At 37.3% G+C, this 72,089-nt stretch overlaps 1 protein-coding gene, 1 non-coding gene and 1 pseudogene across 4 annotated transcripts; 1 reads left to right on the forward strand and 2 right to left on the reverse strand.

Annotated features, from left to right (window-relative positions):
* Positions 1–9,001: 9,001 nt before the first annotated feature.
* LOC103710293 (phospholipase A1-Ialpha2, chloroplastic pseudogene) lies at positions 9,002–10,767 on the reverse strand (annotated as a pseudogene).
* Positions 10,768–30,813: 20,046 nt separating this feature from the next.
* LOC148700401 (uncharacterized) lies at positions 30,814–38,521 on the forward strand. 3 transcript variants are annotated; one of them, XR_016398097.1, is made up of 2 exons: positions 30,814–36,711; positions 38,262–38,521. XR_016398097.1 is itself a non-coding variant. In XM_088708439.2 (2 exons), exon 2 carries the CDS (start codon positions 34,204–34,206, stop codon positions 35,566–35,568), a length of 1,365 nt encoding a protein of 454 aa, XP_088564565.2. In that variant the 5' UTR covers positions 30,814–31,916; positions 33,467–34,203; the 3' UTR covers positions 35,569–38,521. The 3 variants fall into 3 exon arrangements, 2 of the variants coding, with proteins under 2 accessions (XP_088564565.2, XP_089782820.1); XM_088708439.2 differs by having other exon boundaries at positions 30,814–31,916; positions 33,467–38,521; XM_089926694.1 differs by having other exon boundaries at positions 30,814–31,232; positions 31,826–38,521.
* A 28,698-nt stretch (positions 38,522–67,219) lies between these two features.
* Positions 67,220–67,325, reverse strand: LOC120112067 (small nucleolar RNA R71). The gene has a single exon (XR_005508903.2). It is a non-coding gene; the product is annotated as a small nucleolar RNA R71 (small nucleolar RNA).
* Between the last annotated feature and the right edge of the window lie 4,764 nt (positions 67,326–72,089).

Genomic DNA, 72,089 nt, shown 5'->3' on the forward strand with positions numbered 1-72,089 from the left:
TTATGCTGAATGCTGGTGTTGGTTATGTTTGTTTGAGAAAGAATTTTTTTTCAAAATTTCCCACTTTCATGCAAGTTAATTGGTGATCATATCCATGTCTTCCAAACCAGATTTTTATGAAAAAGATTAGATAAATAAACATGCATTTGTTCTTGTGTGAGACTTATCTAGGATCAACATTACACTTTTGGATTCTTTATTGTGTTTAAGCATTGAATTTTGATTTAGGATAGGCAATATCTTATAAAGCAAGAATAAGCATATTTGTTTTTCCTTGGGATTATTGACGTACATATTTCCTTGCAAAGTTGTATGAGTTGTGTGATTATGCATAAAAGATGAGTGCGATGCTTTTCTTGTGATTATCACTTTTGATCTAGTGCTAAACAGGGTTTAAGTAAATAGAGTGATAATGATTAGATAGACGAATAAATAAATATGTACAAAGTTCTATTTACTTCAATGTTTTGAGTTGCTTAGTAACTAGGGGTATTCGTTGCCAATGTTTACTTTTACATCAAACAACAACTTGAAATATGAGTATGCAAAAGCACTTGAAGTGTGTGACTTGTTGAGTAACCGGGTGCATCCATTACAAATGCTTGTATTTGCGTCAAAAGGCGAGTAACAACTTAAAGACAAAGAATAATTTACCAAAAAAAAAACTCTCTAGTTTGCTACCTTGTTTGTCGTAGTGAGAAGGGATGATTGCAGGTTGAGTTGTTACATGATTCAATTGTATTGGTCGCATGATAAATATGATTGACTTTGGAATTATATATGGATATTTAATCTGGATAATGTGAGTATGCTTAGTTTTTCTTTATTTGCTATTGTTTATCTACTAAGTTGAAGATTTGATGTTTGCATGATAGATCCTTTGGGTATGATGAGTTGAGCCTGACTATGGTTATTGTCCTTTGTTTTTATGGTTTTTCTTTTGCTTAAGGACAAGCAAAAACTCAAGTTTGGGGGTATTTGATGTGAAAATTTATTTCACACATTTTATTAGTCTTAATTATTTTATTTTAGAGTGTTTTGTATGTTCTTAGCTCATTTGTCTAAAATTTAAGTGTCTTTTACATTTATTTAATTCTTGGAAATTTTTGGTATTTTGCAGGTGCTTAATTATTGAATTAGGTTGAAATTGGACTGATGTGAAGAGGCAGAATTCGGGCTAGGCCGAGAGAGCCAGTCCTAGTTGGGATGGTCTAGTCAAACTAGAATACTATTCGGTTTTTGTGTTCTAATTGGAGCTACAGACCTCTGTTTCATGTGTTGTTAAGCTTGCTGAAAAACTAAGATGTAAGCCTAAAACTTTTATGAAGAGCCCAAAATCCAGTTCTACCATTTTGAAGTTCAAAATCTAGCAGAAACGGAGAAGTCCGAATCTATCCAGAGTTTACTGTAGCCCAGATCCTGTTTCAGTTTTTAGCTTGTATCTAGAGTTCTAGAAGTCTAAATAAAGCAATCTAGGTGCGTTGGAAAGCTGAGAATGAGATCTAAAACTTTCGTGAAGGATCCAACTTCAAAGTGTGTCATTTTGGTGCTCTAACTCCAGCTGGAAGTCGAGTAATAAAATCAGCCTAGAATTCCAGATTTCAACAGCATATAAGGAAGAAGAAAACTTAGAGAATCTAGAATTTTGAGAGAAAGAAAAGCAAGAAATTCTAGGAGAAAAAAGAATAGCTAGAATTCTGGGAGAAAGAACGGAACGGAGAATTTTTACAAATACAGAGTTCTTTTTCTTTCTCTAATTTTTTTTATTTGTTGAATTGTTATTAAGGATGTTGAATGCGAATTTATGTTTGAGAAATAATTGGATTGATTTATTAGTTATGATTTGCTAGTTTTCCTGTCCTAGAGCTAGAACATAATCATTGAATTTTTGGTATAAATTGTGTATGCTTGTATTGAATATCCTTTGTTAATTGCAATTTGATGATTCAGTTTTCATTCTTGCAATTTACTGGCCATGAATTGCATGCTTAAGATGTTGAATGAAGTAACGAAAGTTGAAATTTAATATTAGTTGGTGAATTTATCAAACATTGGCATTGTAGTTTAGAAGTAAATGCACACCCTTGTGATCTATATTCAAGAATTTATCATAATGAATTTATATTAATTTCTATGATCACGAAAGTAGACATAGGATTAATATAGGTATAGGTGCTATGCCTTGAAAGAGGATATCACATAAAAAAAAAGGGATTCAACCATTGTAATTATTAGAATATTAACAACCAGATTTAAATTCATTAGAGGAATTCAATTGATGAAATCCAAGCCCTAGGAACCTTTCATATTTGATTTTTTTTTAGGTTAAGAATTTGCAGTCAGTTACATCAATTTGGAATCGTCTTAATAATATAGAAAATTTTATAAATTGGTACTTGAATGTTCTCCTTGTGAAAACGATACTCTTTTTGCCCTGTTCTACTTGTCATGACCCACGCACTTGTTGATAAACCTTAGTTTTGTTGGCAAAATTGAAATAACCGGTGATGCAATCTTATTGTCACCAATGACAGTAGGATCTATTTTTTAAATGATATTGCACTAATGTTTGGTGTCACAATAGATTTTATTATGAACTGTATGAGTTATTAGTGATGACAATTTCTTATCACAATATGATTAAAATATTCACAAAAATATTTTCTCAAATTGTGCAAAATTGGCATTGTACATATGGTGATGAATTTTTTCTATAAAAATAATTTTCATCACTTAAAATTCAGTAATAAAAGATTAGTGACAAAACCCTATTGTCATCATCAAAACCACAATTATTACTGAACTAATATTTTTGTCATGAAAAGTTGTTATGGACAATTTCTAGTTTTTGTAGATGAAACAAAAATAGATGACGAGAAATTTAAGTTATCAAAAGCCTAAATATTTAGTGTTGAGTATATTTCATCATAAAAGTTAAGAATTCTAGTGTCGATGAATTTGTATACAAGAATTTCCTCCATATGTTAGGAATTGGCACTCGATATTGGGTGACGCTAATATTTTGTCGTGAAAAGTATTTATAGATAAATTTTAGCTTTTGTAAATGAAAAAGAGTAGATGACGAAAAGTTATGTCACCAAAAGCACGAATATTTAGTGACCCAAGATATTTTCATTAAAAAATTATAAATTCTTAGTGACGATAAATTTTGTCATGATATAATAAATGTTGTCACAAAAAAATTCTTCCATATAGTTGGAAATGGTGCCTGGTATTTGTTGTGTTGGAAACCCTAGTTGTCGCATGCATATATTTTTAAAAATTTTACAGTGGAAGCATGAATTAAACTATTTAATTTCTATACATGCTAGAGATCATATCTCTACAAGAAAAATAGAACCAGAATTTTAAACATTTATCCTAAACAAGTATGCATGATTCTATGTCTAACATGTTGTCATGCAGAATTTCAGCAACCTAGTTGATTTATAATCCTAATTTCTAATGAGATCAGATCTCATACTTTTTTGCTTTGAGGACTTTAATGATGCCTTGATCACCTTGTATAGCCGCACATGTGTCCGGCCTCTATGGATAGTCCACGCAAAGCTCTAGAAAGATCTTCCTCTGTGGGAGTGCTAGCTCGCGCAGAGGTGCTACAGTGGCTGAATTTTTCTACCTCGAAGCACTCAACTTTTGTTTCTTCTTCGAGAGGATGAAGGATAGAGATGAAGGAAAAGAAGGAGGAGAGAGGGCGGCTGGGTCTCAAATTTTTTTCAGAATCTAGAACCCTTTCTAAAGACCATATCTTTCAAACCTTAGGCGTGGGGATCTTTTTATGGCCAAAAGACTGCCCATGCCTCATACTTATTTTAGCCAATGAATTTGGCTGATAAAATTTCCAAAAAAATCTGGTGTACTGGAAGCTAAGAGATGAACAAATCCTCTTTTAATTTTGCACCATGAATCCTTAAAAATCGGGGGGTTCATGCGCCCCAAACTTCAGCCGCACGCCACCCTGTTTCATGCGCCATGTTGTCCCCATAAATTGGGAATTTGATTCCAATCTTTTTAGGAAGATTTGAGACATCATATTTTTCTAAAAAATAGCCCCACGCCTCCTCTTTTCTCATGCCAAAATTAGCCAAAAATAAAGAGGATAGGCGCTACTAATTTTAGGGATAAGGATGAGGTATTTTTTTTCTTCAAGAAAGAAAGATATGGTCCTAAAATTTAGGGATTCTTCTTCTTATCAATTTCTAAATTTTTGAACTTAGAATCTTTATCAAATAAGGACTTTTAATAGGCTCGGGTTAAGCTCAATCCAATTGGGTCAAGAACGATTAATTGGGTCGAGCCTAATCAACTCAGATCGAACCCAATCCAATTAGGTCAAATCCTGATGTAGCCCAAATTGAATTTTATTTAATTTGGCTTAATCTAAGCTCAATCATTCAATCAATTGAGTTCATTAGCAATCTAATTGCTATTTAATCCTTCAATAATTTAATAATTATTTACTGCAACTTTTGCTTAGGATAATTTGACAATCAAATTAACCGATGTACTCCTGGACGATTCTTAATCATCGATCAGCCATTTGATCAACCTAGAAACTTCTATGCGTGTGACCCCATAGGTTCGAACCTAAGCCGGTAGCATAAGAACGACTTTCTGTACTAATTAAATAGACCATCTAGCAATGGTACCTGATGTCCGGATAGGCCGAATAATCGTAAAGCAATATTCTGGAACCCTTGGACTATGGTTACCATATAATTAATCCCTATGACTCCAAATGCCTAGGATGACTTCAAGGTTCTGTCAACTTTTTACTCAGTGCATCCAAAATGTGTTTCAACTTTACAAATTCTGTGACTCCTTACAAGTATTATTCGGGCCAAGATTTTGCTAAATTAAACACAAGGGCATTATCTCCTGTTATCAGGAGGGATCAATTACATTTTGATTCACGCACCGACTTCGCAAGTACTTGACTGCACACAGTAGCCTTCAATTACTGAATTAAAAATTCAGATAGTCCGGTAACAAAGTATAGTGAGTTGCTTGCAAGTCACCGTGGTGATCTCAGATCTGAGGGATACTTGTACCTATATCCACTTGGAACATCTCTTGACAGCAGAGCGTTCCGGAACTGGTCATGTTCAGTGAAGTGTACTCCTTATACTTTACCTATATGACATATCAGTGTCTCTACACTCCTTGGTTAAGAGGACAACCAACGTATATGGCACACAATGACCTATTCTTGATAATGCTATTGTCCTAGTGATAACATATCGTTTGGTCGCGAACTAGTTTAAGGACTCGTAGATAAATCCGCTTTTATCGTTTAATAGGCTCGGGTTAAGCTCAATCCAATTGGGTCAAGAACGATTAATTGGGTCGAGCCTAATCAACTCAGATCGAACCCAATCCAATTAGGTCAAATCCTGATGTAGCCCAAATTGAATTTTATTTAATTTGGCTTAATCTAAGCTCAATCATTCAATCAATTGAGTTCATTAGCAATCTAATTGCTATTTAATCCTTCAATAATTTAATAATTATTTACTGCAACTTTTGCTTAAGATAATTTGACAATCAAATTAACCGATGTACTCCTGGACGATTCTTAATCATCGATCAGCCATTTGATCAACCTAGAAACTTCTATGCGTGTGACCCCATAGGTTCGAACCTAAGCCGGTAGCATAAGAACGACTTTCTGTACTAATTAAATAGACCATCTAGCAATGGTACCTGATGTCCGGATAGGCCGAATAATCGTAAAGCAATATTCTGGAACCCTTGGACTATGGTTACCATATAATTAATCCCTATGACTCCAAATGCCTAGGATGACTTCAAGGTTCTGTCAACTTTTTACTCAGTGCATCCAAAATGTGTTTCAACTTTACAAATTCTGTGACTCCTTACAAGTATTATTCGGGCCAAGATTTTGCTAAATTAAACATAAGGGCATTATCTCCTGTTATCAGGAGGGATCAATTACATTTTGATTCACGCACCGACTTCGCAAGTACTTGACTGCACACAGTAGCCTTCAATTACTGAATTAAAAATTCAGATAGTCCGGTAACAAAGTATAGTGAGTTGCTTGCAAGTCACCGTGGTGATCTCAGATCTGAGGGATACTTGTACCTATATCCACTTGGAACATCTCTTGACAGCAGAGCGTTCCGGAACTGGTCATGTTCAGTGAAGTGTACTCCTTATACTTTACCTATATGACATATCAGTGTCTCTACACTCCTTGGTTAAGAGGACAACCAACGTATATGGCACACAATGACCTATTCTTGATAATGCTATTGTCCTAGTGATAACATATCGTTTGGTCGCGAACTAGTTTAAGGACTCGTAGATAAATCCGCTTTTATCGTTTAATAGGCTCGGGTTAAGCTCAATCCAATTGGGTCAAGAACGATTAATTGGGTCGAGCCTAATCAACTCAGATCGAACCCAATCCAATTAGGTCAAATCCTGATGTAGCCCAAATTGAATTTTATTTAATTTGGCTTAATCTAAGCTCAATCATTCAATCAATTGAGTTCATTAGCAATCTAATTGCTATTTAATCCTTCAATAATTTAATAATTATTTACTGCAACTTTCGCTTAGGATAATTTGTCAATCAAATTAACCGATGTACTCCTGGATGATTCTTAATCATCGATCAGCCATTTGATCAACCTAGAAACTTCTATGCGTGTGACCCCATAGGTTCGAACCTAAGCCGGTAGCATAAGAACGACTTTCTGTACTAATTAAATAGATCATCTAGCAATGGTACCTGATGTCCGGATAGGCCGAATAATCGTAAAGCAATATTCTGGAACCCTTGGACTATGGTTACCATATAATTAATCCCTATGACTCCAAATGCCTAGGATGACTTCAAGGTTCTGTCAACTTTTTACTCAGTGCATCCAAAATGTGTTTCAACTTTACAAATTCTGTGACTCCTTACAAGTATTATTCGGGCCAAGATTTTGCTAAATTAAACACAAGGGCATTATCTCCTGTTATCAGGAGGGATCAATTACATTTTGATTCACGCACCGACTTTGCAAGTACTTGACTGCACACAGTAGCCTTCAATTACTGAATTAAAAATTCAGATAGTCCGGTAACAAAGTATAGTGAGTTGCTTGCAAGTCACCGTGGTGATCTCAGATCTGAGGGATACTTGTACCTATATCCACTTGGAACATCTCTTGACAGCAGAGCGTTCCGAAACTGGTCATGTTCAGTGAAGTGTACTCCTTATACTTTACCTATATGACATATCAGTGTCTCTACACTCCTTGGTTAAGAGGACAACCAACGTATATGGCACACAATGACCTATTCTTGATAATGCTATTGTCCTAGTGATAACATATCGTTTGGTCGCGAACTAGTTTAAGGACTCGTAGATAAATCCGCTTTTATCGTTTAATAGAGTTCTAAGGACTTCATTACATTATTTGAGTTCACGAAGATGCAAAATATGTAATGAAATATTGTCAAATAACTTTTATTAATTTCATTAATTCATATACAATTCAATCATCAACAGGCTGACGATTGTCTTTCAGGACACAATTTCCAATATATTGATGCTATTATTTTATCGTGAAAAGTAGTCATAGATAATTTCTAACTTTTGTAAATGAAACAAAATAGATGATGAGAAATTGAAGTCACTAACAATATAAATATTTAGTGACTCAAGATATTTCATTACAAAATTTACAAATTCTTAATGATGATGCATTTTGTCATGATATTGCAAATATTGTCACACACAAAAAATTCCTTCATATGGTGGGAAATGGTGCCAAATATTTGTTGACACTATACTTCTTTTACGAAAAACATTTATAGATAATTTATATTTTTGTAAATGAAACAAAAATAGATGATGAGCCATTTAAGTTATCAAAAATACAAATATTTAGTGATGCATGATATTTCATCAAGGAATTTATGAATGAGCAGTGATGATAAAGTTTGTCATGATATAGTAAATGTTGTTATAAAAAAGGTTTCTCTATATAATGGAAATTGGTGCCAGATATTTAGTAATGTAATTCTCCAACAAAAATTCTTTTTGTCATTAGTGGTCTCCTTTGTTATAGTGCCCATACCATTTGATCCATGGATAAGCATGCATTTACTTTGCCATTATGTTTTCATAGATTTATATGGATACAAATTTGCAACGGTAATTGATATTTCATTTGACGTGGCTGACACATCTTTAATATTTAAATTTGAGAATAGTTGAAAGATTGTACAATATTTATATGACTTCACAAGGCAAACTGTTAATGTAAAATAAGTAAGAAAAGTTCACTTTCTACTAGCAGATTGTCATAGTGACATCATAGTGACTAATTGTAGGATCAAATGATTGTCAGAGTGAGTCATGTAACCATGTTATATATCAGAAAATACAAAACCAATCACATTTAAATATAAAAAATCGAAAAGAAAAATCATCTTTAAGAATCACATGGTTATTTTAAAATGAGCCGGCCAAGCATTTAGACTAGTTACATGGAATTCTTGATTTTGAGTTTGCTACCCAAGAGGAGTAAAAGATCCAAAATTTGACTTGCTATTTTCAGAAAATTATAATTAGAAACGATATATTTGTGTCGAGTTCCTCCAAATTTATGCATTGAAAATATAAGTCGTGCATTTAAGAAGGCATAACGCTCAAAAGGTTTAATATTGAGTATCTGTGGTGCAAGACTCAAAGTTTAAAAAAAGGAATCAGTATGTTTACCATCATGTCCTTTTTCTTCCCTTCATTAAAGCATAAAGAAGAAAGTCGTTTCCTAAAATTTAGGCTATATAGCCTAGTTCATTTCTTCCTGGTGAAAAATATATTAGCTTTTCTTATAGATGTAATGCAATAATGCCTCTGTTTTTTTTTTTTTCGTTGTGTGTGAGAGAGATGCTGGAAGAAATATTCTGAGCTACATTTAATTGATAATATTAATACTTCTCTAAAGCATCCTAAGAGACTTCCCAGATTTCAAGCAAAGTTAATATTCAAGGGAAAAGAAGCTTGTTGACATTGTCATAAACCGAGAAAATCAGTCTCTTCAAATGAACATAAAGAATTGTCCCCGTATCTGTTTTTTCTTACATACGATGATAGCGTTTACAGTTATTATGGTTTCTTCATATGAGGTTACAAATTCCTACAAATATACAATTTTAAAAATCCGTACAACAATCTATACAGAAATCCTAACCCTTAAAAAAATAGACAATGATTATTGAATCTTTTACAGTCTAAACGATGGTCCTGGATCTTAAAATCCTAAAGATTGTACAAGGCAACCCACTTGTCTTGCAGCATCTTGCCATATCCATCCATCAAATTTCTGCGTGTGAAGTACTTTCCTTGCCTTGCTTAGAAGAACTTTCCCATCCTTTTGGACTCGTGCGATCTTGGGACATCTCAATAGCCCTATGTAAGCCTCCAAGTCATGAACGCATGCAGGGTTCTGCACTCTGAAGAAGTCCAGAGCCAGCTCAACACCAACATGGACATAACATAAGCAGCTCCATGGCATTTCATACTTCCCCCCTATAATCCTTGAGCTCTCATTAAGGAAAACACCAGGCAGCTTTGTCACAGGATCATTTACATTCACAACTCTCAAGACCTTCACCTTTAGCTCCTCGCACCTCTCTTTGAAGCCTGAATTCCCGACTCTTGGTCCCCCGAACGAGTACACTGTCACGGGTATCTCTCGGCTCCAACCCAACCTATTAAGGCCAAGCTCTGCAAGGTCATATCCAAATAGAATAGCTAGAGAACTGCCCATGCTATGCCCAGCCATTGTGATGCTCACCTCCTCATCCTTGTATTTCTTGATAATCCTTGTCACCTCACTGAGAAGTTGTTCTCGGCAACTCCCTTGGCTAAACTTGCAAGTGCTGTCATCAGAGGTGTAGAGGCTAAGGAAGCCCGATTCCACCTTCACATCAAGCCGGGGATCATGAGGGTCTAGCCTTGCAGGCATCAATGAGCTCATGAAGTTGGCAATCCACTCGGTGTTGGTCACAGTTCCTCGGAAGGACACCAAGACGTCCCTCCTCCCAAGCCTCCTCACCTCGTTGTCGGTCGAGACCGCGACGAACCCGATCCACCGGCTGCGACTGGTCCCGCTTTGAGTGGGGATGTTAATGTCAGGTGTTGCATAGATATATTTGGTGATCTCGTAGCCACAGCCCTCCATCCCCACTTCCGTCAGCATGCTCTTCTTCCCAAATTTGCAATTCAAGTAACGCTTGGAGCTTGGGTCGAGGTCGAAGGCCTTATAGCATGCAGTGACGAACTCCCCATACCTCACGACTTCCTCCCTAAGGAGGGCGTTCAAGGGGTTGACGAGGTCCTTCCAATCGTTGGAGCCCTGAATTTCTCTCCACATGTTTGCAAGAGAACTTCTGGCCTCTGGCATGCTTCCTCGACTCTGTTGAACTATCGGTGCGGCGGCAACGGCCCTCCGAGATGTAGCACTAGATATGACTAACTTTTCATCTGATGGCAACTGGAGCCGGTGTGGACTGATTTTATGTGAAACGAGAGAAGGATTTGACACGGAAATGGGGACCATGTCTGGCGGTGTTGGGGTGGAAAGGGGGAGGAGGGATATGGAGTGCCAGGAAAGAAAGGCCTTCCAGAACTATATAGAAAGCTTGGGAGTGGGGGTGGAGGGGGGGGGGGGGGGAAGCACCATAGGTTGGATTTCTCAACCTCTTTTTTATGACTTCAGTCGTAGTTAGTATAAATAAAAAAAAGATTGCATGTTCGGCGAGTATTTGACTGGAAATCACCATGGATTCTATCTTAGAAGGTCGGTCAGGTACTACTGCAACGTACTCTTTTTCTATGGTTGCTCACTGGCTCAAGGAGAGAAGATATCGAGGAAGGCGATCAAGAAGACAGCAACAGAAAGGTGTAGAGAATATAGAGAGATTTGGAAGTCGATAAGCCGCTGAGGATTGCATTAATGGCTGACCAAAAAAACCCCTAAAAGTCCTAAGAGAAATGGACATCCCCCGTTTGCGGAAAAGGGGGCGACAATTTTTCATTGTGAACGCCGACATTTCCCGCCTTCTACCTGTTTGATCGGGAGATGTCGTGAACTACTATTTTATTCCCGGGAGATTTCAACGCGGGGCGGGGGTCTCCTGTCAGCCGTCGATTTGGCACGGGCCATGGGGTTTGGTTTTAACCGTGGCCATTCGTTTCGGTGACGGTGGTCTTCCCTCCCGCCGGACGGTCACTTTCCTTCCAACGGGTTCCTTATACGATTACTCGGCTCTAACTGGGGAGCTGACGTGTCCGTATAAGTTAAATTATGTCGGAATCCAGCCAACTCCAAAACCGACACGGTTATCGAGTTCGGCCAGGCTAAATTTACATGGGTGAAGAGTTATAAGGAATTTCAAAAGATTATTAGTTTATTTCTAGTTATTCTTTAATCTTTCTAATTTTGATACTATTAATTTAATTATCGTAATGTTGTTGCTTGCAATATCCATTATTTTATGATACAAAATCGTTTGCATCCAATGTGAAGTAATAATCAGGGCCTTTTGTGCTAATGCTAACTTCTTAGAAAGTTTGTAGCTAAGTCAACTGAAGAATAATAGCTCAAAATGCTTCGATAAAAAATTTCTGATCAAAACAGTTGAATGTGACATGCCATAAATTTTATTTAAATAAAAATTTCTTATATGTAATGATTTTAAGCTAAATATTAAATATGTGTGAAAAATGTACAGTTTTAGTACCATAATACTACTGTAATCTAATTAATTTAAATTTATATATATATTAAGTTGCATCGATATGAGCTGGTATGGATTTTTAATGTTGTATCATATTGTGTATTTAAGTACATTAAGACAATGAATACATCATTTTATACCCACTTAATATGTAGCTTAGAGATCCCCAATCTAATAAATTTTTGTTTCCATCCATTTTCAAAAATATAGGCCGAACTCAACCATTTCAAACATCAATACTAATAATCTACTATTATTATTGAACTCATTAACTTTTTAATTATTTTTTGGCAGTTAATATTTTGTTAACGATTAATTTAATGCTTAATAAGTATTCTATTTAAAACTTTGTAGATCCAGCACATCAATATTTTGACATCATTTACATATCTATGATGCTAATGGGAAGTAATTAGATCGTGCAACCATAATTTTTGTTTTGAAGTTTGTTGAAATAAATCTCTTGATCTGACCGCGTGTAGTTAGATATAAGCTGTCCAATAGTATGTGTGGGCCCTAGGTATGTGTGGGCCCTAGATGAAACCATGGTGCTTCGATGTGGTGGTGGTTTGGATATTGGTCGATAGCTCACTGCCTTGGAGCACTGCTGTACTACATAAACGATATGCTTGTTGCATAACGAATGGGCCTAAAGTGGACGCGTATTTAACGTCGCATAAGATCTTTTAGATGGAGATACATAGTTCATAGTTTGTTTGGTCATGCGAGAGGAGGGATTCTAGTTGTAGTTGGGAACAGGTTCTATCTCCAATAGAATATGAGGCTGTAGTTTGGAAATAAGCTGCCAAGCTGTGTCAAGCTAGGTGATGGGGACACAACTTGTAGAAGTTTGGTGGGAAATATCATATCTTCACACTTCTCCCGGATTGAGCTAGATCGCCAAAGATTTTGTGCTTGCCATATTGGTCAAGCTTTAAAAAAGAATACTTGAGAATAAAATCTCGGTGTCTCCAAGATGTGAGGGATGTGCTGACAAAAGACTAAGAATGGTGGGTCCGTGGCTTCATTTGTGAGATAGTCTTGCTCTACTTGGAAAAATCTATACACGATACATGCAGTACTACTAAGCTAGAAGTAACCAATTCTAATTTTCAAAAAAAATAAGCTAGAAATAACCACAACTGGAGAAATAAGATTGTTGTTGCTCAAAACTGACCTAATAGATGGATAGGCCAATCAGTGAGCTGCTTTACTCGATAGAGTTGGAGGAGCGGCGCATAGCATTGGTGCTATTTTGCAACCACAGAAAATGATCAAGAAGACACCGAAATGTGTCCGACTGAGACCCTCCAATACTTAAGTCAAATAGAGTTTCGAGAGAAAATAGGAGATCTAAAAAGATTCAAGGATGAACAGTTAAGCTCTTTCTATATCCATTCATCACACATCAACAGTGAGGATATTCTTTTTCAAGTGAACTATGATATTCTTTTTGCGCTAAGATGTAACTGATCACGCTGCTTATTCAGGAATTATATTGGCCATCGTTTTCGCTGCACATGTGTCATTGTTTGGTTGGTAGGTTGAGCTATCAAATGAAATTTTAGGAATGACAAATTCAAGCCAAATCACTTGCCTCCTACTTCCGATCTTGAGTTATGATTGCCTGGCTTGGGAAAAAGAAGTAGTCAAATCACTTGTCGGGTGAGCCAGTCGAGCAAAATTCGAGCTGTTAGATTAACCCTGGGCGCTTCTAAAACTTGCATTTAATAATAGGCATGATTTTTGTAGAGTCAATTCTCTTTTCAAAGCATCATGTGTACAAATGGGATATTTGTTGCTGACATCATTCCTTTTAGCGACTCAGAAAAGGATCGACCTGTAGGAGCCCACAACCTTCAAATGCCAAGCATACGTGTTTTAGTCGATAGACAAACGAGCGGATGAGCGATGAGATTAGCAGCATTCAAGGCTCTATATAAGGGGTGGAAGCTTGAGGCGGTTCCTCCAACTTTGCAAGCGCCTTTTCATCTCTGGGAGTTTCTTGTCTAGCAGAAGCTTCGACCCCTTGTCTCCTTCCTTTCTTTATCCTTTCTTCAATGTCTTTCCATCGGTTACTCTTTCCAACGAACTATCGTAGGTTGGCTTCTTCTCCTTTTTCTTTCTCTTCATCTTCTTTTTGCTATCATGGATGCTTCGTCTGAGATTGAATATCCCATTGGCCAGTCGATCCGGGGGATTCGTCCTTGCATTCTGATGGCTCTGGCAGTATTGGATCAAAGACCTCTAGTCCCGATACTAAGAAGTGCATTCTAGACCAGGATGACTTGGATCGATTCCAGAATTGGTATTTTGTCCCGACTAGCTTCTCCTTTAGGTTACTTGAGGATGAGGAGAGGGCTAGTATCCGTCATCCCACCCAGGTTATCCTTTATGAGGAGATTCTAAAGGCTAGGTTAAGACTTCCTCCTCATCATTTGTTATCCTTCATTTCAATAGTTTTCAGTTAGTACCTGCCTAGTGGGTTCCTAATGTGGGGCAGTTTGTCATTAGCTTTTTGTCTCTTCTATATATATATAGTAAATAGTCTGTTGACCCTAGAATTGATTTTGATGATCACAAAATTTTGTAGTATAATTTCTAATGTTTGAGCTGCAGGAAGAAAGATAATTTATTTTATAAGGAACATAGCAAGTTGGAAGAATAAAAGAAGGCCTCAAAAGTTCTCAAAAAATGTTGGAAGAAAGCTACACTTCATTGGCCCAAGTTTCAAGTTCAAAGGATTCAAGTTGGAGGAGCAATTCAAAGAAAAATCCAAAGAAACATTCTAGGGGATTATCAGAAGATGGCTCCTACAGAGCACGAGACGGCTCCTGCAGAGCGCAAGACGGCTCCTGCAGAGCGCAAGACGGCTCCTGCAGAGTGCGAGATAGCACTTGCAGAAGTGCAAGACAGCTCCAGCATGAGACGACTCCTGCAGAAGCATGGGATGACTCCTGCAGAAGCGTGAGACGTCTCCTCCAGGCGCGAGACGGCTCGCAAAATGACAGAAGCCTATGTTTGGTGAATCCGTGCGCAAGACGACTCCCAGACTGGCTGAGATGACTCCAACTCTGCTGGAAGTGACAACGGCTAGTTTTTAATGGCTAGTTTTTGTCTCTAACGGCTAGATTCAAGTTTCTACCACATCAAAGGATATAAATATAAGGAAACTACCTCAAAATGAACATAGCTCAACTACCTAAACATCCAATCATTAAAGAGCCCCAAAAATCAGAGCATAGGAGTAAGCAACCAAGTGAAAGCTTAAAAATTTTATTGCAAGCATTCAACATCAAGTTTACAGGTTTGAAAGTTGGTGAAGCACCCATAACAGTATTCAAACCACCAACAACTTTCGATTGCTCTCTTTATTTTGTTATATTTTTATTTATTGAGCAATAGTATTTGTACTTTAAGTTTTTCAATACTTATCTTGTAACAAGTTTTAGTTGCTGAAACTTGAAAAAAGGTTTGGTCCAAACCTTAATTGGAATTTGTAAAGATTTTGGTTGGTGAGCCTTTGAAAAAATCAACTGGGTTGATTGTGAGCCCGAAAAATAATCGGTATAGATTTTAGTTAGTAAGCCTGTGAAAACCAACTTGGGTTCGTTATGATCTCGAAAAGATAATGAGTTGGATTGTGAAGTCGCAAAACAACCACACTGTAATCATGAAGATTATAGTAAAATTTTCAAGAGAGCTTGAAAAGTGGATGTATGTGCAGTTGGCATCGAACCACTATACTTTTGTGTGTTTGTAATGCTTTGTTTCTTCTTTAGCTTACTTGCCTATTCATTCAGTTGCAATTCTAGTTAAAATTGCTTAGCTAGTTCTAACTTGATTAGAATTGTACTCTTGATTGTATTAAGTTAGTTCCTCTATTTAGATTATCTCTCCGCTATACTTAACTCCATAAGTTGAATTCTCTGTTTCATGTTCTAATAAGTTGAAGGTTTTAACTTATTATTGTGTTTGTGATGCTTTATTTTATTATTTGATTTTCTCACTTATCTACTTAGACAAATGTCTGATTGAATTACTTACTTAACTCTTATTCGCACATCCTTTAGTTGCAAGTATATTCAAATTGTTTAACGAAGTTTCACTTGATAAATCTGCATCAAGATTCTTGTATTGAATTGCATGCTTGGGCAAACTTAAACTATTCTTTTATTGAGCTCATTTATCCGCTGCTTAATAGTTTTAATCTTGATTAGATTAGAATTAATCTGTTGATAAGTTTAAATTTACTGTGCATCTATATAACTTAGCTTAATTAACTCAAAAATATAGAAGTAATTAAAAGATTTTAAAAGCCCAATTCACCCCACCTCTTAGGCTGCATCTTCTGGACAACAAGTGGTATCAGAGTAGGTATTTTAATATTAGTTGTTGACCTAACCGTCGAAAGCCAACGATCATGACAGCCCCTTTCAATGATTTATTTTCTGAGGGATCTTTCACAAATAGACCTCCACTGTTTGTTGAAATCGATTATGGGCAGTGGAGAGCTAGAATGAAAGTTTTTATTCAAGCCCAAAACTATGACCTTTGGATCATCATAATAAATGATGCTCACACACTCTCTCAAACTGTTGATAATGAAAAATACTTAGCATAATTGAATGCTAATGCAATGAATATACTATATTGTGCTACTCATGAAATTGTATTTAATGAAATCTTTGCATACTTATTTGCTAAGAAGATCTGGAATACGTTAGAAGATATTTATGATAAATCTCAGATCAGCTCACATGTGCTTCAATTACATACTAACAGTGAGCATGCAGGAAAAGTTTTTGAATCTTCCAATCAGAAAGAAAGAACAACTAATGAAGAATTCGGTGATGAAGACAAGGATCCATTCTTAAATACCAAAAAATTCAAAAGCTTCCTCAAGACAAAGAAGAAGATGAAGAAAGAAGAAAGGAATAAAGAGATAAAAAGCAAAAGAATGAAAGCTAGGAGCAACAATGATGACATCAGCTTCGAAGAACTCCAAGAGAAAACTAACTCGTACTTTATGGCACAAGAAGATAAGGTAAATCTGAATCTGATTTTACAATAAGTAAATTTCAAGAAGAATTCTCTTTGATGAACTATTAAATGCTTTTCATGATTTGTATGGTGAATGTAGAAAACTATCTATGAAGAACAAGAATCTTAAAAAGCTAAATCTAAAAATTTTAGAAGAAAAAAATTCTATTGCTGAAATACAAGACAAATTAAATTATGAAAATAAAGCTTAAGGTTAAATTCAGAAGAATTAATTCTGAAAAATCAAACCTAATTAAAAAAATCATAATTTAAGTGAAGAAGTTAACAAACTGACATCTTTTATTAACAAATTCACTGTGAGTTCAGAAAAATTAAAAATGATGTTTGAAAGCCAATATGTTGTTTTTGATAAATCAAGACTTGGCTGGACTCTCTTGTTTAACAATAAAATCCTAAAAAGAAGGTTATCAATTCGTCAAGCAAACCATCAACTAAGATAACTTATTTCAAACATAAAAAAAATTGGGATAAAAATTTTACATATGATTCTAATACAAATAAATCAAATGGTAATGTTATTACTATTAAATAGATTTGGATCTTAAAAGAAACCATATGCACTAATCTCCAAGGATCCAAGCAAGCTTGGGTATCTAAAATGATGAATTAAGATTATTTTGCAGATGTGTCAAAGCAACCCTTGAAACTCATGTGAAACTCTTATTGGGTGCCATGACACGTGACTTATAGTTAAATTTTATTTCATCTTTTGTGAAGGTATGAATGTAATTTATCATGTTATCATTATATCATTCATTCCTTATATAATTATCTGAAATGTATTATGATATGCTTTATAAATCTCATGCGTGCATCATATGTTAAATCATAATCATCTCAAATTATTTCAATCATAAATAATTTAGTGTTATGATCATAATGAGAAACTCTCTTAAAAAGTTTTGTAATAAAGGTTTGTTTTTCCTTTTACAAGTAATTGTCAAGACTATTCTAAAATTCAAAATCAATAAATCTGATCTTTAAAGTGTTTTCATTGAGCATAATCATTATATCCTTGATTGCATGATTAATATCTTTCTATATAATTATCTCAAATTTTGCTGATTAATTTTAATACATCATGTTTAATCTGAGTGTAAAAATCTTTTAAAGCATGAATATTAATTCGTTTGAACTATATCTCATAAGTTGAAATAAAATTTTATTTACTCTAAAAGAAGATTGCTTATCTCTCTAAAATATGATTATTTATGTTGAAAGCTGAATCATAATCAGAATTTTGATAGAAACAACCATTTAAGATAATTTGATTAAAACTTAACTTGTTATCTGAACAAAAATCGATACATTTTGAATTAAAATCTTTTTGAAAAACCAAAAAAAAGGGATCCTTATGATGAATATCTTAAGCAAACAGAATCCAAGAAACTAAAATAATTTTGAAAATAATGACTTAATCTATTGCCTCACATGTTTGTCCTTGAATCATCTTGCTTAATAAAATTATCTCTTTAGTTCAAGTGACTTATGCTTGCTTATCTCTAGGTAATCTCTTAAGTAGAGTGACTCAATATTCAATTATTGTTATATTTTATGTTGAGTCATCTAGTTAAGAAATATGCTGTATGAATATTTTGTATCTTGAAGAAACTAATGACTTTCCTTCAAGAAAGAAAAAAAGATTTTGCTAATGATGCAGGATCTATGAGCAAAAAATGAAAAACTTCAACTTGAAGGACATCTCCACATAAGATACAATAAACATTTCCATGCAAACAAAAAAAAAAAAATCTTCAGCCAAGGGTGTAAAGAATCTAAAAGGTATTTGGCTTGAAGAATGCAAAATGTACTAGTAATTCTAAATCCTTCTCTTATGAGTTAGTTGAGCAAAATCAGTAGTTTGAAATTATATAGCAGCAATAGTTAGAATCTTTAATTGCTGATCATCTTGATATCTTACTTCATGCTCATGCTAATTGTTTCATGGTATGATTAAATTGAAGTTTAGTTTTGCTTGTGTAATACATAACCATGAAATACATAAGTTTATACTTTAAATCTTTAATTCAAAATAACTTGTGATTCTTGAGTATAATAAAAATTTTGTTTGTTTGCATGATATATATTTATATGTTATGCAGCATATTAGATTATTTTTTTATTCTGCTCTTTCATGAAAATTACTTGAATAACAAAAAAGAAAAAGATCAGTTATAACATTAAGGGAGAGATGGGACAAAGATATAAAAAAAGGGGGAAAAGGGATCGGAGTATCTTGCTCAAATACATAAGCTTGGATATCGATCTTGCTTTGGTACATAAGTTTTGATATATCTTTTTGCTCTGATACATAAGCTTTGATACGTAACCTTAAACTCTTGTTTTGATACATATTTTGATAATCTTGCTTTGATACACAAGAGTAAGGGGGAGCAACATCTTAATAGACTGAAATTCTTTTGGCACTTAATTGGATAAAATAGGAGAAGTAAAAGCTAAGTAAAAGTAAAACCAAAAATAAATGAAGAAAATTAAAATATTCATTAATTGCTTAAAAAATAAATTCATAAAAAAAAAGGGGAGGAAGGCATGACAGATAAATAAAAAGGATTGTTGCTCACATTAATAATCTCAAAGTAAAAACAAATAAAACTAAAGAAATTTGTGAAAGATGAAGTTTCAATCACTTTAAAGCACACCTTAAGGATAAAATTGGTGCTAAATTGTATTTAAATAGGGAGAGTTTATTTGAAAAGAATTGATTGTAATCGTTGATATGCTTGTTCTTAATGCTTTAATACGTAATGTTATGACTTATGCATATTATATTTTGCATGTGACATAATGTTTTGAATCATATGTTTGTAATATGCAGATAAACGAAGATCTTTTTTAAATATAATTTGTAATACTCCATGCTTGGATAATTTGATTGAAATATATTTTTACCAATAGCAACTTCATTTTTTTTGTGGCATTCATAATTTGAAATTTGTTTTAACTTTGCACACAAATTTTTACTTCACCTTTGCTTTCGAAATAACTTGTGTTTCAAAGCTTAATGAAAATAATTTTTTACTTGCAGCCCATACTCCTCAATGATATTTATTTTTTGGATTTATTATTCTTCTTGTACTCTTCTGATTAAATTTTTTTATTAAATCAGTTCCAATGCTTGAATGTTTGAAATACTACGTAAGAATTTTTCTAAGTGTTTTTGAAAGAAATTTTAGGTTTGTCGTTTATGACGACTTTTGGAATCTGAAAGTTGAATATATTTACAAAAAAAAAGAGACGAATATTTTTGTTTTAATGAATATCTTCAAAAAAATAAAAAAAGAATAATCTGAATTTGCAAATTAAGTAGAATAAATTGATTCTGATTTATCTTTCATCTTGCCTAACATTGGTATATAATGTCCTGATACATGTTAAATTTCTCCAATCTGTACCAAAACTCAATGTTAATTGCAAAAATTTTGAATGTGCTCCAATATTTTTGAAATATGTATTTTCAATCTTAATGATTTAAGATGAGCTACAATGTAAAAATATATATCTCAAATTATAATTTTTGAAAACTTTCTTAAAAATTCTTATGAAATTCAGAATCTGATCTTGTATAAAAATTTAAACTCAATATAAAAATTGTTTATATCTTTATATTTATGTAACTTTCATTATATGCTTTAATGATTGCATCATTCTGGAGAATTAAGAGAAAACATAATTTATTCTTGAAAGATTATGACTTATTCTTGATAGACTAAAAAGAGTGATTGCTATAATTTTTGAAAAACTCTAGATCACTCTACATGTTTGATATCATAGAATTTTAGTTTTATTCATGATTATCATTAAAATCTAGAATTCAACAAAATTCTTTTTTTAAAAAAAGAAATGAATGTTTAAAGAAGAATGCATCTTTTAAGGGGAGAGCTTTAGATATTCAATTTCTTTGCATTCTGCATCTTATTCAGAAGTCACTTTCATTTGATGCATACCTTGAATATTTATGTTTGATTCATGATCATTCTTATTAATTTTTGAATTTAACTGTTTTACTTACAAAGCATAAATTGATATCAAGAGCCTTACATAAATGAAAGAGAAATGAATATTCTTAAATCTAAATCATTAAAGGTTACTCTATGTAAATTTAGCAAAGAACTTTTAGTATGCTTTTAATGTCTGATTGGTCTAAAACTGATATCAATCTAAGAATATTTTGGTATTAGACTTTGTGCTTCATTGAATATCTTTTGGAAGTTAGATTTTCATCTGTACTTAATTGGTAAATTATTTATTTTGAAAACTAATTGAAAAGAATTCCATTTGTCTTAGTATTGAAAATTTACTTTGATATCTACTAATGAGTTCTTATTGACTTGAGCTTTAGTGTCTCAATCCTATGCCAATTCATTTTTACATGTATCAAAAGGTATTTCTCTTTAAAGAAGTAAAAGAAAGTCTTTAAAAGAGCTTTGAAAGAACTTTCAAAACTTTGAATTTTATGTATGCTCTAAGATGTATCATAACTTGCATGAATTCATGTTTTGGTATATGTGCCCCAATGCTTTTATACCATGAAAGAATTTTGAAGTCATTAAGAATTAATAATTTAACATGTTTTTCGAGTATATAAGTTTTGATCTTTATCTGCTCTGATACTAGTTGGAAGAATACAAGAAGACCTTAAAAGTTCACAAAAAAAGTTGGAAGAAAGCTACACTTCGTTGGCCCAAGTTTCAAATTCAAAGGATTCAAGTTGGAAGAGAAATTCAAAGAAAAATCCAAAGAAATAGTCTAGGGGATGACCAGGAGATGGCTCCTGGAGAGCGCAAGACGGCTCGCAGAAAGACAGAAGCCGATGTTTTGGTGAATCCATGTGCGAGACGACTTCCAGACTGGCTGAGACGACTCCAACTCTGCTGGAAGTGACAACGTCTAGTTTTTAACGGTTAGTTTTTGTCTCTAACGGCTAGAATCAAGTTTCTACCATATCAAAGGCTATAAATACAAGGGAACTACCTCAGATTGAACACAGCTCAACTACCTAAATATCCAAATCATTAAAGAGCCCCAAAAACTAGAGCATAGGAGTAAGCAACCAAGTGAAAGCCTTAAAAGTATTATTGCAAGCATTCAACATCAAGTCCATAGCTTTGGAAGTTGGTGAAGCACCCATGATAGTATTCAAACCACCAACAACTTTCTATTACTCTCTTTATTATATTATATTTTTATTTATTAAGTGATAGTATTTGTACTTTAATTCTTTTAATATTTATCTTGTAACAAGTTTCAGTTGCTGAAACTTAGGGAAAGGTTTGGTCCAAATCTTAATTCGAATTTTTAAAGGTTTTGGTTGGTGAGCCTTTAGAAAAATCAACTGGGTTGGTTGTGAGCCCGAAAAATAATCGGTATAGGTTTTGGTTGGTGAGCCTGTGAAAACTAGCTTGGGTTTGTTGTGATCCTGAAAAAACAACGAGTTAAGTTGTAAACTTGTAAAACAACCACATTGTAATCAGGAGGATTATAGTAAAATTCTCAAGAGAGCTTAGAGAGTGGACATAGGTGCAATTGGCACCGAACCACTATACTTTTGTATGTTTGTAATGCTTTGTTTCTTCTTTAGCTTACTTGCCTATTTATTCAGTTGCAATTCTAGTTAAAATTGTTTAGCTAGTTCTAACTTACTTAATCTTCATCTAGCTAACTTTGATTAGAACTGTACTCTTGATTGTATTAACTTAGTTTTTCTATTTAGATTATCTCTCCTCTATACTTAACTCCATAAGTTGAATTCTCTGCTGCATGTTCTAATAAGTTGAAGGTTTTAACTTATTGTTGTGTTTATGATGCATCCTTTTATTGTTTGATTTTCTCACTTATTTACTTAGACAAATGTTTGATTGAATTGCTTACTTAACTCTTATTCGCACATCCTTTATTTGCAAGTAATTCAAATTGTCTAACGAAGTTTCACTTGATAAATCTGCATCAAGATTCACTGTATTGAATTGCATGCTTGGGCAAACAAAGACTAATCTTTTATTGAGCTCATTTATCCGCTGCTTAATAGTTTTAATCTTGATTAGATTAGAATTAATCTGGTGCTAAGTTTAAATTCCACTGTGTATCGATATAACTTAGCTTAATTAACTCAAAAGTTTAGAAATAATTAAAAAAATTTAAAAGCCCAATTTACTCCTCCTTTTGGGCTGCATCTTCTGGGCAACATCGTCCACTATCAAACTATTTCGTGCAAGCTACATCCTCAAGGAACTCCCAATCGAGCAAGGTTGTTGGTACATTTTGGCTCAGAAGGGGTTCCGACTGATTTAGGGGTGTCTTTCTTCAGTGTATAGATGGAAGGGCCACTTTTTTTTTTAATTTTGTTTGAGCAACTCTGGGGGTTTAACATCTTCTAGGGTACCCCTAATAAATGTATGAATTAAGCTCCTATTCTCTTCATGTCGAGCAGCAAACCTTGGAGTTCTTGTGTAGCATCAAGGCTCCTCCTATTTGGGAGCTATTAGCCGAGCAGACCTAGGTCAATGCCAGATTTAGCCCTGCTCAGCCTCAACGTAAGTGTTACTCCATTTTTTGATTCTTTGAATTACTACTAATTTTTTATGACTTCTCTTTTTGTCTTTGTAGACATGGTCGACAAGTGTTTGGTGAGAAAGTTGGAAGTTGCCAAGCACAAGGTGGAACTAGACGACATCTAGTCGTTACTCCCAAGAGGCTACACGAGACCTTGCCTTCTCATCCTAATCGAGGCTTGATTTGAACTGTCCCATCCCTTCGAGCTAGTCGGGCTCCATCTAGTGCCCCTCGAGTAAACCCTAACAAAGAGATTCTGCCAACTCCACAGTCTGCTCCTTTTGAGGCACGATGCTTTCCCTACATTCTACCCCTGAGGAGGAGGTCTACGGCCCTAATTAGGCTATGAAGGCCTTTGCCTTAGCTCTAAGGGATTCGAAGGTAGCTAGGGTGCCTATTAGGGGCATTATTCTCCCTGCCGACCGAAAGAAGCTAGAGGATGGGAATACAGAGACTCTTTATGATGGGGCTTGCCGAGCTGCTGTCGACGTGAGTATTATCTTGTGCTTTGTGAATCTTCTACTGAATTATTCCAACATTGACCATTTCTATGTTCTTTTTGAGCATTTCTCATAAGGCGCTCGTTCACAAGCGATACTACCAGCTTTAGCAACATGCTCGAGAGGCAGAGCTAGAGCAGGACAAGGCAAAGAAGAGAATGGACAAGGTGGGGGCAAAGTTAAAGATCACCATCATGGATCTGAAGAGCTCGATCGATTAACATAAGGTGGCTCTACTCTAGGCTATCAAGGTCAAGAAGGAGCAGAAGGTGGATGAGTAGTAGGCGACTTTAGCCAAGGAGTGGGTCCTCCTAGCTGTGGAGGCCTACAAGGACTCCCTTTGGCCTCCTAATATTTCTGATGGGATCTTCTACTATTTTCTACTTGTACAACATCTACAACTGCCGGCAGCTGGGGATGAGGAGCTTCAAGTTTGACTTCAGCTATATCGTCCTACATGAGGACAATGAAGAGGAGGAGGAAGCTGAGAGGAGGGAGATGAGGTCGAGGATTCAGAATTGAAGGAGGGTACTATTGAGTAGGTGCAATAGGATGGAGATGCACCTAATTCTTCTATGGCTGCTACCAACATTCTGCTAGCCGTTGAGGTCCTCCACCATGTTTTGAGTGATAGGGCTTGGCGTACGTCATCTTCTTTCATTTTTTGGCACTACCAAGGAGGCATAGAGCAAAGCAAAGGACGGCTTTCCTAATTCGGGTGACCTTACCGGTGTTGTCTGCGCTCGACGAGCTTGACCTTCTTTGCGTTCATTGGCCCCTAGGACTCAATGCAATTGGGTCTTCTTCATGTACTACTCAATCGTCAAGCTGATTTTGCCCTATAACTTTTGAATTATTAATGAAAGCATTCATATCTTTTGTTTTATTTGCCATCATGATCTGGTGGTACCAGGTTTTGTAGCTCATTTTTGCAAGCCTAAGTTGACCAAGCTCTAATCGGGCTGTCTTGGTAGCTCATCGTCCATTCGAGTTCATATGTTAAAGATCAAGGTGGGAATTGCCTGTGGAGTGTTGGGACCTTATCCCAATTTTCAACGTCACTTTATTGAGGTTGTAGACTTGGGCCTTTTAGGCATAGGCATATAGGTCGTAGATCAGAGATTGGAGTTCTCCGAGTCCTTGTTTGGACCTCATGAGGTCGAGGACTCCTAAATAGATCTTCAGAGGTGCATTTACGGTTAGCTCAGACCTTGCCCCTACTCGTAATTGTATTCGTGGGTTGTGCCTACTTTGTCATTGTTGTGAAGTATGGCTTTTAATTTTGGTGCCTTGTTCCCTCACCTGAAAGGCAGGTCATCTAGTCCTCCGAGTATTTTGTCGAAGTTTGGCTTGTCGTCTTGGTGAGAGGTTCCTCTAATCTAAAAGGTAGGTTGTTTGGCCCTCTGGATCTCCGATTATTTATTCGAAGCTTGACTCTTCATCTTAGTTCCGGGTTCCCCTTGCCTGAAAAGGCATTCATTTGGCTATCCGGTCTTTTGTCGGTTAGGTATTTTGGATAACTAACACCGAGTTTATTAGGCCAAGAGTGCTTCCTCCTATCCGAGTCTAGCCTTAACTAGGTCTTTCATCAGTTCTTGGCTAGTAATAGGCTGTTGGCCTTTTAGAAAGCTTATCCTGACCTACGACACTTGAGTGAGATGCCGTCAATGGCCTCTTGAGAGACTTGTCAGACATTTCATTCGTGATTCAAAAATTTGGCATCTTAGCCAAGCCCATGGGAATAATAGATTGGTGGTCTCTTAGGAGACTCGTCTGACTTGCAACATTCAAGTGTGATACTGTTGGTGGTCTCTTGGGAGACTCATCCGAGATTTCATCCATAATTCAGTGCTTCAACTTTCTAGCCAAGCCCATAGGAATCTTGATCAGGGTTCTTTGTCAAGCTCGCCTGATATCGATATTGAGAATTTATTAGAAAGTCATTGATGTATACAACCTGCATTATTCAGCTATTTTGGAGCAAAAGATAAAGCCTGGCCTACCTCGATCATGCCTAGCCTTTAAGCCCTCTATGCGGTTAGTTACATTAGCTTCTCCATTGGCTTGGAAATTACCGACCAAAGTGAGTCGGTGGTCGATGTTAAGTTCAAAGCAAAATTCTTTAAATCAGGCATTATCAAATTGTCAGTCATTTTCGGCAATGAGAACTTGAGAAATTCCAAACCGACAAATGATGGATTTCCAAACAAAGCTTTGCACATTTTCCTCAATGTTCCGAGCTAAGGGTTCCACCTCGACCAATTTTTATGTAGTTGATGGTGATGGTGAGAAATTTTCTCTATCTGGTTGCTTGTGTAAAGGGACCAAGATTGTCCATTCGCCACTAGATGAATGGCCATGAAGTGCTGATTGAAGCTAACTCTATGATCGATTGGTGCTAAATACTGGCATATCTCTAGCATTGATCACAATTTTTCACAAATCAAGTAGCATCTTTCTACATTGTGGACCAATAATATCCCTACCTCGATACTTTTTGTGCTTGGGCTCTACCTCCAAGTGATTTCTGCATATGCCATCATGGACTTCTTGGAGCATGTTCTGAGCTTCGGTAAGTTGAAGGCATTGGAGGTATGACAGAGTGAAAGACCTTTTATATAGTTGGCCACCGATCAAAGTATAACAAGCAGCCTGATGCTTGAGCTTATAAGCCTCATTCTGGTTGGTGAAGAGTTCTCCCTCCTTGAGGTAGCGGACGATGGGATCCATCCAGCTTGTCTGAACCTCTATTTGGAGTACTTGGTAATTATCTTCGTCAATGCTCGATATGTCAAGTACTTTGAAGTAAGTTATTTAACTCAAGTCAAAGCATTCTGAGTTGGCTAACATGGATAGGACATCTGCCTTCATATTCTCTTTCAAGGTATCTATAGAATTTCAAACTTGACAAAGCTAGAGGAGACCTTCTTCACCTTCTGTAGGTACTTCACCATTGTAGGATCTCTGAATTCATATTCTTCTTAGACCTAGTTAACAATCAACTAGAAATGGCTATAGGTCCTGAGTCGAGTTAGCCCAATGGCTTGGGCTAACCTTAAACTGATGATCAGTACTTCGTATTTCACTTCATTGTTAGATGTTTTGAAGTTAAATCTTCCGACATACTCGGCCACGACACCCTCAAGAATGGCGAGAATCAGTCTAATTCCACATCTTCCTACATTGGAGGACCCATCAACATGAAGTGTCCAAAATGTTTGCACCTTAGAACTCATGTTGCTCGGACTCAACCTGAGCTTTTGTTTGGTCTTCAGACTTGGTTTTCTTTGGCGCAGTACAATCGATGATGAAGTTGGCGAGGGTCTATACAGACCTAGGCCGATAATCTTTATCGAACACTCCAAGCTTAATGGTCCACTTGGCCAACTGGTCAGAAATTTCTAGCTAATGTAATACTTGCTTCATTGATTGGTCGGTCATGATGATGATGGGATGAGCTTGAAAGTATGGTCACAATCTTCAAGCTAAGATGATCAGGGACTAGGCCATTTTCTCCATTCTCGGATACCTTGCCTCAACACCTGAAGTAGCTTGCTCACATAATAAACAGGCTTCTGGTTTGCAAGCTCTTGCCTAACAAGAATCAAGTTAATTGCAGAGAGAGAGAGAGAGATGGCCATATAGAGATATAAATTCTCTCTGATTGTGGGTTTGGTGAGGAGAGGCGGATACCCGAGGTATCACTTCAGATAATTGAATCCCAATTGGCATTCCTCAGTTCATTCAAAATTTCTAGCATTTTACAGGACTTTAAAAAATGGGAAGACATCTTTCTACTAATCTAGACACAAATTAGTTTAAAGCAGTTAACGAACCAACAAGCCACTGGATCTCTTTCACTGTCTTTGAGACAATCTTCTTCAATGATGCTCGGATCTTCTTTGGGTTAGCTTCAATTACTTGCTAGGTCACCTTGAAGCCTAGAAACTTCCTTGAGGTGACTTTGAATGCACACGTGCTCGGATTGAGCTTTATAATGTATTTCCTCTGGGTTTCGAAAGCTTCATGTAGGTTGAGGGATGTTCAATCTTCTAGCTTTTCATGAGCATATCATCTATGTATACTTTCATATTTTGGCCAATCTAATCCTTGAAGACTTGATTGACCAGTTGTTGCTATGCAGCTTTGGCATTCTTTAGTCCGAATGGAATCATCCATTAGTAGTATAATTCCTCATCAGTGATGAATGCCATTTTCTCCTCGTCCTTAGAGTTCATCTTGATCTGATTGTATCTTGAGAATATGTCTATAAAATTGAGAAGCTGATGACCAAAGGAAGCATCAACAAGTTCGTTGATTTTCAAGAGTGGAAAACTATCTTTTAGGCAAGCCTTGTTGAGGTCGGTGTGCAGACTCTCCAACATCTATTGGCCTTTTTGACGAGCACCACATTGGCTATCCATTCTAGATAGTTAACTTCACGGATGAACCCAGTCTCTAGAAGTTTGCCAACCTCTTGATCGGATGGCTTGTTATCACTCAAGGGTGAAGCTTCTCTTCCTTTGACATACCGATTGATGCTTGAAATTAATATTTAACATATGCATCACAATAGAAGAATCTATACCTAGCATAATGACGGTTGACCAGACAAACACGTTAGTGTTAGAGAAGAGAAACTAGATTAGTTGGTTCGTCATCTTCTCATCGAACAACAAGCTGATCTAGATTGCTCAACCATCACCCTCATCGAAAAGCAAGATGACGATAAGTTTCTTGTCTGGTTCCCCACGTTGTTCCTTCTGCTAATATCGGATGTCTAGATATTCAGTGGTAACTTCTGTAGGGGTTTGGAAGTTCTTCTGAGGGTGGCTACATAGCACTACCGAGCCACCGTCAGATCGCCTTTAACTTCGCCAAGCCCATTACTAGTGGGAAATCTCGTCATTAGATGATAGGTAAATACCACTACTCGCATCATGTTCAATCTACGCCAACTAAGGATTGCATTATATCCTGAGAAAACCTTGATAACTAAGAAGCCTAGCATGACGATCACATATCGAGATTCTTGGTTGGATGTTACCGTAAGGATGATTACTCCTTCCATCTGTATAGGTTCTCTAAAGAAATCGATCAAAGGAGAGTCAATTCTCCTTCGTTGATCAACAGACAAATTTATTTTCTAGAATGCCCTATAGAACAAGATATCTATAGAGCTTGCATTATCTACTAAAATCCTGTTTACATCATAAATAGCTCTTGTAATAGAAATTATAACTGCATCATCATGGGGGTTTGTACCCTCTCTAGGTTAGTATCCAAGAAAGATATGACTTTCTCAAGTCTTGTCTCTTTAGGGCCGAGTCCCAAGTTCAAGCTACTCGAGCATAATTCTTTTGGGCCGACGAACACAACCCTCCTACTGTAGGTCTACCTGAGATGGTATTAATGATCCCCACCATAGGTCAGTGTTGTTCTAGCTTCTCAGGTGAGCGCCTATCCCACCATGCTCCCTCTTCTTAGCGTCGGTTTTCCATCTATCATCCATATTTCCTTAGCAGATATGAGCTTCAATCTCATCCTTCAGTTGGACGCATTCTTCGGTACTATGGCCATGATCCATATGGAAAAGATAGTATTCCTAGGATTTCTGATAGCTAAAGGGACTTCAGCTTCTTTGGCCATTGCAAATATTCCCAATGATCTATCTCCATCAGGATCTAGGCCCTAGCAATGTTGAGATGGATATACCTATCAAACCTTGATGGTGGCCTCCTTAGCCATTGGTGGGTGTCCTTTTTGTATCTTGGTCTTTTCGTCGGTTGTTCTCTTTCTTCTTAAGACCCTTTTCTTATCCTTTTTGCCTTGTTTTTCTCCCCCCGAGCTGCCATGGCCACTTCGGCCTTGATCTATTTTTTGGCTTGGGACAACTGCTCTGTCATATCCTTGGGAGTTCTCTTCTCCAGAGAGTAGAAGTGGTATGATTTTAGCCTGCTTCTCACTATCAATACAATAGCTTTCTTGTCTAGGTCATGAATCTCCAACATCTCCATGTTGAAATGATTGATGTAACCCTTGAGGAACTCATATTCCTTTTGCTTCATCATGAATAGACTGGTAGTGTCATTCTTCAGCCTTTAGCTACTCACATAGTGAGCCATGAATTATCGGCTGAACTTATCAACAGAAGGAATGAATCCTAGCTGAAGGCTAGAATACTAGAGACGAGCTGCTTTCCTCAGAGTGGTTGGGAAAGCTCGATATAGAACTACGTTTGTTGCCCTCGATAACATTATGAGAGCCTTAAAGCTCTCAAGATGGTCCATTGCTCCGAAGTGTCATCATACATTTTGAGCTAGCATCTTGAATCTCCTTGACGACAGTTTGTCCATAATCACATTGGAGAAAGGCAAATTGGTTGTAATCTCCAGATCTTCCCTTTAGTTAGCTTGCCTTTCTCTCGGGACATCAATCTATCTGTTCATCTCCTTGATTCTTTAATTGAGGTCAGCCTCTCCCTTGAAGAGCCTTTCAAGCTAGGAAGATCTTGAATCTCTCAAGCTAGATCCCATTTTGGAATGAGTGCCAGGGAAACTATATTCTCGATGATGATTGAAGTTTTTAGGGTGGCGACCAGCATGTTGTATCGTGTCGTCCTGCCGATCTGACTGCACGTCAGTTATTTGCTGGTTCCGATGTTGCATACCCAAAACTACCTCTATCAAATTCTGATCTTGTTGGACGAGTAGATTAAACTACTCGGCCATTACCCCCTTGAGAGCTAGTTGTGGAGTCAGAGACCGTCGAGAGCTAGGTTGAGAGTCGCTTGATTCCTTCTAGGGATGATTAGTGGAGTGGTGATTATTTAGTTTGGACTTTATGTCTCTTAGAATTCCAGTGAAACCCTCAAAACAAGAGGGCCTGTAATAACCCCAAAATTTTTTTTTTATATATAAAAAGGGATAGAATAGTCCTTTAAAATTGATATAAGGGGTAAAATTGGAAGGAATCAAAAGTTAATGGCATAACCGTAGATATGTTGAAGTGTTAGGGGCAAAATGGGAATTTAATAATATTAAAAAAAGGGTGAATAGTATCTTGATGTGATTTAATTGGAGGGTTTGAGCTGGCTTTTGGAATGAAACCGAGAGAAAGAGGGAGGGGGTTCTCAGGCGTGAAACAGAGGAAAGAAAGAAAGAAAGAAAGAAAAAGAGAAGAAGAAGAAGAAGAAAGAAGAAGGAAGAGGATTCGAGGAGGAAAGAGATCCCGGTTGCACTTCCAGCTGAAGGGAAAAACGTAGATCTCCTTCTCCTCTACGCAAGGACCTCGATTTCCAAAAAGAAAAAGGTAAATATCCGTTCCTATCTAGTCTTTTGATGACATTAGGCTATACAAAGGGTGGATATAGTCTAGAGGGGTCGGATAAGGGTTGTAGAGGCGGTTAAAAGAGGAAGAATCGGATTTTGACAAATTTTTCCGGCACTACGGAAAAACTATGTCGAAGTCCCAACTTCGGCGAATTATTTAGGGGGTCAAACGACCTCCGATAGTAATGCATGTTACCTCTTTGGAATCCCCTATGAGTGTAGAATGTTAGGTAAAAATTTCATCAAATCTGGAGTTTGGAAAGTGGATCAAACCCGGGATGAAGTAACCGGCTGTCGGTCCGGGTTACTGTTCATCCGAGTGGGAAAATAAGAAATTTTATGCCAAAATAGGGTATTAAGCCTAGATTAGGCTAAGAGAAACCTTGTACTCGTGCAAGGGAGTCCCTAATACACATAAATGATGAGTTAATTAATAGAAAAGGAAAAAGAGAAAGAAAAGAGAAGATTTAGGGAACGGGGAAGTTGAATCAATTAAAGTTCCCTATGTTATAATTGGCACGTAGATTATAGCCCTTGATACAAGACTAAATGTATTGTAAATGCATGTCACAGTTAGGCAAGAAGCTAGGGAACAAGAAGAAGAAGTTCCCCACTGCCTGCTGTAGATTTTTGGAGGCGTATCAGGGCTGTGCCAGATTGACAGGTGAGTGGGAGTCATGTACTTTGCACTATGAGCATTCTTAATTCATTTTCATGAATGTCGCCAAGTGTGAATTGATTCCACTTGAGCATATTGATTGATATTGTAGTAGATTCCTCTATAATCTTGATTCTCCATGCTTGATTATTCTGTACATGCATGTGAGGGAACATTGAGAGGAATTACGAGGGGTTGATGAGTAATCAAATTGATTCCGAATTGTGAAATGATTTCTTTTGTAAATTGATTTCATTTCCTCTATTTTAAAGACTTGTGAGTCGTAGCTTGATTATACTCTTTTATGAGTAATTAAATTGGTTCCAAATTGTGAAATAACTTCTTTTGTAAATTGATTTCATTTCCTCCATTTCAAAGATTTGTAGAGCCTTTTTAGTGGTATATTGAGTTGTATTGCACTTCCTTGACCCTCACTCCTAACCCTGATGTTAGTTTATGATTGGGTCGGAGTCGAGTGAGTGGTAGTCTTGATCATACTCCTTTTTAGTAGAGTATTGGGAGGGTGCATTATGGCATTTATGCATGGCTTGGCAGTATCTGCAGGACACCTATAGTCGATGGGGGTTGAACATCGGCCTTTGTGCACATAGTAGCCTTCTGGGTGGGCGGAGCCCAGTCCCTTCCTAGGGGGGGACACGGCCCTAGGCGTAGGATCGGCCGGTCCTACGACTTATATTCTGCTTGCCGCCGGGCATAGTAAGACCCCGCGAGGTGCAGTATGGCTTTCCGCGGATGTAGAATTCCCGCGAGGTGCCGTTTAGTATGTAGATGTGAGATGGATTTCTGTTCTGGATACTGGCCAGCATTTATATGATCAGTGTGGTGTCTTATCCTGCATATGCATATGACAGTAGGGAGTTGTTGCTGGTTCGCCTGGGGCATAAAACCCACCTCCCGATAGCTGTCTAGCATTTATGTTATCGGTATGGTGTCTTATCCTGCATATGCATGTGACAGTAGGGAGTTGTTGCTGGTTCGCCTGGGGCGTAAAACCCACCTCCCGACAGCTGTCTAGCATTTATGTTATCGGTATGGTGTCTTATCCTGCATATGCATGTGACAGTAGGGAGTTGTTGCTGGTTCGCCTGGGGCGTAAAACCCACCTCCCGACAGCTGTCTAGTGATGATTTACATATTGGTGTGGTGTCATATTCGATGTATGCATATGGCAGTAGGGAGTTGTTGCTGGTTCGCCTGGGGCGTAAAACCCACCTCCCGATAGCTGTCTTGTTGATGATTCAGCCTATTGACACCTGAATTATATGATTCAGTACTATGACCTGTTGAACATATTCATGAGTAGCATATATGTTGACTTGATTATTCCATATATGCTTCAGATGAGTTGATATTGATTGTGGTGATATTGATGATTTACTCCATATTCTTTATGTTGAGTTCATGTTCATCTTGTTATTGATCTTGAGATTTTACCTCGAGCCATGATTATATCTTGTCTCATGTGCATAGTACTCTCTACTCCACTCACTGAGTATTTATATACTCACTCCCCAGTTTGATGTTTTTGATTGCAGGGCAGGTATTGTATAGAGAAGAGCAGGATTAGTGGTTGCCTGCTAGCTGTGCCGCTCCATAGTATAGTATAGTATAATGTAAATAGAGGTTTATACCTTTTGGTGTATTATAAACCTTCTATTGTATATAGTGCATAGTTACAGTCATAGATCCTGTTGTGGATATGGGTTTGACCATGGATGGAATGGGAACCAGATTTTTATACAGATGAGTTATATGCCTGAGATAATGTATTGATATATATTGTCCAGGTTCATTATGTGACGGATTATGTGATTGCTGCTCTGACAGGTAGTGTGTTGTATGTATTGAGATAATCCTGACAGGTCACTATAGGAAAAGTGATCATTTTGTGCATGCATCATGCCAAATTTTTTCAAGATTTATTGATGATTGATAGGTAGTAGGGTTCTACGCGGTGGCTGGTGGCCTTATGCCTACCCGCACCCTAGGACCGTCGCGGCGGCCCGCCGGGAACGGGGCGGGGGTCGTGACAAAGCTTGGTATCAGAGCAAAGGTTAAGAAGAGTCCTGTCAGAGCAATAGGATGAGTCAGGATTAAGTATAGGATTATACTATGGAGCATAGGGTTTTTCTGTATGTTATTTTATGAGTTATTTATAACTCAGTAAAATATATCATGACTCAGTGTGTAACGACCATCCTCTCTTTTTGACTTTTTTAGAGAGATATAAAGAATACCTCCAAGGAGAGGACCCGCTCGTCCTGGAAGGAGGATGGAGCCAGATATAGCATTGGATGCGGGTTCTGCACATGTCGAGCCCCAAAGAGAAAAACCTCCTCCTGCTGATAGACGGAGGGTTGATGATCAAGGAGATGTAGGAAGTAGAGATGCATTGATGGAACAGTTACTGGCGGAGAATCAGGCTCTGAGGGAGCAGATTGCTCGGGGGAAATCTCCTGCCCCGTCAGTAGTATCCATCCCACCTCCTGTACCTGTGCCAAGAAGTTTGGCCAGGCGGGCTCTAGATGATGAGGGGATTACTGTACAGGAATTTCTGAGGCTCAGAACCCCAGAGTTTAAGGGGGAAGAAGGTGAAGATCCTCAGAGATTCTTGGAGGAGACTGAAAAGATGATACGGAGACTGCCCTGTTCTGATGCAAGAGCTATAGAACTTGTAGGGCTCACAATGAAAGAAGATGCCTGGGACTGGTACCAGAGACAAGTGGAGGACAGATTGTACAGTAGGAATCCTCCAACCTGGGAAGAGTTCAGGCAAGCAGTGATGGATGAGTTCTTGTCTCCGGCTGAGAGGGAGAATCGGGCTCTTCAGTTTGAGAGGCTGAAGCAGATGCCCGGAATGAGCGTATCTGAGTACGCTCGTGAGTTCACTAGATTGGGGAAGTATGCTCCTTACATCATCCCCACTGAAGCTGCCAGGATAGAAAGATTCAGGCGGGGTCTGATTTCCCCGCTTTATAATGCAGTACTGGCAGTAGAGGTCCCCACCTTATCTAGGCTGATTGATAAAGCAAAACAGTGGGAAACCAGAAACAAAGAGGAAAGAGCTGAAAGAGAACAGAGGAAAATGAGTATGGGGAAAGGGCAAAGCAGTAGAGATAGATCTGAGGGAGTAGATCTCTCGGAGGGCCCGATGGAGCAGTCTGTACGCTCAGCTCCACCTGCCCCACGTAAGAGGAAATGGAGGGAAAGAGGTCAATCACAAGATACTTTTCTACCATCAGTACCTCGTCCTCCAGTCACTATGGCCAGAACTGAATCTAGGTTCCAATCATGGCCAGTATGTGGCATATGTGGGAAGCAGCACCCTGGCAGATGCAGAATGGGTCAGGGAGTGTGCTACAGATGTGGACAGCCGGGTCATTTTGTCAGAGAATGCCCGCAGGGTGCCACCCAGCAGTTTGTGCCTTTGGCATCCTATCCTTCTGTGCAGATGGACAGGCCTAGTAGTAGGGAGCCTGTAGGCAGAGGTAAAGGTCAAGCACAAACATCACAGCAGAGTGCTGGACCATCTCAACTGTCAGCTCCAGTAGGCAGAGGGCAAGGAAGGGTGTTCACGGTAAATCCACAGGAGGCACAGACATCGAATGCAGCTATGACAGGTAATTTACTCTTTTAAATTCGAGGACGAATTTTATATAAGGAGGGGAGGATGTAATAACCCCAAAATTTTTTTTTTATATATAAAAAGGGATAGAATAGTCCTTTAAAATTGATATAAGGGGTAAAATTGGAAGGAATCAAAAGTTAATGGCATAACCGTAGATATGTTGAAGTGTTAGGGGCAAAATGGGAATTTAATAATATTAAAAAAAGGGTGAATAGTATCTTGATGTGATTTAATTGGAGGGTTTGAGCTGGCTTTTGGAATGAAACCGAGAGAAAGAGGGAGGGGGTTCTCAGGCGTGAAACAGAGGAAAGAAAGAAAGAAAGAAAGAAAAAGAGAAGAAGAAGAAGAAGAAAGAAGAAGGAAGAGGATTCGAGGAGGAAAGAGATCCCGGTTGCACTTCCAGCTGAAGGGAAAAACGTAGATCTCCTTCTCCTCTACGCAAGGACCTCGATTTCCAAAAAGAAAAAGGTAAATATCCGTTCCTATCTAGTCTTTTGATGACATTAGGCTATACAAAGGGTGGATATAGTCTAGAGGGGTCGGATAAGGGTTGTAGAGGCGGTTAAAAGAGGAAGAATCGGATTTTGACAAATTTTTCCGGCACTACGGAAAAACTATGTCGAAGTCCCAACTTCGGCGAATTATTTAGGGGGTCAAACGACCTCCGATAGTAATGCATGTTACCTCTTTGGAATTCCCTATGAGTGTAGAATGTTAGGTAAAAATTTCATCAAATCTGGAGTTTGGAAAGTGGATCAAACCCGGGATGAAGTAACCGGCTGTCGGTCCGGGTTACTGTTCATCCGAGTGGGAAAATAAGAAATTTTATGCCAAAATAGGGTATTAAGCCTAGATTAGGCTAAGAGAAACCTTGTACTCGTGCAAGGGAGTCCCTAATACACATAAATGATGAGTTAATTAATAGAAAAGGAAAAAGAGAAAGAAAAGAGAAGATTTAGGGAACGGGGAAGTTGAATCAATTAAAGTTCCCTATGTTATAATTGGCACGTAGATTATAGCCCTTGATACAAGACTAAATGTATTGTAAATGCATGTCACAGTTAGGCAAGAAGCTAGGGAACAAGAAGAAGAAGTTCCCCACTGCCTGCTGTAGATTTTTGGAGGCGTATCAGGGCTGTGCCAGATTGACAGGTGAGTGGGAGTCATGTACTTTGCACTATGAGCATTCTTAATTCATTTTCATGAATGTCGCCAAGTGTGAATTGATTCCACTTGAGCATATTGATTGATATTGTAGTAGATTCCTCTATAATCTTGATTCTCCATGCTTGATTATTCTGTACATGCATGTGAGGGAACATTGAGAGGAATTACGAGGGGTTGATGAGTAATCAAATTGATTCCGAATTGTGAAATGATTTCTTTTGTAAATTGATTTCATTTCCTCTATTTTAAAGACTTGTGAGTCGTAGCTTGATTATACTCTTTTATGAGTAATTAAATTGGTTCCAAATTGTGAAATAACTTCTTTTGTAAATTGATTTCATTTCCTCCATTTCAAAGATTTGTAGAGCCTTTTTAGTGGTATATTGAGTTGTATTGCACTTCCTTGACCCTCACTCCTAACCCTGATGTTAGTTTATGATTGGGTCGGAGTCGAGTGAGTGGTAGTCTTGATCATACTCCTTTTTAGTAGAGTATTGGGAGGGTGCATTATGGCATTTATGCATGGCTTGGCAGTATCTGCAGGACACCTATAGTCGATGGGGGTTGAACATCGGCCTTTGTGCACATAGTAGCCTTCTGGGTGGGCGGAGCCCAGTCCCTTCCTAGGGGGGGACACGGCCCTAGGCGTAGGATCGGCCGGTCCTACGACTTATATTCTGCTTGCCGCCGGGCATAGTAAGACCCCGCGAGGTGCAGTATGGCTTTCCGCGGATGTAGAATTCCCGCGAGGTGCCGTTTAGTATGTAGATGTGAGATGGATTTCTGTTCTGGATACTGGCCAGCATTTATATGATCAGTGTGGTGTCTTATCCTGCATATGCATATGACAGTAGGGAGTTGTTGCTGGTTCGCCTGGGGCATAAAACCCACCTCCCGATAGCTGTCTAGCATTTATGTTATCGGTATGGTGTCTTATCCTGCATATGCATGTGACAGTAGGGAGTTGTTGCTGGTTCGCCTGGGGCGTAAAACCCACCTCCCGACAGCTGTCTAGCATTTATGTTATCGGTATGGTGTCTTATCCTGCATATGCATGTGACAGTAGGGAGTTGTTGCTGGTTCGCCTGGGGCGTAAAACCCACCTCCCGACAGCTGTCTAGTGATGATTTACATATTGGTGTGGTGTCATATTCGATGTATGCATATGGCAGTAGGGAGTTGTTGCTGGTTCGCCTGGGGCGTAAAACCCACCTCCCGATAGCTGTCTTGTTGATGATTCAGCCTATTGACACCTGAATTATATGATTCAGTACTATGACCTGTTGAACATATTCATGAGTAGCATATATGTTGACTTGATTATTCCATATATGCTTCAGATGAGTTGATATTGATTGTGGTGATATTGATGATTTACTCCATATTCTTTATGTTGAGTTCATGTTCATCTTGTTATTGATCTTGAGATTTTACCTCGAGCCATGATTATATCTTGTCTCATGTGCATAGTACTCTCTACTCCACTCACTGAGTATTTATATACTCACTCCCCAGTTTGATGTTTTTGATTGCAGGGCAGGTATTGTATAGAGAAGAGCAGGATTAGTGGTTGCCTGCTAGCTGTGCCGCTCCATAGTATAGTATAGTATAATGTAAATAGAGGTTTATACCTTTTGGTGTATTATAAACCTTCTATTGTATATAGTGCATAGTTACAGTCATAGATCCTGTTGTGGATATGGGTTTGACCATGGATGGAATGGGAACCAGATTTTTATACAGATGAGTTATATGCCTGAGATAATGTATTGATATATATTGTCCAGGTTCATTATGTGACGGATTATGTGATTGCTGCTCTGACAGGTAGTGTGTTGTATGTATTGAGATAATCCTGACAGGTCACTATAGGAAAAGTGATCATTTTGTGCATGCATCATGCCAAATTTTTTCAAGATTTATTGATGATTGATAGGTAGTAGGGTTCTACGCGGTGGCTGGTGGCCTTATGCCTACCCGCACCCTAGGACCGTCGCGGCGGCCCGCCGGGAACGGGGCGGGGGTCGTGACAGGGCCCTTCCTCTTGTGCCAATCTGTCACTGATTAGAATCCAACCTGATAGCTAGATAACCGGAAAGGTGAGTTAGCTCTACTCAGTGGAGTTGGATGAGCATAACATGGTGCTGGAGTCATTCTGCAACCATAGAAAATGATTAGGGGGTCACTAGAATGTTCTAGCTGGAGACCATTGGATGCTTAAGGCCTCATTTGGGGGAGCTTTTGGAAGGCCACAAAGCACTTTCTGGCCCATTCAAAAGTACTTTCAGATAAAAAATGGTGTTTGATAAAAATTTCGAAAAGCTGAAAACAACTTTTGGGAAGAAGCTGCAATTTGGAGCTTTCCGAAAAAGCTGTTTTTAGCTTTGTCGGAAAGCTATATTTTTGACAAAAATACCCTCCATTTAAAAGCCCCCTTTTTCCTCCCATGTTGCCTCTTCCTCTCCCACCCATCCCCCTCCCTCTCCCTCTTCCTCTTCAGTGCCATCCTCTCCCTCTCCATAGCTGCACCCCCCCCCCCACCTGCGACGCCCTCCGCCTCTTCTTCTTCCTCTGTCGCTCCCTCTCCCCCGCCGCCGCCCCTAATGCCCTTCGCCTCTTTTCACTCCGCTGCTGCCCCTGATGCTCTCCACCGCCCCCAACGCCCTCTACCTCTTCTCCCTCCTCCTCCGCCGCTCCCTCTCCCCCACCGCCCCCCCCCCCCCCCCAATGCCCTCTTCCTCATCTCCCTCCTCCTCCGCCGCTCCCTCTCCCTTGTCGCCGCCCCCGATGCCCTCTGCCTCATCTCCCTCCTCCTCTGCCACTGCGTCTCCCCCAACCGCGTCTCCTCCGACCGCGTCTCCCTCTAGCTTCGCCACCCACCCTCCCGTCATCGCGCTGCCGGGAGCTTGATCGCCCCTTCCATGACTGTGTGGGAGAAGTGAGGCAAGTGGTTATTTTATCATACAAAATTAATTTCTCAGTTTGTTTACTAAACACATATTAAAACACCACAAGATTTTAGAAATGTAGTTAGCAAATAGCAAACAACTTTTTATAAAAGCTCTACTTCAGACAGCTCTACTTCTAACATCTCTACTTCCAAAAGCTTTACTGCCAATAATTCTTCCAAACAGGGCCTAAGTTAGGCAAAATTTCGAAAGAAAATAGAAAAGATGAAAGAGACATAGAAGCTTAAGAATATGGTGCTGAGAGTTTTCTTCATAATTGGGGGTCCCCATTCTTGGTATTTATAGAGGAAAGAATTTAAATCTGTGTGATTAGGATTGCGAAATTCGCAAACAAAAAATTAGGCACTTTCCATATTTGCTGATCATCGTGGTAAGGATATTTCACTGTAAATGGCATGTAGAATCAAATATCCTACGGTTCACGTGTGTCTTGAAGACGCCAATAATATATTTTTACCACAAAAAAAAAGACACTATAATGTAGTACCTTCCAAAGTTGACCACCAGCCAGTTGTGATATTTTAATTCTTAGTTGGATCCTTTTCTGATGAGATGTCAAGACATAAATGGGGGAGAATTGTTTGGTACCTGAGCAGCCAAAAGAACTAGGTAAATAAGCTCATCATCTCATTTATAATTTATTTTTTTAAAAAAAAAGAAAGATACTCACCTGATTTTTTTTATTTTATAATATTTTTAGTTTTATATGTGTGCACTCATGCACGTGCACGCGTGTAAACCAAGTAATAAATGCCAACCACTGCACCAATTATAACAATAATGCCATTTAATATATGCCTCACCACACTGCACCTCTATTTGACTATAGTTCGAACTTCTTGCTTCATTGCGCCATGGCAAAATGTCCTTCACGCTGCTTGCGAGAAGGGGGTGCCGTCCAGAATTCCCCAAAACCTCGTCATGAAATACACACAAATATACTCACCAGTTTTACCCTTGTTGCATCATGTGAAGCAACAACCATGCCAATTGCACTATACGGTGGTCCAAACTCCCAAAGTTACCATAAACCTCGTCATGGTGCACGCACCATAGACATCAAAGAGGTCGGCACCAATAACCAACTCAGCAAGAAACGCCAAGCATTTTCATTTAAAGAACATAGCTTGGCTTGCACCAGTATATACCGGTTCGTGTTGAATCTTTTATGTGAAAGAATGATTGATTGTTTTCATGAAAGAAGATGAAAGCATGATTGTTCTTCTTTTGCGACATTGATTATTGGATCATATATCGCACAGATCTCAAAGCATTTTAAATTCTTTCGCTCATCTATGATGATTGCACCAGGGAAGATACAACACCTGTTGCAATATATAGCCTTAATTTTTGAAAAGACAGATGAGGTAGCATTGCGACCAGACAAAAAAAAGGGGAAAAGAAAAGTGGTCCAAACCTACCAAGAAAAGGGATTTGCCATATCACAATCAGATATGAATAAGAATATACCATCTCACAAAATGATTAGTGATGCTCTTAGAACCTTTGAACAGCTTTGAGACCATTTTGCTATGGGTACATTGAAATGAGGCTCAATAGCATCCATGTCCAGAAGCAGCCCTTGACTGAGATTTTCCTTTACATCGGTCCATTGAATGCACTTATGTCCCTAGACAGCAGCCTGAATTAGGTTTGTATCTTTATCCTGGTCCATTGAATGCTTAGATTTCCATCAATGAAGTCGCCGTTCCCTGCTTAATTTTGAGCCTTTTACTTTATCGACCTAGTGGGATCTGACTGAAAGTGTATGTCTTTGGCTAAGCATGCGATAGAGATTTGTTTAAACCATATCCTTTCATTTGTTAATGATACTTTTGGAGTATGCTGAGTATATATCACAGTGGGCAAGTTGGAAGAGATCAGGAATCTAAAGACTGACTTTGAAATTTTTACAGTAAATTTATGTACCACAAGAAAACTAAGGAATGCAGTTTGAAAAGGTAAAAGGGAGACAGAGACTTATTTATCGCAAAGAAAGGGTTGAAGTCTTAACGATGGCTTGCAAGCATTTGACAGACCTACCACTGGTCCTCTTTATCTTCGGCGTTCCCAATCAAGGTGTTGGTAGACATATAGCTGCTTGACATTAAGTGGTTCAGCTCCCCAATCTACTGTGTAATGCAAAAGTCTTGTATAGCTGGATAATCGCCCTCAAGCCAGCCTTGGAGGACATTTCTCGTTGTAGTTTAGTGATAACGTTTGTAGGTCCTAGTTTGCAATGACTCGGGTGTGCTTTACGTATAGCCTCCTGGAGAAATCATAGCCATTAATACTTTTCTTCACATGCAGGGACATGCCTTGTGTTACCTAGTTCATTAATTCCCTTGGTTCATGTTTGGATTTATAATTTAAAATTCATTACCTTTCCATGAACATAACTAGTTCATGGCAAGGTTACATCATGCAATCCCACCTCTTAGATTGCTGGACGATATGTTCATACTCAGCTTTTCAATCACCTTCACATAATATTTAATAATTTGAGGAATTAAATTTTTGTTTAGTAATAATGATCGGATGGAAAGTTTTTTGGGGGAAAAATCGCTTAAGTCCCCCGAGCTTCCGAGTTCCGACCAGAGCCCTCTCCTCCCTTCGAAAGCCTCTGCCATTCCAAGCTCTAATCAACCAAGTCCACTCCATTTTGATTCTATCTCTAGGAGATTCCACGAATCCAAACTCCTTACCAGCCGGATTATAGCCAAGGCTAGCCTTGTTAAACACCATTTGTTGGCTTTCTAATATCATTTGTAGCTTTTCTAAACTTAAAGTAAATTTGTCTACAATAGATTTTAACTTGTTAACTTCTCTCTTTAAGTTCAGCATCAGTTAGAAGTTTTTGAGAAAATCTTCCTTTTCTTTAATTAGGCTTTGCTGAGTGATTGTTGATCTCCTAATTGATTTTAGTGAGCCCAAAATACTTGAGTATATTTCATATTGTAAGATACTTTTAAATTTGAAAGAATGCCTTAGAAAATGGTTTAAGGATTTTAAATTGAGTTTTACTCATGTTTGGAACTATTTAAGTCTTTGCCCGGCATTCGAGTCGACTTCCAGAATTCTCGAATCGACTCTAGTACATAGTTACTGTCTAGCACTTCCTCGAGCAAATTTTCAGATGAGGCTAGTCGACTCTTACAAGAATGACAGAGAGCAGTTTCTCCAAAGTGCAAAGCGCGAGTCGACTCCAACTGTTCATGAGTCCACTAATATAGAAAAGACAGAGAGTTGATTTTCAAGTCGCAGAGTACGAGTCGACTCCAACTGTTCACGAGTTGACTCTTACAGTAAAGACAGAGCTGATTTTCAAGTCGCAGAGTGCGAGTCGACTCCAACTGCTCACGAGCTGACTCTTACAGAGAAAGATAGAGAACGAGTTTTCAAGCTACAATGCGCGAGTCGACTCCCAGAAGTTACGAGCTGTCTCCCACAAATTAAAGTTGCAAGGTAATTTCTTTGGCACAGTAGCCGAGTCAACTCGAACTGTTCACAAGTTGACTCTCACAGAAAATGACCGAAAGCATTTTTTCATAGATCAAAATGTGAGCTGACTCCGGAATTACTCGAGCCGTCTCCTGAAAAAAAGCTGGTATTTCACTTCTGAAGATGCCATGGACGAGCTGACTCCCGACTTCTTCAAGCCGACTCCCGACTCCTTCGAGCCGACTCTTACAGGATCGACAAAGAGCCTATTTGTAAGAGTCCGAATTCGAGCCAGATTTTCTTGAGGTGTCTCCTGCTTCAGCCGAGCCGCATCCAAGATGGACGAGTCGACTCCGATCCCAACAGATACTTTGTCAGAACGTGCAATTTTGTCACAATGGCTTTTTTCTCCTCTCTAACGGCTAGTTTTCGAGGAGTTAAGCTATAAGAGGTGGTTCTAAGGTTAAAAAATGAGAGAATAGACATTTCATTGAGAGCATTCAAGTGAATCAACTACCAAAAAAGAGCTAGAGCCTTTCAAAGCGAAAAAGAGGAGTTATTGCATTCTAAGTGATTTCGGAGCACTCCTCACATTAAAGGCTCATTGAAGTGATCCTCAACTACCAAAGCATTCAAGAGAGAATCCAGTAAAGAAGAAGCAAAGCCTTGCATCAGCAAATTCTATTTCAGAGCTTCTTCCTTTACATTTTGCTTACATTGCTATATATGCTTATCTAGAAGCTTGTAATCTTTAAACTCTATTTTTCTGATATTTGTTACTTGATTCAATCAGAGGATTGAATCAAAGGGTTAAGGTTTATTGGTGAGCGCATAAAATCAATAGTGTAGGTTTTGGTTGGTGAGCCCCATAAAACCAACTGGGTTGTTTATGAGCCCGAAAAAACAAACGGAGTGATTTTAATCAGTGAGCCAGGAAAAACTGATCAGGTTCATTGTGATCCTGTGAAAACAACAAGTTGGGTTGTGTGCTTATAAAACAACCGAGTTATGATCTTAAGATTATGGTGAACTCTCAAGAGAAGCTTGAGGAGTGGACGTAGAAGCAAGGTTGGTTCCGAACCATTATAAAAATTTTGTGTTTGTGTTGTGGTTTATCTTGCTTTACTTCTTCACTGCTTTCTTATAGATTACTGAATTACATTTGCTTAAAATCAAGAAAGCTTTCATAATCCTTAATAGATAAAATTAAAGAATCTAATTTTAATTAAAACCCAATTCACTCCCCTATTGGGTTGTCTTCTGGGCAACAAGTGGTATCAGAGCAAGTACTCTAATATTGATTGTTGATCCAATATAATTAGGCAAAAGATTAAATGGCAACTCAATTTGGGTCTACCCTAAGTGAAGGGCTGTTTACCAATAGGCGACCTTTGTTCAATGGAATAAACTACACCTATTGGAAGGCTAGAATGAGAATATTCATACAAGCCCAAGATTATGATGTTTGGAGCATAATAATAAATGGACCACACATTTCGACACACATTATAGATAATACTGCAATTTTCAAACTTGAAAAAGATTGGGATGATAATGATAGAAAAAGGGCCCAACTAAATGTTAAGGCAATGAATGTACTTTATTATGCCATAGATGCAAATGAATTCAATAAGATTTCCACCTGTATTTCTACTAAGATAATATGGGATAGACTTGAGATTACTCATAACGGTACTAATCAAGTAAAGAAATCAAAAATCAATATGATTGTACATAAATATGAATTGTTTAAAATGGAACCATCTAAAACCATTACATGCATGTTCACAAGATTCACTGATATCATTAATGGCTTAAAAAGCCTTGAAAAAACTTATTCTAATAGTAATCTTGTCAAGAAAATTCCTCCATTCTCTCCCTCGCACATGAGAAACTAAAGTAATAGCCATCTCAACACGCTTCCACTAGAAGAGCTTCTCGCATCCCTAATGACCCAAGAGCTAACCATGAAGCAGCACACCGAGGAAGAGAGCCAAAGGAGAAAGGTAATAGCTTTCAAATCCACTGCTCACAAGAAAAGTGATATTAGTAACAGTGAGGATGAAGAAGACGAAGATGAGGAAAAAGCTTTCTTGTTAGGAAGTTCAAAAGGTTTATAAGTAAGAAGAAACCTTCCTACAAGAAGAGATTCACTCCAAATGCCTTTGATAGAGAAAAAGGTAAGGAAAAAGAGAAAGAGGCAGTCGCTTGTTACGAATGCAAGAAACCCGGTCACTTTAGAGCCGACTGCCCACTAATGAGGAAATATGGAAAGAAGAAGAAGAAGGCCTTCCTCACTACTTGGAGTGAAACTGAAAAGGCAAATCTTTGCCTAATGGCTGATAGCAATGAGGTAAGCTCTGAAACTCATCTTAACTTTACTTTTGAAGAGCTTTATGATGCATTTAATGAATTAATAAATGAATGCAGAACTCTTACCTTAAAGAACAAAGAATTAAAGTCATCCAATCAAACTTTCATGCATAAGACTGATAAATTAACTAAGGATAAAGAAAACTTAATTAAAAAAACTCTAAATTGAAAGCATCAACCAATTACTTATGCATAAAACAGATAGCTTAACACAAGATAAAGAAAAATTAATCAAGGAAGTCTCTGAATTAAAAATAGCTAATCAATTCTTAAATGATAGCTCAACAAATGACACTAATTCTTTGAAAACTGAAAATTTGAAACTAAGTAAGGAAGTTGAAAAATATAAGCCAATTGTTGAGAAATTTACTTATAGTTTAGAAAAACTGCAAATGATCCTTAATAATCAAAGGGCAGTTTTTAATAGAGCGGGATTAGGTTACAATCCTAAGAACAAATAGAAATTACTTAAGAACTTCTTTGTTAAAGCAAAAGAGACTAAAACTGAAAATGTAACTTGCTTATGTTGTGGTAAAGTAGGTCACAAAGCAAACATATGTAAATTTAGCAAAACAAAAAAACATAAGAAAGTAAAAAGAATTTGGATTCCAAAAGAAACCACTTCTACTAACCATGAAGGACCCAAGAAGGCTTGGGTACCTAAATCTGTTTGATTGTTACTTCTAGGAGTGTCTTGCGGCAAAGCATAGCAAAAGAAGTTGGTATCTTGATAGTGGCTGCTCAAGACACATGATGAGCGACAAAGATCAATTCTTCACCCTTGAAACAAAGGAAGAAGAAGTGGTGACTTTTGGTGATAATGGCGAAGGTCTCATTGTTGGTATTGGTAAAATTTAAATCACCCCTTCTACCTTTATAGACAATGTATTATATGTTAAGGTTTAAAGCACAATCTTATTAGTATTAGTCAATTGTGTGACAAAGTATTTAAGGTTACCTTTGAAGCATCTCTATGCATTGTAACTAAACCCATAGATAATGACATCATTTTTATGGGACATCAATGTTGCAATGTATACATGATAAATCTAGATGATCTTACCATAAGTAGTCATTGCCTAGTTGCCACGGGTATTAGAGTTAATGAAGCTAGTTGGATATGGCACCGTAGATTAGGTCATGCTAGTATGGATCTAATATCTAAGTTAATCAAAAAGGAACTAGTTAAAGGAATTCCTAAGTTAAAATTTGAAAAAGAGAGAATATGTAAAGCATGTTAATTAGGTAAACAAACAAGAAATTTTTTTAAATCTAAAGACATCGTGTCAACCTCTAGACCACTAGAATTACTTCATATGGATCTTTTTGGTTCTACTAGAACTACTAGTTTAGGAGGAAAGAAGTACGGATTTGTAATAGTAGATGACTTTTCTAGATACACATGGGTACTGTTTTTGACACACAAAGATGAAATCTTCTCTGTATTCCAAAAATTTTTGTAAGAAAGTTTTAAATAAGAAAAGTACAACTATTATCTCAATTAGAAGTGATCATGGCACTGAATTTGAAAATCATCATTTTGAAAACTTTTGCGATGAAAATGGAATAACTCATGATTTTTCAGCACCTAGGACACCTCAACAAAATGAGGTAGTAGAAAAAAAGAATAAAACTTTAGTAGATATGTCCTATACCATGCTATGTGAGAAAAATCTCCCAAGATATTTATGGGCTAAAGCCGTAAACACAGCATGCTATATTTTAAATAGAATTTCAATTAGACCAATCTTAAAGAAAACACCTTATGAACTTTGGAAAGGTAGAAAAACAAGTATTAGCTATTTTTATGAGTTTGGATGTAGGTGTTTCATACATACTAATGATAAAGACAACCTAGAAAAATTTGAGTCTAAATCAGATTAAGGAATTTTCTTAGAATATTCCTTAACTAGTAAAGAATATAGGGTCTTCAACAAAAGAATATGTTGACCCTAGTAGGATTTTGATGTTTACAAAGCCATTGAGGTCATATGGTAGTACTAATGGCATTAACTCAATTGATCTAGTACATAAACTCTTAAGGAAGAAAGTATTGATACATTCTTGATACGCCTTACATATTCAACTGAAACAACTCTCAAGAACTAATCTAAAGACAAATTCATTGAAAGAACTTGAGGAAAAGCTAAATTTTTAGTTTGACAAAGCTAAAAGTCAAGTTTCCTTAAAAGGCAATTCTGTCTTTTATAGTTAAAGAGATGAAGCTTTTATATACCAAGCATCTTAAATTACTTGCAATATCTTTTATTGGTTTTATGTGCAAGTCTAACATTAAAATGCAGAAAATTAGGGCTAGAGTCGACCCCAGGATGTTTGGAACCGACTCTGATACATATGGCATACTTTGGCACACTTGGCACAGACCTAGAGTCGACCTCAGAAAGTTTGGAGCCAACTCTGGCACATTTGGCACAATTTGGCACGTTTGGCACAAGCTTCGAGTCGACTCTAGAAATTGGCACTGTAGTTCATTTTAAAATATTAAGATTGAAAACACATATTTCAAAAATATTAAAGCACATTCAGAATATTTGTAGTTAATATTAAATTTTGGTATAGATTGGAGCAATTTAACATGTATCAGGACATTATGTACTAATATTTGGCAAGATGAAAGATAAATCAGAATTAATTCATTCTGCTTAATATACATTATTCTTTTCTTTTATTTTTCAGAAGATATTTACTAAAACAAAATTATTTTTTTTTTTGCAAATATATTCAACTTTTAGATTCTAAAAGTGATCATGAATGACAAACCTGAATTGATGACCCAAAGATTGATTCATAGATTGATTTTGATGATCACAAAACCTTGAAGTATAGATACTAATGTTTATGTTGCAAGGAGAAAGATATTTATTTTGCAAGGAACATAGCAAGTTGGAAGAACACAAGAAGGCCTCCAAAGCTCTCAAGTTGGAAGAAAGCTACAATTTATTGGCCCAAGTTTAAAGTTCAAAGGATTCAAATTGGAGGAGTAAAATCAAAAGAAAAATTCAAAAGAACAGTCTTCGAGTCGACTCCAGTGGAATTCGAGTCGACTCCGGAGAAGTATGAGTCGACTCCTAGGAGTCACAGGCAGAAAAGTCAGAGAGCAGTTTTCGGGTCTGAGATTCGAGTCGACTCCAGTGGAATGCGAGTCGACTCCGATGGTTGGTAGGTCGACTCCAAAGAAAGCAAGAGTCGACTCTCAGCGGAACACAAGGAAAAAGTCAGAGAGCATTTTTGGGACTCTGAGATTCGAGTCGACTCCCATTGCACGAGTCGACTCCGAGACTCCGCGACCATCGACAGACAGAAAACCATGTTACTGCCTCTGAGATTCGAGTCGACTCCCAGACAGCTCGAGTCGACTCCAAGACAAGCTTCACGTCAAAAGGCAGAAGACCAACTTTCGGAAACTGAGAGCCGAGTCGACTCCAAGGAAGTTCGAGTCGACTCCAAGACTGGACGAGCCAAAAGACAGAGGATCGGGAGTTCGGGCTCTGAGATTCGAGTCGACTTCCAGGACGGTCGAGTCGACTCGAGAGGACAAAATTCAAAATTGGATCCACGGACTTCAGTGGATGAGCCGACTCCGAAATTGCCAAGTCAGCTCCAGAAGTTGGCGAGTCGACTCCAGGTTAAGTCGAGTCGACTCCCAGTCGAGGCAAGCACATTAATTCAAATTTGGAACAGTGGCCGAGTCGTCTCCGGTAAAACACGAGCCGACTCCTGCAACAGGCGAGCCGACTCCTGATCGCGCGAGTCGACTCCGATCCCAACGGTAACATTGTCAGGAAATGCAGACTGTGTCCAACGGCTCTTTTTCTTGTCTCTAACGGCTATATTCTTGTTTCCACGCCATCTAAAGCTATAAAAACAAGAAGAGAGCTAGAGGAGAACTCATGGAAGTGGGAGAGATCATCTAGGAAAGAGATCTCAAAGAGACTACAAAGGAAATCTCCCATAAGCACAAAAGGGCCATCCAAAACGAAATAGAGAGAAGAAGAGCATCCAAGTGAATCCGAAAGCTTCCTCTCCATCCGTGTGCTGCCTCGGGGATCCTCTACTTCATGCCAAATCAGAGGAGGATCAAGTAAAGAAGAAGCCGAGCTCCTCCATCTTCAAAACTCGTTTGAGGGCTTCTCTTTACTCTATTTGTTTATATTGTCATATTTGCTTGTTTAAGAAGCTTTGTTTTGTTTTATACTTTGTTTTAATATCTTGTAACTTGATTCAATCAAGGGATTAAATCAAGGGGTTAAGGTTTGTTGGTGAGCCAAAGGGAAAACCAACGGTGAAAGGTTTGTTGGTGAGCCAAAGAAAAACCAACGGTGTTAAGGTTTGTTGGTGAGCCAAAGGGAAAACCAACGGTGATAGGTTTGTTGGTGAGCCGAGGGTAAAACCAACGTGTAAGGGTTTGATTGTGATCTCGGGAAAACAATCGGGGAGGTTCTAGTCGGTGAGCCTGGGAAAACCGACCGAGTTCGTTGTGCGCTCGTAAAACAACAAGTTGGGTTGTGAGCTTGTAAAACAACCGGCTGTAATCGGTAGGATTATAGTGAAATTCCTAAGAGGTCTTGGGGAGTGGATGTAGGTGCTGGGGTGCACCGAACCACTATATGTCCTTTGTGTTTGTAATGCCTCTAGTTATTGTCTAACTAACACACTTACTTACTTAGATAAATAGCTTGCTTAATTCTTATCCGCACATCCTTTAGTTGCAAGCATATTTAATCAAGTCGAAGTCTATACATCAAACCCTTGCTAAGTTTAACTTTCACTGTGCATCTATACAACTTAGCATAGTTAATCAAAAAGTTTTAGAAGTAGCATAAAAGTTTTAAAAGACCCAATTCACCCCCCCTCTTGGGTTGTATCTACTGGGCAACAAGTGGTATCAGAGCAGGTGCTCAAATATTATTTGTAGTCTTAACCGACTAGAGCCAAAGATCATGACAACTCAAATAGATAGTTTTCTAGGAGAAGGACAATCAATTGATACACCTCCACTATTTAATGGCATAAACTATACACATTGGAAAATACGCATGCACATTTTTATACAATCAGTTGATTATAATTTATGGAGCATTATAGTCAATGGAACACACACAAACACTAGTCATAATGAGAAAATGGCTCAACAAAATTCAAAAGCCATGAACCTACTATATTGTGCACTAGATAGGAATGAGTTTAATTGCATATCTTCTTGCATGACTGCTAAAGAAATATGGAATATGCTTGAAGACAAATATGAATGCACTAACAAATCTGAAACATCATGTGTAGAAGGAGAGCAGTATCACATTGAAAATCCATGCTTGGTGGCACAAGAGGTACATGCTGAAACTGAAAGCAATTTTACATTTGATGAACTCCATGATGCCTTTTCTGATTTGTATTTAGAATATAAGAAACTTATTTGTAAGAACAAAAACTTGAAGATTGAAAATCAAATTCTAATAGATGAAAAACTGAAACTAACCAGTAAAACTGAAATCTTAATTAAAGAAAATCAAGAACTAAATCAAAGAGATCAACTTCTCACTGAAAGTCATGATAAACTTAAGAAAAACAATGAGTTACTTTCAGAAGATAACAGAAGATTAACTAAAGAAGTTGACAGATTAAAACCTGTTGTTGAAAGATTTACCCTCAGCTCTGAAAAATTGAACCTAATGATAAATAATCAAAGAGCTGAATTTGATAAAGTTACATTAGGATATCAACCTTGGTACACCCAAAAACCTTTTAAGAATATGTTTGTTAAAACAGTTTTTAATTACTCTAAAACAGATTCTTATAAACAAAAGCTAAGTAAAATCTCTTCTGTTGTTCCTAAATCTATACATTACAAATTTGATGAACCAAAAAGGGAGAAACAGAAAATTAAAAGTTTTCCTACTACTCATGTTCGATCTAAGTTTGTTAAATTCAACAAGAGGATACAGAAATACATCCCTTGTAATCCTAAAATCTGTAAATTCATGGACAAAATAGCTATTAAGAGAATATGGGTTCCAAAAGGAACAATTATAGCTAACCTACAAGGACCCAAAAGAGCTTGGGTTCCTAAATTGAAAATATGATTATTCTTTCAGCATGCATGTCTAGCTATCCAAGGTTCTAATGAAAGATGTTATCTAAACAATGGGTGCTCTAGACATGTGTTAAAGAATTGAATTTAAAATGTAATTTAAAAGAATGATTTAAATGAAAGAAAGAATGAAATAAGTAATTCTTACATCTTCTCGTATTGAAATTACTTTATTAGTTGATTAAAACATAACTTGAAAGTATTAATCATTTTTGTGATATAAGTGATTTTTTTTTTGGTATGAAAAGAAAATATATTCAAATCACTTCATTTTTATAGTATGCTCCACTCACTATTGGATAAGTTGCTAAATGATTAATTAATTTATTAAGAATAACTCTATGAATTCTCTATATGCTTGATTAAGAATTTGTATCCATGGCATTATTGTTTATTAATCATAAATATGATAATGTGTACTTGGTATGCTTTGGAATATATGCACTATGAATACCAAGATTAAAGAAACCATCTTTGGCATATAAAATCAACTCATGCTAGTATGTACTTAATCTCAAAAGACCTTGCCATAGGCTTACTTAGATTATCTACTTAAAGGTCAAAGTTTTGCTATGCATGCTAACTAAGGAAACAAACAAAAATCATTTCTAAATCTAAAGATGTTGTTTCCATCTCCAAGTTTTTCAAAAGCTTACATTGGATTTATTCTTGAAAAATAAAACTGAAGTATTTTTCTGTATTTACTAAATCTTGTAAAAGTGGTTCAAATGATAAAGGTTTCCAAACTGTGAAGATAAAGAGTATCATGGCACAGTGTTGAAAACCAAAATCCTGATAAAGGTTATACAGAAAATAATATTAAATCCAATGATTTCAGCACCAAGGACACCATAAGCAAAATAGGATTAATAGAATTCTTGAAGAAATGAAAAAGACAATTATGTATGATAGTCATCTACTTAAATAATTTTTAAAAGACTATCATCACTGCTTGTCATACATATGATTTCTATTTTTGATGAAAATTTTGATCTTCTGAAAAATGGAAAATGAACCATTGCATATCTTTCATATTTTTCAGTCGTACATGTTATTATGAAAATAATGCCAAATCTGATAAAGATACTTCTATCCTTGGATATCATTCATCAAGCAATGCATATAAAACATTCATGAAAAATTCTAGTTGTAGAAGTATCAATTCATTTTATTCTTTATGAGACTAATGATTTATTATCAAAATACTAAAATCAAATTATATGGTTAATCTTTTACATATGCACTTAATGAAGAAAAATTTATGACTACTAAAAGACTAAATCAAGAAAAGAGGAAATAGATCTTGATAAAGATTCTTGCATGATTAGAAGTAAAGATCATCATTATCATGTGCTTGCTTCATGAGCTTTATATTCTGTCAAATGAATGTGTAGAATTCACTCCTATGTGGTTACTTCATTAAAAAGGAGATCTATGAAAAATAACCACCATATTTAAAAATACACATTACATATATGATAAAGCAATATGTGATTTAGAACAAGCATCAAAAGCATGATATATAAAAGCATAAGCAACCTTTTTGATAGAAAGTAATAGTGATAAATCTATGCATCCAAAAGATGAATTTGTGATATCTTATTTGCTCAAAGTATGCATTGATGACATCATTTTTGGTTCTACTAATGAAGAGTTATATTGCAAAGTGAGTTTGAAATATGATGAATGAATTAACATCTTCTCTCAAACTCCAAATTAAGACAAACAGGAAAGGAGATCTTCATTGACCAACGTTAGTCCACAAGAAAACTCTTATAGAAGATTGGCATGAAGAAGGTATATCTATGACCCCATCTTGTAGAATTTGAAAAGGATGAGCAAAGTAGATCTATTGTGTTAAAGCTGTACTGAAGCATGATAGAATAATTATTTTATCATACAGCTAGTAGACCAGATTGTATGCTCATTATGTGACCTTGTGCAAGACTTCAATCTAACTTTAATTAATCATATTTTATTGATAACAAATAAATCATAATCTGAATTTTGATAGAAACAAATGTTTAAGATAAATTGATTAAAACATAGTTAACATATCTTATTGATAATTATCTTAAGCAAATAGAATCTAAACTAAATTGACTTGAACTATCTTGGTTAATGAATCTATCTCTTTAGTTCAAATGATATGTGCTTGCTTATATTTAGGCAATCTCTTGAGTAAAGTGACTCAACATGCAACCATTGTCATATCTTATATTGAGTCATCTAGTTAAAAAAATATATATGTTGGATGAATGCTTTGTATCTTAAAGAAACTAATGACCTTCCTTCAAGAAAGAAAAATGAGAAATTTCAACTTGAAGGATATCTTCATGTAAGATACACTAAACATTCACATGCAAACAAGAGAGAGGATCTTCTTCAGCCAAAAGTTCACACATAAGAAATCGAGTTTGGCTTGAAGAACATATAATGAATAGGTAATTTAGATACCTTTCTCACAAATTAGTTGAGCGAAGTCAGTAACTTAAATCTTATTATGGCATGATTAAATTCTTTAATTATTAATTTTTGATATCATGTCTATATGTGTATTGACTGACTTATACTGTTAGAAATTATTTCATGGTTCGCCCAAACTAAAATATATCTTTGCCTATGTCATAACCATGAAATACACAAGTATATGCTTAAAATGTTGATGTAAAATAACTTGTGAGAAGTTATGAATCCTTGAGCATAATGAAAATGTTGTTTGCATGATATACATATATATGATACGTAAGATTAATTCTCTATTCTGCTCTCTCATGAAAATTACTTAAGAATAACAAAAAGAGAGAGAGATAAAGAAAAGAAAATGGATATTATTCAAGAGAAGTAAAATCCAAGTAGAGGCAAACACTTCAACCTTAAGGAAAAGCAAAACAAACTTAATATATTCGACACATTTGTGAGACTTGTGTGAGCATTCTTTTGGAAGGGATAAAATCCATAATTAATTACACTTAAACAGGGAGGTTTTGAAGTAAACATTTTAACCTTTCTATATTGCTCATCATAGGGATGGTGCCAATGGGGAGGCTAGTGGTAGTACCCGGCACTATTTGACCCAACTATTCGGTGTAGGGCATATTAGGGACGGCACAAGAGGGAGGCTAGTGGTAGTACCTCGTGCCCCTTTCCAACTCCACCGGATAGGGAGCAAATAGAGTATAGAGCATAAGAAAGTTATAAATGAAAAACAAAGTAAATGAAAGTAGAATTAAGTCAAATTTTTAATCACTTGAAAACACACTTTAAGGATGAAATCATTGCAAGATTATATTTAAATAGGGGGAGTTTATTTGAAAAGAATTGATTTTGATCCTTGACATTCTTGTTCTTAGTATTTTAATGCATGACTTAACACATGGTATATTTTGCATATGGTATGATGTCTTGATTTATGGATTCTCAATATTTTGTAATGTTTCATACTTGGACAATTTGATTGAATGTTTGAATTGCTACATAACATCTTTTGTTTAGTTTTATTGAAAAGAAATTTCAGATTTGTCATTCACAATCATTGTTAAAATCTGAAAGCTAAATAAAATTGTAGAAAGGAGAAGAGAAGAACATCTCTATTTAGGGAAAATAAATTGATATTGATCTATCTTTCTACTTGCCTAACTTTGATACATAATGTCCTAATACTTGTTAAAATATCCTTTATTTTGTATCGAAACTCAAAATTAAACACAAAGATTCTGAAAGTGCTTTAATGTTATTGAAATATGTATTTTTCAATCGTAACAATTTAAGATGAGCTACATTGTGAAAGATACATATCTCATATTATGACTTAGAAAGCTTCTATTGAAAATTCTATGTAATTCAGAATCCGATTTTGTATAAAAGTTTAAACTCCATATGATTACTAAATAAAATGTTAATGTAAGAAAAACAGAATTTATTTTGATTGCTCCGATATGCATCCGAAACATATCATTTCTTACCTTCAAAGTATACTAATTTTGATTCAAATGATGTGTCTTACGATGATCTTGATTGCAAGTAAATATTTTTAAAATATATGACTTTATTTTAATATTTAAAAAATTTATTGAGCTTCATGTATACATTGCTGAAAAACTGTGATTAAGAAATTGAGTTCTATAAATACACATACCTCAATGATCATCTATATATTTTTTCTCTCCTACATTCTTAGAAACTATCATCAGAATATATATATATAGAGTGAATACTATAAATTTTGAATAATTCTAGATCACTCTACATTCTCGATAACATAGAATTTCAGTTTTATTCATGTTTATTATTAAATTCTGAAATTCAACCAAAGAAAAGAATGATTAAAGAAGCATCTTTTGAAGGGGAGCTTTAGATATTCAGTATCTTATCCTAAAGAAACTTTAATTTGATGCATACCTTGAATTTTATGGATTGATTTTGATGAACCTCCTTATATTGCAAGACATGCTTTAATTACCTTGAGATGAGTTCTATAAAGGCTGTCTTATCTCAAACCTTGAGTCTTATGAAAATGAGCTGAAACTTATAGAAAATATATTTTTGAGATTGACAATTTTATTGAACATTATCTTCAAATTCTAAACTCTTAAATGGAATGATCAATAGAGGGGGAGAAAGAAAATTTCAGAAGGAGAGGTCTCACGGAACTTAATCGCATATATCTATAACTAAAGGAGAGAGGAGGAATACAAAATGAAAAATGATCCTAATACTCTCCAATATGTATCATCTGAAATTTAATCTGAAAATCTTTATGATATACCTTGAGGCATGTTATTTGGTTAGTATATCTTATGCATAAATCATGAACCAAATTGCAAGTTGAGCTTAAAGAGCCTCTAACTTAATGAAAAAGGGGGAGAATAACGTGTAAAATTTTCTTGAGTATCTTTTAGAAAATCTATTTTGATATTCACTAATGAGTCCTAATTGACTTGATCTTTAAAACTTAAATTGTGTGCCAATTCATTATTTTATGTATCAAATTATGCTTATTTTCTAAAGGAATAAAAGAAAGTCTTTAAAAGAGCTCAAAGATGTATCAAAAATTGCATAAACTCATAATTTGGTATTTGTGCCCCAATGCTCTTATTATCATATAAGAACTTTGAAGTCATTAAGAATTAATGATCCAACATGATGATATGTTTTTCCAAATATATAAGTTTTGATCTTTGACTCTGAAAATTAATTAAATTGCTCTCATGTTGATAAAATACTTAATAGATTGGGCAAAAGGTCTTAAATGAACAAGCTTTCATACTTAGTGAAGAGAGGTTAGATTTCCACTCATATTTTTCCTTGAATATCATTTGTGGTACTTCTTGAATTAACCTAAGGAAGATTCCACCTACACTTGATTAGAAAACTATCTGTGGTATCAAATTAAAAAACCTCTTGAATTCACACTCGATGTGTTCTGCTCTGATCTTTGTACTTAATGTTTCACTATCTTTTTGATGTTGTCAAAAAGGGGGAGAAATATCTAAGTATATGCTATATACTCAGAATGCTTTATTACTTTGAATTGAATACAAATCAGCTTAAAATTTAAATATGTTGATTGTGTTAAGCTGATTAAATCTAAAGCATTATCATGAAGTATGTTTTTAAATATATATGTTTTCCACTTCATGCAACTTAGCTATGTATTACTTCTAGAAATCAATATCTTTTATATTGCATATACTCCAAGTTTTGTCATCATCAAAAAGGGGGAGATTGATGACCCAAAGATTGATTCATAGATTGATTTTGATGATCACAAAACCTTGAAGTATAGATACTAATGTTTATGTTGCAAGGAGAAAGATATTTATTTTGCAAGGAACATAGCAAGTTGGAAGAACACAAGAAGGCCTCCAAAGCTCTCAAGTTGGAAGAAAGCTACAATTTATTGGCCCAAGTTTAAAGTTCAAAGGATTCAAATTGGAGGAGTAAAATCAAAAGAAAAATTCAAAAGAACAGTCTTCGAGTCGACTCCAGTGGAATTCGAGTCGACTCCGGAGAAGTATGAGTCGACTCCTAGGAGTCACAGGCAGAAAAGTCAGAGAGCAGTTTTCGGGTCTGAGATTCGAGTCGACTCCAGTGGAACGCGAGTCGACTCCAATGGTTGGTAGGTCGACTCCAAAGAAAGCAAGAGTCGACTCTCAGCGGAACACAAGGAAAAAGTCAGAGAGCATTTTTGGGACTCTGAGATTCGAGTCGACTCCCGCATTGCACGAGTCGACTCCGAGACTCCGCGACCATCGACAGACAGAAAACCATGTTACTGCCTCTGAGATTCGAGTCGACTCCCAGACAGCTCGAGTCGACTCCAAGACAAGCTTCACGTCAAAAGGCAGAAGACCAACTTTCGGAAACTGAGAGCCGAGTCGACTCCAAGGAAGTTCGAGTCGACTCCAAGACTGGACGAGCCAAAAGACAGAGGATCGGGAGTTCGGGCTCTGAGATTCGAGTCGACTCCCAGGACGGTCGAGTCGACTCGAGAGGACAAAATTCAAAATTGGATCCACGGACTTCAGTGGATGAGCCGACTCCGAAATTGCCAAGTCAGCTCCAGAAGTTGGCGAGTCGACTCCAGGTTAAGTCGAGTCGACTCCCAGTCGAGGCAAGCACATTAATTCAAATTTGGAACAGTGGCCGAGTCGTCTCCGGTAAAACACGAGCCGACTCCTGCAACAGGCGAGCCGACTCCTGATCGCGCGAGTCGACTCCGATCCCAACGGTAACATTGTCAGGAAATGCAGACTGTGTCCAACGGCTCTTTTTCTTGTCTCTAACGGCTATATTCTTGTTTCCACGCTATCTAAAGCTATAAAAACAAGAAGAGAGCTAGGGGAGAACTCATGGAAGTGGGAGAGATCATATAGGAAAGAGATCTCAAAAAGACTACAAAGGAAATCTCCCATAAGCACAAAAGGGCCATCCAAAACGAAATAGAGAGAAGAAGAGCATCCAAGTGAATCCGAAAGCTTCCTCTCCATTCGTGTGCTGCCTCGGGGATCCTCTACTTCATGCCAAATCAGAGGAGGATCAAGTAAAGAAGAAGCCGAGCTCCTCCATCTTCAAAACTCGTTTGAGGGCTTCTCTTTACTCTATTTGTTTATATTGTCATATTTGCTTGTTTGAGAAGCTTTGTTTTGTTTTATACTTTGTTTTAATATCTTGTAACTTGATTCAATCAAGGGATTGAATCAAGGGGTTAAGGTTTGTTGGTGAGCCAAAGGGAAAACCAACGGTGAAAGGTTTGTTGGTGAGCCAAAGAAAAACCAACGGTGTTAAGGTTTGTTGGTGAGCCAAAGGGAAAACCAACGGTGATAGGTTTGTTGGTGAGCCGAGGGTAAAACCAACGTGTAAGGGTTTGATTGTGATCCCGGGAAAACAATCGGGGAGGTTCTAGTCGGTGAGCCTGGAAAAACCGACCGAGTTCGTTGTGCGCTCGTAAAACAACAAGTTGGGTTGTGAGCTTGTAAAACAACCGGCTGTAATCGGTAGGATTATAGTGAAATTCCCAAGAGGTCTTGGGGAGTGGATGTAGGTGCTGGGGTGCACCGAACCACTATATGTCCTTTGTGTTTGTAATGCCTCTAGTTATTGTCTAACTAACACACTTACTTACTTAGATAAATAGCTTGCTTAATTCTTATCCGCACATCCTTTAGTTGCAAGCATATTTAATCAAGTCGAAGTCTATACATCAAACCCTTGCTAAGTTTAACTTTTACTGTGCATCTATACAACTTAGCATAGTTAATCAAAAAGTTTTAGAAGTAGCATAAAAGTTTTAAAAGACCCAATTCACCCCCCCTCTTGGGTTGTATCTACTGGGCAACATGAATTTTTTTTCAAAAATGCTTAGAAAAATTCTTATATAGTATTTCAAACATTCAAGTATTGAAACTGATTTAATAACAAAAAATTTTCTAATAAGAAAAGTAAGAAAATAAATCAATAAATTTATAAAATAAATATCATTGAAGAGTTTAGAATGCAAGTGAAAACCATTTTTATTAAGCTTTGGAACACAAGTTATTTCGAAGGCAAAGGTGAAGTAAAAACTTGTGTGCAAGGTTAAAACACATTCCAAATTATGAATATTACAAAAAAAAATAATGTTGCTATTGGTAAAATTATGTTTCAATCAAATTATCTAGGCATTGAGCATTACAAATTATATTTGAACAAGATCTTCATTATCTGAATATTGAAAACTTACAATTTAAAACATCATGCCACATGCAAAACATAGTATGTATTAAGTCATAATATTATGCATTAAAGCATTAAGAACAAGCATGTCAAGGATCAAAATCAATTTTTTAAAAAATAAAACTCTCCCTGTTTAAATATAATTTAACACTGATTTTATCCTTAAGAAGTGTTTTCAAGTGATTGAAACTTCATTTGTTTTTCACAAATTCCATTAGTTTCATTTGTTCTTACTTTGAGATTATTAATGTGAGCAGCAATTCTTCTTATATATATTTTTATTTATCTGTCATTCCTTCCCTCTTTTTATGAACTTTTTTTTTTGTTGGAGAAAGCTTGAGGGGCCGAGTCAACATTGGCGGAGGTCGGGTTGGCCAAGTCAGTCCTTCTACCTGCCAACGTGGATTCGCTGGTTAGTATGTAGGTTATACCCCAGATGAGGTTCTGGAACCCATGGCTTGTTTCGCCTAGTAGCTGACTAGAGGCGCTGGTTGGTGCGGTTTAAGGAAATAAAGTAGTGCCTTCACTATCAGCGGTCGCTTTTGGTGTAATGGTCAGCGCTTGATCCTAACAATTGATATCAAAGCTAGAGGTCTCGAGTTCGAAACCCAGGCATCACATTGGGGGGATTGTTGGCGGAGGCCTGAGGAGCCGAGTCAACATTGGCGGAGGCCGGGTTGGCCGAGTCAGTCCTGTAGCCTGCCAGCGTGGATGTGTCAGTTATGAAAGTCAATCCTAGATTCTTCGGTGTTAAGCATGCTGATTTTTTTTTTTGTTTTTTGAAAACCATGGTTGAATCTGATCGGGTTGCCTACGTACTCCTTCACAAGAGGGATCAAGCCATACATAGTTCTTTTTAAGTTTTAAAAACACAGCGAAAAAATCAAATCAAACAATTTAATTCGTGCATGCTTACAAGATCAAATCTAGAAATCAGCATTGTAAGAACATATAGGATTATGCCGGAATCGTTTAAACAATCATGCTAAAACTTTATGCATGATTAACTATCAGATCTGAAAGGTAAACACTCCATTCCGATTAATCTCCGAATATCCATCGAATGGATTCTGGAAATAACTCCGTGAGGAAACCCAAAGGAGGGTAAAACCTTGGAGAATCGGACCTAGACCCTGACTCCAAAATTAATGATTAATATAGAATTAATATCTTTTATGATGGAAGAAACTTGTAGATCTGATCCTTGACTTCGCAGCCACGCACACAAATAGCCTCTATGAGAAGTACAGGCGAAGCCCTGGGTAGATCGTCTTCCGCGGGAGTGCTAGCTCGCGCAGGAACGTTGCAATGGCTGAAGCTTTCTCCTTCCAAACACTCAACCTTTGATTGTTCTTCAAGAAGATGGATGATGGACATAAGGAAGAAGGAGAACAAGGGATGGAGGCCCTCGGAAAGGTTTTTCAAAATTTTTTGAAAACTCTAAATATTGTATATTTTGAACCCTAGGCATGGGGGTCTTTTATAGCCAAAAGACCCCCCCTACGCCTCAAACCTAATTTAGCTAATTAATTTGGCTGATAAAATCTCCAAAAAAATTTGGTGATTTGGTAGGTAAGAGAATATAAACATATCCAAATTTTGTGTATTTTGGATCCCTAAAAGATAGGAATTCATGCATCCAAAGTTCAGCCGCAGACCACCCCATTTCATGTGCCATGCAATCCCTACAAATTAGGAAATTCATCTAAATCTTTTTAGGAAGATTTGAGGTGCTATTTTTATAGAAAATATAGCCCCACGCCTCCTCTCTTCTCACGCCAATTTTTGGCCAAAAATAAGGAGGATAGGTGTGGAAAATATTGGGGATAAATCAAGATATCATTCTTCTCGAAGAAGATAAGGATGGGTTCCTAAAATTTAGAGATTCTTCTCCTTATCCAATTCTGATTATTTGGACTCATAATCCTCATCAAATAAGATCTTCTAATTGATTTGGATCAAGCCCAATCTAATTGGGTCAAGTTTCATCAATTGGGTTAAGCTCAATCTACTTGGGTTGAACACAATCCAATTAGGTCAAACCCTGATGCAGCCCAAATTGAATCTTATTCAATTTGGCTTAACCTAAGCCCAATTACTCAATCAAATTGAGTTCATTAGCAATCTAATTGCTAATTAATCCTTCAATAATTCAATAATTATTTTAATGCAACTTTTGTTTAGGATAATTTGTCAATCGAATTGACCAAATTATCCTTGAATGATTCTTAATCATTAATCAGCCATTTGATCAACCTAGAAACTTCTATGTGTGTGACCCCATAGGTTCGAACCTAAGCCGGTAGCACAAGAACAACTTCTTGTACTAATCAAAATGACCATGTAGCAATGGTACCCAACGTCCGGATAGGTCGAATGATTGCAAAGCAACATTCAAGAACCCTTGAACTATGGTTACCGTATAATTCATCCCTTTGACTCCTAATGCCAGGATGACTTAGAGCTCACTGTTAATCCTATAATAAGTACATCCATTATGTGATTAACTTTAGATGTTCCGTGGCTCCTCACTGGGATTATCCTAGCCAAAATTTTGCTAAATTAATCACAGGACATTATCTCCTGTTTCCAGGAGGGGTTAATTCCATCTCGACTCACAACTGGCTACGCAAGTACTTGATTGCACCCAGTGACTTTTCATCACTGAATTAGAAATTTAGGTAGTTCGGTACTAAAGTACAGTGAGTTGCTTGCTAGTCATAGGTTGCGGTCTCAGGTCAGAGGGCCAAACTTATACCCATATCCACTCGGAACATCTCTTGACAGTAGAGTGTTCCGAAATTGGTCATGTTCAATGAAATGTACTCATACACTTCACATGTGTGGCATACCAGTATCTCCACACTCCTTGGTTAAGAGGACAACCAACGTATATATCACACAATGACCTAATCTTGATAATGTTGTCGTTCTAGTAACAACATATCATTTGGTCGCGAACTAGTTTAAGGACTCAAAGATAAATCCTTCTTTATCATTAATAAGTCCTAAGGACTTCATCATATAAGAGTTTATTTTAAGATGTAAAATGATGAATAATGCCAAATAACACTTTATTTAATTTGTCAATTTATCTACAAAACTCAATCAACATGCTGACGATTGAAATTTAGGATACAATTCCCAACAAGTTAGTAGGTGGGTTATACCCCAGGTGGGATCCCTAAACTCATGGCTTAGTGTCGCCCAATGGTCGACTTGAAGCGTTGGCTGGTGCGGTTTAGAAAAATAAAGTAGCGCCTTCACTATCAGCGGTCGCTTTTGGTATAATGGTCAGTACTTGATCCTAATAGCTAATCTATCAAGGTCGATAGATTTTTTCTAGATGTACCTCTAATCCTACAATGAAGCTACTGCAGCCAATCTGCACCACAAAGATCCAAATAGATAGGGCCCATATTTTGTGCTCGTCAAACTACAACAACCTCACTGTGAATAGTCGAGACATCACAGGTCAATACCAGTCATACAACTGCAGCATCAAGTAAGTCACTGGCGAGTGGATAAACATCCAAGTGACTACTTGTTATGGTCACGCTTAGTACAGTTGTTCTCTAACACTTGCACAATTGCTCCAGTGTTTCCACGTTGTGGACTCAAGACTCGTCTATCAAAGAAAGCGATCTATGCACTAATCTCAGTAGATCGATCATCGTCCTCGTGATGATCCATTGATCAGGAGCAATTCAGAAATTAATCACCAATGACACATGCCTCAAATTCTCAACTCTTGAGAATATGCGTCATCATCTTATTAATTCCTTTGACGATTCATGGACACATAAGTATATGAATTAAAAGAATGCCCAACTTAATAAATTCAAAATTAAGTCAAGTACAAATTTATGGCGCAGAATAAAATAATGTGTCAGCCAAGGTCTGCGATATTGATAGTACCGGTGTATTGGTGAAGACTGATAAGTGCTTAATAATTTATAATTAGTTATCTTTCCATAGCACTTCTCAATGTTCTTAAACTGATAAATACATATTTTACCATGAAATTGAAAAAACATTGAAATAAATTTAAAATATGGTAAGAGGTAAATAATACTTTTCTTAAAACAGACTCCGAATTTGTCTCTCTTCTGGTTGTGATCTTTCATGAAAACATATAAGGAGGAGATTGTGTTAACCCGGTTTAGTAACCTGATGGAGTCGTAATCAAGCTAAGGTTATGATTAAATAGGTTTTGGTCCTGATTAGATAATTATTCTTGTATGAAGAAAAATGTTTGATTAACCCTTTTTTATTAAGTCACGGTCCTGCTTTTAGTCTTGTTGAGTACCGTCTGAAGCAGTTTAGCAAGAATTAAATTTAAATGACATTGGGCTCGAGAATAAGTTCAAGCAAAGCAACGATCATGACCCACCTCAAACCCAAAGTCCATTCCCAACCAATTCCTTACCTGCCTTCATATAAAATTTATAATTTTAAATCAAAAAAAAGGGAGAAAGAAAATAATAAATGTAATAAAATAAATAAAAATAATTTTGGGAAGAATTACTGGATTCACTGTTCATATGAACAGTGTCCCGTGAAAACACTATTCATATGAACAATGTTACAATATATATATATATATATAAACCCCACTGTTCATCTTCTTCCCCCACTCCCTGCAGTGTATCACGGCCGAGATGACGTCGCCTGAGAGACCCTCCATGCAATCTTCCACGCGGTGCAGCCAGCCTCCCGTTCCTCCGCCTCTTTCTCTGCCTGCATCCCCGCCTCCGCACTGCCGTTCCGAGCGTCCGAGACAGGCTCCCAGCGTATCACGCCATGGATCCAGCCACCTTCTTCTTCGGCTCCTCCCAACGCTCCTGGCTCCTCCAGCTCATCCTGCAGCATCTCCTTCCTTCCCAAATCAGCAAGCCGTGATCTTCTTCTTCCGCGCCCTAGCTCATTCCGCATGTCAACCTCCCGGAATCCCGCGGCCAGCTCCACTGATCCGGCCGTCTGCAATCAAACCGGCACCCCAGCAATCATGCCGTCCTCCTTCCGAATCGGCGCCCGTCTGCAGCTTTTCTCCAATTCTAGCATCCCCGAGCAATCATCCCACGCATCACCGGCAGACCAGCTCTCTTCCGGATTTGAAATCCCAAGCATCCGCCTCACAGACGCGTCCGTTTTCCCCTCCTCTCCACGTGCTTGCTGGCTGATATGATGAGGGGATCTATATAAGGAGCTGGGGGGCGGGGTGGCAAGAGGAGGCGACGGTGGGAAGAACAGAGGAGGAACCCCTGTTTCGGTGAAGAAAAAGAAGAAGAAAGCCGAGGGAACCAGAGAAAGAAATAAAAAAAAAGAGAGAGAGGGGGGGGGGAAGAGAATATTTTGTGATATTTTGGGAATAATGGGAGGTGAAGGCTTTCATTTGAAGATGGGAGGTCGTCCGGAGGCCATGCTCGGCTAAACATCCAATCTAGGGCTGGATGAAGCCCTAGCAATGTATCAGGGCAATTGTAGTTCTTACTTTTTTATTATTTTGTAGCTTGTTTAAATTCTTATTTTTAATGAAATATTTCTTTATGATATTTAAACTTTGAGCATGCTAGTCACTAATCATGTTTGCTAAAGTAGTCTAATATGATCCATGCCTAGGAAGATGAAGTGTGCTGCATCCTAGATTAACATACTTAGGTAGACACTTTATGCTACACCGAAGATGGATCTTCCTAACACTCTTTATGATTTTATTTTAAAAGGCTTGTAGCCAAATTGCATGCCTCTCCAAAAGACAAAAAATCAAGAACACAGTCCTTGATGCAATGCTATGTGGTGGATTCCAAACCCTAGATCTATTTACTCTGATAAATTCCAATTCGTACTCATAGTTTAATTTAGATAAATCCAGTTAGCAAATCCTTCTTCTTGATTTTTTTTTTTAAAGAAAAATAACTTATTCTTCAATCTCTGTGGACCGACACCCATAATCACTATCTTACAGGATATGTGCTATTGCGTGGTTTATTTTTAAAATTGAAAGAACCGATCAATTTTTGGCGCCGTTGCCGGGGATTGCTAGCATAGTTATTTTTCCTATCATTAAAAAAAAATTAAAAAAAAATTCAAATATATATATATATCTAAAATAAAATAAAAATTATTTTCTATTATTGTTACTTTTCTTATCTCCTCTTTCTCTCTCACTAATTTTTAATTTTTCTTTTTATACTATTTGTTCAGGAATCGAGAAAAAATCTGGGATGATCAAAAGAAGAATTGCTGGAAAAGGAATGCTATAGAGGTTTGCCTATAAAAAATTTTAAATTGCTGGAAAAATTTTCTTTGGTAACCTCTAAACCTTTCTTGTTTAAATTAATTATTAGCTTAACATTTTGTGATGATTGTTTAATTTTAATTTTAGCAAAATTGTGAATGCATGCCTGATACACATACACCAATTAATCTGCACTTAGTAAGGGCAATCACCCCAACAAGATAAGAGCCGGATTTCATCACCGGACTCTTGCCCAATTTAGGTGAACTCAATCTCACATAGTGTCACTTTAATTAAAATCAATTAGACGTTGGCTCCTACGGACATTCGAGCTCAATAGGACGAAGATCACCGAAAGTTGCACCAATTTTGCCCTGTGGCTTAGTTGATGTCTAGGCAAGATTTGTCCCTATAAGGAAGACAGTTCATCTGTTCGAGGCAAGTGGGTTTTAAGTGGGACCTTTGCGAATGCATCGTGACCCCTCCACTTACCTGGGAGCTTACCTGGTCAACTCAGTTCATTAGACCGGATTGGAGGCTTAGGTGCCCTCTTCAAACCAGTTAGGAGCTGTCTAGTGATTTTAGGGCAAATACAAGAATTGATGTATTTCTTTTTTTATTTGCATGCTTGACTGATCAAGTACTAGTGTATGCAAGGGAGTCGTTCTAGAGTACGTGACCTATTACCTTTTGACCCAGAAATAGAACGGACTCTTAGGAATATTCGAGCTGAGATCAGAACATTAGAATCATCCCCACCTCTTGAGATGGCTGAAGAACAATCCAAACTTCTGAGGGAGTACTTTACTCCCACCATTTATACTTTCCCATCTTGCATTCAATTACCTGAAGTAGCAGCTGTACAATATGAAGTAAAGTCTAGTGTGATCCAAATGCTCCCATCTTTTTATGGGCTCACCAATGAAGACCCATATAAACACCTAGATGAATTTCTTGAGATTTGCACCACTGTCAAGATTCAGAACTTCACTGATGATGCTCTGAAACTTAGATTATTCCCCTTCTCCCTTAAAGATAGAGCCAAACAATGGCTGAATTCTCTAGAAGCTAACTCGATTCGTTCTTGGGATCAAATGCAACAAGAATTTCTTAAAAAATACTTTTCCATAGGAAGAACGAACCAGTTTAGACGTGCCATTACAAGCTTTTCCCAAACCGAGGGAGAAGAATTTCATGAAACTTGGGAGAGATTTCGGGACCTAATCCATAAATGCCCACATCATCAAATACCTAAATGGAAGTTAGTGCAATGTTTCTATGACGGATTGACTGAACGAAACCGTCAGATGATCGATGCTGCATGCGGGGGGACTTTTATGCTTCAAAATGAGCATTAAACATGGCAATTATTTGAAAATCTTAATGAAAACTCCCTCCACCATGCTTCCTGTTCTCGTCAAGCACCCCCCGAGTTCTCGAAGAAAAGGGACCATTTGTGAAATAAGTCATTCTATGGACCTGTCTAGCAAGGTAGATGCATTGTCCCATAAGATTGACCAACTGATGATAGGTGGGCATTTTATTAACTCTTCCCAAGCACAAGTGTGTACTATCTGTTCTAGCCCATCCCACCCTATTCATGAGTGCCCCTCAGCGCCCCAATTCCCCGAACTCATGCAAGAACACATCAATGCTGCTCAAACACAGTCCAGACCGGGTAATGACCCATTTTCCAATACATATAATCCGGGATGGCGGAATCATCCAAACTTTTCTTGGAAGCAGCAAGCTTCGAATACTGCCCAACCCTACTCCCAAAATTTTCAAACTCCACAAAATATTCATCCCTACCGTCCCTCGACTTAATTTCAACACACTCCTCCTCCACCCCAAAGAAACACAACTTTTGAGGAGAAAGTGTTGAACGCCCTTCAAGGTTTGGAAACCATTACACAATTGGTGCACTCTTACACGCAATCAATCGCCAAGCTAGAATTCCAAATGGGGCAACTAGCTAATGCACTGAACAAGCGAGAGGAAGGAAAGCTTCCAATCCAACCACTAAGTAATCTTAGGGGACAATACATGTCTCAAGAAAATCAACTAAATACAATTCATCATGAACAAGCCAATGCTTTGACTACCCTAAGGAGTGGACGTGTAGTAGACAATAAGATTGGGGAGGATAACAATAAGGAAGGTGGAGAAGAGGATAAAAATGTGTCAAATGAAAATCTAAAAACTTCTTCTTCTTCAGCTAGTCCACCTTCTGCCAAAACTCACATCCCAAAGGCTCCATTTCCTGAAGCTCTTAATTCACCCTCTCCCTTGGCAAAAAAGGAACTTCACTAGAGGAGATGATGGAGGTTTTCAAACAAGTTAAAATCAACCTTCCGCTTCTTGATACTATTAGACAAGTTCCCTCCTATGCCAAATTTCTCAAAGACCTTTGTACCCAAAAGCAAAAATCTAGGACAGATGTGCCTAGAAAGGTCTTCCTAACTGAGCAAGTGAGTTCTATTCTCCAACACAACACTCCTCCAAAATTCAAAGATCCTGGTACTCCCACCATCTCTTGTGTCTTAGGAAATAATTTCATTGATTGAGCACTCTTAGATCTAGGGGCGAGTGTCAACCTTTTACCTTATTCAGTTTATGAGAAACTTGGGTTAGGTGAGTTAAAACCAACCTCGGTATCCCTTCAATTGGCTGATCGATCTGTAAAAACACCACATGGGATAATTGAAGATGTTCTTGTCAAGGTAGACAAATTCTATTTTTCAGTAGATTTCATCGTCCTTGATATGGAATATGAACCTAATCCTAAGAAACAAATCTCCGTGATCCTTGGGCGCCCCTTTTTAGCAACAGCCAATGAGTGCATCAATTGTAGAACGGGGATAATGAACATATCATTTGGGAACATCAAGGTAAAATTAAATGTGTTCAATGCATCCGACCAACCCGCGAGAAAAGTTGAGTGTTTTATAATAGACAAAATAGATGACCTCATAGAAGGAGATGCGAAAACTACCTCACTGTGTCTGGCTGAAGACAATAAACTTAGCGCTTGTTAGGAGGCAACCCAATTCTCTTAGATTTTTTTTAACATTGAGGACAATGTTAGGTTTAGATTTGGGGGTTATGTTTAAGTATTTTTAAGCATTTTTGGTTTTGTTTGCATCTCTTGCATTCGTTTTCACTTCACAATGTCAGTTTTAGGTTTGGGGGTATTCATCTTGATTTTCATTCAAAAAAAAAAATTTGTGTTCATAAAATAATAATAATAATAAATTTAAAAATAAAAAAAAGTTTTTGTTTTTAAAACCTAATTTCTATATATTTATGTGAGAATGATAAATACACAAGGTATATAAAATCTAAAAAGCCCAATGATTAGTCGGAAGTAATACAAATTTAAGTTTTTTTTATTAAGTCTCTCTTAGGGAGTTGTAAGCTAATTAATACTTTGGAATTTCACTACACACTGGCCGACCCTTCTAAGGTCTAGGCTCGACAATATGTTGATAGTATAGTAGCAACCTTGGACCCTGATGAATCATACTTATCTAATTCAAAAAAAAATAAATCATCAATAAAAATGGATTTAGTCAGGAACATCGAAAAGGGCTACCTATTGTCAAAGGTCAAGTGGGCTTGTGATGAGGACTCCGAGCATAAGTTCGTAGGGGAGTCTTGATGCCCGACATCTTATGCTAGCTGGTGTGAGAGTTGTCGACTGACTGCTCGTTACACGGAGAAATCACCACAAGAGTAAAAATGCACAATTTATATATATATTTTTGTAAAAAAAAAACTCTGTATTGACCTTGAAAAAAGACAATAGTGTGAAAGCCGTCGTTGTAAAAATTCGAGTAAACTGAAATATTACAGATAAAGCCCGTGAGGTACTAAAGTAAACATCCACAACTCTCGAAAACCTGTAGATAAGATGATTTTGAATCCGTGAGCAGGTCCTTTCGACCAATTCTTGGAAACTACTAGTATTAGCAATATTTTGGAGATCCGAACCCTTAGCTTGTGTACGGTCCAGATTTCACCGAGCACTCCAGTATAAATGAGTCTTACAACTCCCTAAATGGAAACTTAATAACTTTAACTTAGATTGCATACTAACCTAGAATTTGGGCTGACTTAGTAAATAAAACCGTGTGTGCTTTGAAATATTTATCATTTATGTATCTTAAATTAGATTTTAATAATAATAAAAAAAGAGAGAGTTTTTGAAATTCTTAGCTAGTATGCATTTGGAATTTGATTTAGATCAATCGATTTACAAAAAAAAAATAATCATAACAATAAATGATATTGAAGTTTGTGGGTATCTTCACTGGAAACCCTCACGAGACTATAACTCATCCACTAGGATAACCTAGGGGTTTAAAGCCTTGTTGCATATCGTAAATGCAATCGCGATGCCTGCGAAAGTGAGTTAGAGTTTTTTTTTTCTCTAATTTTATTTTGCTCGAGGATTAGCAAAACATAGGTTTGGGGGGTGTGATAAGTGCTTAATAATTTATAATTTAGTTATCTTTTCATAGCACTTCTCAATGTTCTTAAACTGATAAATACATATTTTATCATGAAATTGAATAAACATTGAAATAAATTTAAAATATGGTAAGAGGTAAATAATACTTTTCTTAAAACAGATTCTAAATTTGTCTCTCTTCTGGTTGTGATCTTTCATGAAAACATATAAGGAGGAGATTGTGTTAACTCATTTTAGTAACCTGATAGAGTTGTAATCAAGCTAAGATTATGATTAAATAGGTTTTGATCCTGATTAGATAATTATTCTTGTATGAAGAAAAAGGTTTGATTAACCCTTTTTTATTAAGTCACAGTCCTGCTTTTAGTCTTGTCGAGTCCGATCTGAAGCAATTTAGCAAGAATTAAATTTAAATGACATTGGGCTCGAGAATAAGTTCAAGCAAAGCAACGATCATGATCCACCTCAAACCTAAAGTCAATTTCCAACCAATTCCTTAACTGCCTCATATAAAATTTATAATTTCAAAACAAAAAAAAGGAAGAAAGAAAATAATAGATGTAATAAAATAAATAGAAATAATTTCGAGAAGAATTATTAGATTCACTGTTCATATGAACAGTGTCCCGTGAAAACACTGTTCATATGAACAGTGTTACAAAAAAATAATAAAATATATAAACCCACTGTTCATCTTCTTCCCCCGCTCCCCGCAGTGTATCACGGCCGAGATGACGTCGCCTGAGAGACCCTCCATGCAATCTTCCACGCGGTGCAGCCAGCCTCCCGTTCCTCCGCCTCTTTCTCCGCCTGCATCCCCACCTCCGCGCTGCCGTTCCGAGCGTCCGAGACAGGCTCCCAGCGTATCACGCCACGGATCCGGCCACCTTCTTCTTCGGCTCCTCCCAACGCTCCCGGCTCCTCCAGCTCATCCTGCAGCATCTCCTTCATTCCCAAATCAGCAAGCCGTGATCTTCTTCTTCCGCGCCCTAGCTCATTCCGCACGTCAACCTCCTGGAATCCCGCGGCCAGCTCCACTGATCCGGCCGTCTGCAATCAAACCGGCACCCCAGCAATCACGCCGTCCTCCTTTCGGATCGACGCCCCTCTGCAGCTCTTCTCCAATTCCAGCATCCGCGAGCAATCGTCCCACGCATCACCGGCAGACCAGCTCTCTTTCGGATTTGAAATCCCAAGCATCCGCCTCACAGATCGCGTCCGTTTTCCCCTCCTCTCCACGTGCTTGCTGGTTGATATGATGAGGGGATCTATATAAGGAGCTGGGGGGCGGGGTGGCAAGAGGAGGCGACGGTGGGAAGAACAGAGAAGGAACCCCTGTTTCGGTGAAGAAAAAGAAGAAGAAAGCCGAGGGAACCAGAGAAAGAAATAAAAAAAAAAAGAGAGGGGGGGGGGGGGGGGGGGGGTAAAGAGAATATTTTGTGATATTTTGGGAATAATGGAAGGTGAAGGCTTTCATTTGAAGATGGAAGGTCGTCCAGAAGCCATGCTCGGCTAAACGTCCAATCTAGGGCTGGATGA

This window comes from Phoenix dactylifera, chromosome 12 (genome assembly GCF_051530095.1).
Source record: "Phoenix dactylifera cultivar Ajwa chromosome 12, Ajwa_hap1_PhDact_Kaust_v1.1, whole genome shotgun sequence".
NCBI classification, from domain to species: Eukaryota; Viridiplantae; Streptophyta; class Magnoliopsida; order Arecales; family Arecaceae; genus Phoenix; species Phoenix dactylifera.

Excerpts from the sequence above, each read along its gene's own strand:
- LOC148700401 (XM_088708439.2), top strand. The coding sequence starts at position 34,204 with ATGGAGCCAGATATAGCATTGGATGCGGGTTCTGCACATGTCGAGCCC.